General features: G+C 37.2%; 2 protein-coding genes and 1 long non-coding RNA gene across 3 annotated transcripts; all 3 read left to right on the forward strand.

The window, feature by feature from the left end:
• The first annotated feature begins 13,849 nt into the window (after positions 1-13,849).
• On the forward strand, positions 13,850-60,537 carry si:dkey-27p18.3. Its single transcript, XM_042754917.1, has 8 exons — positions 13,850-14,159; positions 14,276-14,469; positions 14,546-14,582; positions 50,750-50,811; positions 50,917-50,950; positions 51,203-51,406; positions 59,954-60,178; positions 60,419-60,537. Exons 1-8 carry the CDS (start codon positions 14,021-14,023, stop codon positions 60,535-60,537), a joined length of 1,014 nt encoding a protein of 337 aa, XP_042610851.1. The 5' UTR covers positions 13,850-14,020.
• LOC122144177 lies at positions 27,611-29,303 on the forward strand. The gene is made up of 3 exons (XR_006159595.1): positions 27,611-27,827; positions 28,686-28,952; positions 29,122-29,303. It is a non-coding gene; the product is annotated as an uncharacterized LOC122144177 (long non-coding RNA).
• LOC109052933 lies at positions 45,624-49,758 on the forward strand. Its single transcript, XM_019070371.2, has 2 exons — positions 45,624-45,782; positions 45,938-49,758. Exons 1-2 carry the CDS (start codon positions 45,683-45,685, stop codon positions 49,618-49,620), a joined length of 3,783 nt encoding a protein of 1,260 aa, XP_018925916.2. The 5' UTR covers positions 45,624-45,682; the 3' UTR covers positions 49,621-49,758.
• Positions 60,538-60,948: the final 411 nt, after the last annotated feature.

A 60,948-nucleotide genomic window follows, 5' to 3' on the forward strand; every position in this document is an offset into this window, starting at 1 on the left:
TACATTTTATTTTCTTTTTTGTTCAATTCAGCTATTTATTATTACGTTTTTTTTTTACAAACTACTCTGCTCACTGCCACATACTGTTTTGGATGCAGCTAAATCTAAAAAAAAAAAAACTGTTTTCTCATTTATATATTTTACTGTTTTCTGTTGTCAGACAATGAATATGAAATAGTGACCAGCTCTCCCGTTCCAAAACATTAATCTGCACAAAAATCCTGATAATCGAGCCGTCGTCTGATGAAATCAAAGTCAAATACACCTACAGTAAGATACAAACAACAACTGTGCTGTGATTTCGGCTACACTTGCATGTGTAAAATTAGAGAGGCAACATCATATTTGTCTCTGTGCTCTGAACACAGCAGACGCCCACAGGAGATAGAAAGCAAAGTACCTCGCGCACGGCAATAAAACGCAAGTCTCAGAACTAAATAGGCCCTAAGGTTTGGGCAAACCCTAAAGATTTGTCGCTAGGTGCTTTTTTTGAAGAAGAAAAAGACTTGCTGAAGGGGTCTGCAAAGGTGCTAAGTTGGCCACACTGTACATCTCCAGGTAAAAAAAAAAAAACATGGTTTCAAACAGAAAATGAGAGTCGTTCGCTGCGTGAGGTGAGTGTGTATAATTGATGCACCGCCGGCCTATCAGTGGTAAACTCAGTGGCTACTGGGTCATGTTGTATAGTGAATTCCCGCTACAAGTCGGTAGCCTTATTTTTGGACCGGACCGTGGACCGCTATCCCAGCCATGGACGCTGGTCTCTTCTTGCAGCTCTAAACGGGACCCGCCTTGTGGCCAGAGATCTGTGCATCCTCTGTTTTGCGTATTCCTGTGCGCACTTGTCGTCATTGGCGGAGCAGCATCGTTCACATCCAACCTTCCAGTAAATAACGACTTGTGATTGGACTGTACGTCAGCAGACTAACAAAGCATGGCAAAAAAAGAGAGCAGAAGGCCCTCCCTCCCTGTTTTTTTTATTTAAGTTGCGAGTTTGCCGAAGCTTCATTTTCGCTCAGTCTGAGTTTCAGAGTTTCAGAGGCGGAGAGCTGCGTATACAACGCTGCCACTAATCACGTGAGTCGCACAAGCTCGCAACTGTGTGTGGGGCGTACTATATCCTCTTCCGCAAAGTCGTGTTGTAAACTCGGCTCTGAAAAAATAGTCTGCAAATTAGAGAGTGCAAAGTAATTTAATGTAATAAGGTTCGCCCTTTCGAACTCAGTTTTCACAGTTTTCAAAATTTTTTTCACCTCTTCAGCACACCAGGTTTTTCAGATCACTATTTACAAGGTTTCAAAATCTGGAAAACAAACTATCCACTGGGAGAACATTGGAACCAATTCGAAACTCTGAAAAATGATTGCACAACACCGTAAAAAGAGCGTTGCACTTCTGAGAAGGAAAACTCAAAAACAAAATTATGTTTGCAGAGATTTTATTTTTTTTTTAACCACTTTGCAAGCCTGCAAAAACTCTGTTTTTCAGAGTTTCAAAACTTTTTTTTCACACATTCGCACTCCCAGTTTTCAGATTTACCATTTACAAGGTTTCAAACCTGGAAAACAAACTAATACAGTGTGGAGAACACTGACCAAATTTTTGAAAATCTGAAAAATTCTTTGCAGCAACATCGTAAAAAAAATGTTTGCAGTGCCCTGAAGAAGGAAAATCTCAAAAACACATGATGTTTTTGCAGAGATATTTTTATTTTTTTACATTTTGCAAGCTTGCAAAATCTTATTTTTCGATCTTGCAAAACTTTTTTTGTGTAAGATTTTGAGCTTTTCGAACACTTTAGTTTCAAACCTTTCAGAACTTTATTTTCCAGTTTTGAAAACATGGCAGGATAATTAAATCCCATAAGTTTGAGCTCTGTAGAGCTAAAGCTCTAGGAGGAGTAGCAGGCAGAAATTATTCTCAGAAGAATAATATAATACTAGATACAAAAGTTCTTCAAGACAACTTTAAGCTAAGAGTCTGGCTTGAGAAAGACTGAACAGAAATTTTAAAAGTTTTAGAAAGTATTGAAAAGTTTAAACCAACGTTTGAAAAAGTTTAGAAAGAAAAAACCGTTTGAGAAGTTTGCAAAGTGTAACAAGTGAATTGGGAAAAGTGGTTAGCAGTGATATACAGTTATTAGGAGTTCTTAGTCCATAAGAAATTTATCTAACAAGTTATTAGCACAATGCTAGCATATTACTAGCATGTTATTAGCATGTGCATAGATTGATTAGCAAAGTTACTAGCATGTTTCTAGCACAATAAGCTAGTTACTAGCATGTTGCTAGCATGTTTTTAGCATGATTAGCAAGTTACTAGAAAAGCTAGCAGGTGTTTCTAGTGCATGTTAAGCATTTTTACTAGCATGTTATCTTCCTAGCATGATTAACAAGTGCTTAGCATGTCTCCTTATAGGCCATGTTTTCTAGTATGATAAAGCGAGTGACTTATCATGTTTCTTCTAGCATGATAGCAAGTGACTAGCATGTTTTCTGCTAAGCATGTTTTTTGCATGATTTATATGTTACTAGCAGGTCGCTAGCATGTTGTTCTAGCATGATTAGCATATTACTAGCATGTCACTAGCATGTTTTAGCAATAGCAAGTGACTAGCATGAATTAGCAAGTAGATGGATTAGCATGTCACTAGCATGTTTCTAGCATGATTAGCATTGACTAGCATGTCGCTAGCATGATTAGCAGTAGACTAGCATGTTTTCTAACATTATAGCTATGTTGCTAGATAGATGATAGAATAGATAGTAGATAGACTTACGATAGATCGTAGATAGATAGATAGATAGAATAGATATTATATAGATGATAAATGTCAATCGATAGATAGATAGATAATCGACTAGATAATAAATAGATAGATAGATAGATGATTAAAGATAGATTAGTACAGATCAGATGAGCATAGATTAGTAGATAGATAGATAGATTAGATAGATAGATAGATTAGATAGAATGATAGATGATATAGCATGATGATACTATAGATATATAGATATATAGATAGATATAGATAGTATAGCTAGATAGATAGATAGATAGATTAGATAGAAATAGTCAGATGATAGATAGATAAATAGAAATTGTGCAGATGATAGATAGATAGATAGATAGATAGATAGATAGATAGATAGATAGATAGAATAGTCAGATAGATAGATAGATAGATAGATAGATAAGATAGATAGATAGATAGATAGATAGATAGATAGAAATAGTCAGACCGATAGATAGATAGATAGATAGATACAACTAGATAGATAGATAGATAGATAGATAGATAGATAACAGATATGATAGATAGATAGAATACGATAGATAGATCAGATAGAGGATGATAGATAGAATAGATAGATAGATAGATAGATAGATAGATAGATAGATATGATAGATAGATAGATAGAAACAGATAGATTGATAGATAGATCAGATAGATAGATAGATCGAGTAGATAGTATAGATAGATAGATAGATAGATAGATAGATATAAGGCAGTTAAGATAGATAGATAGATAGCTATATAGATAGATAGATAGATAGAAAGATAGATAGATAGATAGATAGAAAGAGTCAGATGATAGAGATAGATAGATATAGATAGATAGATAGATAGATAGATAGATAGATAGATCATAGAGATGATAGATAGATGTCAGAGATAGATAGATAGATAGATAGATAGATAGATAGATAGATAGATAGAAGCAGTCCTCCTGATAGATAGTAGATAGATAGATAGATAGATAGATAGATAGATAGATAGATCGATAGATAGATAGATAGATAGATAGAAAGATAGATCAGATGATAGATAGATAGATAGATAGATAGATAGATAGATAGAAACAGTCATATGATAGATAGATAGATAGATAGATAGATAATAGATAGATAGATAGATAGATAGATAGATGCGTCTGAATAAGTTTGAAAGGGTTAGTAATAGTACATAGAAGGCATGTCTGATTGGAGTGTAATGGGCTTCAGTGTGTTTAGATTTGAATTTTTGACAGTTGGAGTGTTACGGAATGGATGTTCAGATGAGCAGAGGCTTTTTCAATGTAAAGTCTATGGGATTTTTATGATTTTTAATGTTCATTTTTTATGAAAACCGTAAGTCCAATCAGTCTAAAAAGATATAGCAACTCGAGTCAGATCAGTTCTGAAGATCTGGGGCTGAGTTTTGGAGTCTGTAAGAGTTAAAGCTCTAGGAGGAGTAGCAGTCAGAAATTTAGTCTCAGAAGAATAATACAATAATAATAATCTAACTAGTAGATCAAAAAGTTCGTCAAGACAAACTTTAAGTTGCTTGAAAAAGCCTGAACAGCTTGAGAAAGTTGAAAAGTTTAGAAAGTTTGAAAAGTTTGAAAGAAGTTTAATACAAGTTCAGAAGTTTGAAGTAGCATGTCATTAGCATGATTAGCAAAGTTACTAGCATGTTTCTAGCATGATAAGCTAGTTACTAGCATGACATAGCGAGTGATTAGCATGTCCCACTAGCAGTTTTTTAGCATGATTAGTCAAGTGCACTAGCATGTCCTAGCATTTTTTTTAGCATGATTAGCAAGTTACTAGCAGTCGCTAGCATGTGTTTTTAGCATGATTAGCGAGTGACTAGCATGTCGCTAGCATGTTTCTTGCATGATTAGCCAGTGACAGCATGTCATAGCATGATTAGCAAGTTACTAGCATGTTGCTAGCATGTTTCTAGCATGATTAGCAAATGACTAGCATGTCACTAGCATGATTAGCGAGTGACTAGCATGTCGCTAGCATGTTTCTAGCATGATAGCAAGTGACTAGCATGTTGTTTTTAGCATGATTAGCGAGTGATAGCAACGGACTGTCGCTAGCATGTTTTTAACATGATTTAGCGAGTGACTAGCATGTCGCTAGCATGTTTCTAGCATGATTAGCAAGTGACTAGCATGTCACTAGCATGATTAGCGAGTGACTAGCATGTCACTAGCATGTTTTTAAAACAGTATTAGCGACAGTGACTAGCATGTCGCTAGCATGTTTCGTAGCATGATTAGCAAGTGACTAGCATGTCAGTAGCATGATTAGCAGTTAATAGCATGTCGCTAGCATGTTTTTAGCATGATTAGCAAGTGACTAGCATGTCGCTAGCATGTTTCTAGCATGATTATCCGCAAGTGACTAGCATGTCCCTAGCATGGTCATATTGTTCTAGCATGATTAGCGAGTGACTAGCATGTCATTGCTACATAGCATGTTCTAGCATGATTAGCAAGTGACTAGCATGTCGCTAGCATGTTTTTTAGCATGATTAGCAAGTGACTAGCATGTTTTTAGCATGTATTAGTGATTGACTAGCATGTCGCTAGCATGTTTCTCTCTAGCATGATTAGCATGTTACTAGCATGTCACTAGCATGTTTCTAGCATGATTAACAAGTGACTAGCATGTCTCTAGCATGTTTCTTTTATGGTATGCGAGTGACTAGCATGTTTCTAGCATGATTAGCAAATGACTAGCATGTCTCTAACATGTTTTTTTGCATGATTAGCATGTTACTAGCAGGTCGCTAGCATGTTTCTAGCATGATTAGCAAATTACTAGGATGTCACTAGCATAATTAGCAAGTGACTAGCATGATTAGCAAGTTACTAGCATGTCACTAGCTGTTTCTAGCATGATTAGCATGTGACTAGCATGTCGCTAGCATGATTAACAAGTTACTAGCATGTTTCTAGCATTATGTAGCATGTTGCTAGGATAGATAGATAGATAGATAGATAGATAGATAGATAGATAGATAGAAATAGCCAGACGATCGATAGATAGATAGATAGATAGAAATAGTCAGACGATAGATAGATAGATAGATAGATAGATAGGATAGATAGATAGATAGATAGATAGATAGATAGATAGATAGATAGATAGATGATAGAAAGATAGATAGATAGATAGATAGATAGATAGATAGATAGATAGATAGATGATAGAAAGATAGATAGATAGATAGATAGATAGAAGCAGTCAGATGATAGATATAGATAGATAGATAGATAGATAGAAGCAGTCAGATGATAGATAGATAGATAGATAGATAGATAGATAGATGGCTAGATTCATAGATAGATAGATAGATAGATAGAAACAGTCAGATGATAGATATAGACAGATAGATAGATAGATAGATAGATAGATAGATAGATAGATAGAAATAGCCAGACGATAGATAGATAGATAGATAGATAGATAGATAGATAGATAGATAGATAGATAGATAGATAGATAGATAGATAGATAGATAGAAGCAGTCAGATGATAGATATAGATAGATAGATAGATAGATAGATAGATAGATAGATAGATAGATAGATAGATAGATAGATAGATAGATAGAAACAGTCAGATGATAGATAGATAGATAGATAGATAGATACGTCTGAATAAGTTTGAAAGGGTTAGTAATAGTACAAAGAAGGCATGTCTGATTGAGTGTAATGGGCTTCAGTGTGTTTAGATTTGAATTTTTGACAGTTGGAGTTTACGGAATGTTCTGGGGCCCGCTCCATTTATAAAGCGTGCCGTAACGCACAAAACGGGGCTGGAAACGTACGTACGCCAGTTCCCACGCAAAGGGTGTGATCTATAAAAAACAAACTTGACGGGAGAATGTGCGCACCTTTAAGCAAACTTTGAGCCGTGCGTACGCACATTCTGGAGACAAAGGGAATTGGCGACACCGATGGTGAGGTCGTGAACTGAAGTTAGATTGTAGAAAATAAATGTGAGAAGAACGATTATAAGAATGAATGACATTTAATTTTCACTCCATTTCATACGTTATATCCACATTATCATGAAGATTAAATCCAACAGTGTTATTTGTGCCGATTGTTTTAGGCTATATACATCTAGTAAAATCCAAACGTAATTCAAAATGTATTAAGAAGTAAAATAAAATAATAATCAGCGCTGCCTTACAGTCACATTGTCCACAACGGGAGCACAGGAGGACATGGCGCGATACATGTGATAGCCTACAGAATAGCATGAAATACCCTTTTATTAGAGAACTGCAGAACACAGTGTAAAAAAGGAAATATTTTCCTTAATGTACATAGCCTATATCATAAAATGTCAAAGTCTGCAAATACAGTCATGAAGCACAATCGCTACTCATCATCGGTCCTAACTATTACGGTGTGTCATTACAAAACCGTCAAGAAGCATGTGTTCACTATAACATTTTCGTCTTAAATTTTCGCCCACAAATTAATTAAGTGATTTTGTCAAGGTGTTAACGATCAGTCTATTTGCTAGAAACATATAAATCCTCCGGTGACCCGGGTATGTAATGCTTCATGATGGCACTCCTGGCACTGTTGGAGGATTACGCTAATGGCAGAATAAGGGAGAGAACGAGTTTTCAGGGACCATGATGATTTCCTGGCCCATGATGATGACTGGCTAATAAGCCGATTTAGATTCCCTAGAGCTGTGCTCTTGGATCTATGTGCTGAATTGGGTCCAGTATTAGAGAGGGCAACACGCCGGAACCATGCCATCCCAGTCCAAATACAAAGTCCTCACCACTCTGGGGTTCTTGGCAACCGGCTGTTTCCAGCGGGAATTGGCAGACAGGTAAATTAATAATATAAAAAAACTATAAGTAATCCTCAAATTTGTCTCTAAGACCTTTTTGTATATGAAAATAATTCTATTGGAATCTATCATCTCACCCTATAGGTCTGGTATATCACAGCGTCCCTGAGTGCCATAATATCTGTCGTTTTAAATGGTATACTTAATATGGTTAGTCGATACATCAGGTTCCCCTACACCGTGCGAGAACAGGCCGAAATTAAAACGCAATTTGCAGCAATGTCTGGTTTCCCAAAATGTAATCGGCGCAATTGACTGCACTCATGTTGCTATAAGGGCACCATCTGAAATGAATTTGCTTATGTTAATAGAAAGCATGTGCATTCTATTAATGTGCAAATCATTATGTGACTCCAACATGACCCTCACAAACATTGTGGCACGCTGGCCTGGTTCAACACATGATTCCTTTATCTTGACACATAGCAGTGTAGGTAACAGACTAAATGCAGGCGCAGTACGTGATGGCTGGCTTCTTGGTGAGTTTAACAATATTAAAAAGTAGAAACCGTAACAATTGTTTTTAATATAATTATAACCTGCAGGCGACAGTGGCTACCCCCTGAGACGCTGGCTCCTCACCCCATTTTTAAACCCGCAGAGCGCAGAGGAAACTCATTATAACGAGGTCCACTCTCGTGCCCGCGCAGTTGTGGAGCGTGCCATCGGCATCCTGAAATGCAGATGGCGTGCTCTGGATGCCTCGGGTGGCAGACTTTTATACCATCCAGCAAAAGGTGTGCAAGATTGTCAGGGCGTGTGGTGTTTTGCACAATATAGCACTGAGAAAACGGTATTCCTCTCCCTCCTGATCTCCCTCTACCCCAGCATTACGACCCGAGCCACAGCCCCCTGGCCGACAAGAGGGATATCAACGAGGTGCAAGAATCCGTGAGGATGTCATGCGGCGTTTGTAAAGAAAGACAAAACTCAGAGGTTCATGTTTTAACTGCATCTTTTAATGATTGTGCAATTTCTTGCATCACTTCTCTCATCTGCCGTAGCTCATCTGCAACCCCGTTGACAGCGTTTATTGTCTCTCGCTGTAACTGCAGGACTGCGTCAGTGAGTACCCGACCACTTTTGGACGTGCCAGACGCAGAAGGGGCGCTGCTTTGAGCCCGGACGCTGTGCATCTTCATCTGAGAACACCCCTCACCCTGAACCTCCTGTTCATTTACAGCTTCAGACTCCGGAAGGACTGGAGGACAAACAATTGGCAACATTTATCCATTTATCACCCCACACACTCAATGTACAGCGTTAATGATTAAAAATCGGTTTAACCTTGCTCCTCTGTGGTTTCAGTCACGTCAGTGTCTCCCTCCTTTTCCGACAACAATACCACACACGCTGACCTCCCCAATTATAGCCGCGATTTTGCTGTCCACTGATGTGAGATCAGCTGTACATGGGCCCCCACCAATTGCAGCCACGCTCTGGCGGTGGGAGGACAGTTTTCTCTTTGCCTCCACCTTGAATGAATGAGAATCTTTATTTCACATATTTTGCATACTGTAAGCACATGTAAATAAAACTTTTTGAAAATCAATATTGCTATATTTATATAGGTATATAGCCTAATAAAAACACAAATGTAATATGTTGGTAAAAAAAAATTTGTATACCTTCAGGTCGGACCATTTTTTCCTTTAATTCTGCAACTGTCCGTTCTGTCCCACTGACACAATTGACGGCAGAAGCAATACTTTGCCACTCGCACTGCTTCTTTTTATTAGTGACCCCACTGCTGTGGCCACCAAATAACACAGTTTTCCGAGCCTCCACCTCCCCTACAAGTGTTTCAATCTCAGTATCTGAGAAATTACGTTTTTTTCCTCTTTTCTCACGTGTCGCCCATTATTAAAATTAGGCTAACAGAAATGCACGTTTTCACTTTCTTGGATTAATTAATTGGCGGGGTCGCATGCCAGTTTTCCAGGTATATATGGGATTCCACTCTCATTTACATGCTGATCAGCAATCATGAGGGTGATTTGCATTGACTATTTATGGTTAAAAATGGGCGTGTACAGGGCGGGATATGAGGCTGGTTCACGTACGCACATCTGCGGGTGATCTGTGATTTATAAAGGGAACATTGCTTACAGGTGTGCGTACGCACGGAGTTTTTATAAATCGGAATATTTTTGGCCGTACGCCATTTTTGGCTTTGGGCGCACGTAAACTTTTAGTAAAGATCCTACGCATATTTTTATAAATGAGACCCCAGATGAGCAGAGGCTTTTCAATGTAAGTCTATTTTTTTTTTTTGGGATTTTTATGATTTTTAATCTTCATTTTTATGAAAACCGTAAGTCCAATCAGTCTAAAAAGATATAGGCAACTCGAGTCAGCATCAGTCTGAAGAGCTGGGCTGAGTTTGGAGTCTGTAGAGTTAAAGCTATAGGAGGGAGTAGCAGTCAGAAATTTAGTCTCAGAAGAATAATAATAATAATAAATTTTACATAGTAGATCAGTAAGTTGGCTTTCTCAAGCCAACTTAATAAGTTTAAATAGTAGATCAGTAAGTTGGCTTTCTCAAGCCAACTTAATAACCTTATTAATAGCATTACTATAGTAAAGCAGATAGCCCATAATGCAAAAGTTTCTCCCCCCATTTAAAACGTTGGAAAACTTGCACTCTCATGCCTTGGTCAAATACCCACACTTGCGGTCTTTTGCACTTGATCACTGACTACTTATATGACGCATTTCCTGTATTTGGCCCCAAGCGTTCAAGTGAGGGATGAAGACCACAAGTGTGTGTACAACTTTTCATTACCTGATGGGACACACTTTAATTTCTGGTGCTTCTAATTAAGTGATAAAAAGCAGTTGCAAATGATGTACAAAATAAATATAGGCTACTCACCTTTGCACCAATAAAACATGTTGCACTTTGTTTTACTACCAAATTATATGTAACATCTAATTATTATTAATATTTAACTTACATTGGAAAGTTTTCAGTGACCTCTCGCGATCTTGGCAAAAAATTTATTTCCACAGCATGAGGGGATACACTAAGGCCTTGAATACTGCTTGTGGAGCGGTATTCGAGATATTGTGGATTTAGTGTGTGTTAAGGGGGCACTGCGCTTTGGCGTTTTTAAGATCTGGACAGTCTTGCGCACTTACTTCCTGTCACGCACCTGCACACTTGCATTCTCAGACTTGGACACTCAGACACTTGCGCTTCCCGCTAATCACTTGAAGTCTTTTTTATTTTGTATTATGTTCTATTTATTTGTTTACTTTTTGTTTGAATCTCTCAACATTTTACAACAGTAGTCAGGTAGTGTCACAAGTCACTTGTAATAATCCACTTGCACTCTCCACCTACCTGCGACATCACTTGCAATCGACACAAATCCACTCATGCGTGTTGCCAATGGAGACAAGACGCTTGTGGCAGTGATGATTAAAACTATAATTTAGCACTATAACATACAGGGTCCTGCAAGAAAAAGACAAGACCCGCAAAATCCACGGCCACAGAACAGTAACAAAACACTTAATATGGCTTAATGTGTTAAAATAGGCCTACATTAAGTGTAATTAAAAGATCAAATTATATAGTTAGTAGCCTATATTTTTTATAAAATATAACATTTTCTTATATTATGCCACATTAAGCGCGTTTTTTCTATGGGGAAGAAAAACGATTATCATGCAATTCAGCTCATATTGGCTCATCTGCTTGCATGTACACAGATTATATTTTTAATAAGTTCTATAGAATATTTGGTCTTTTTTTATCACCGTCTTCATTAAGCCGCGTTTTCTTTATGGGAGGAAAACGCTTCTGTTTTTCTGGGCTTACCTGCTTTCATGTATAATTTATTAATAAACTGTATCCTGAACTCAGCCTTTTTTATACCACTGTCTTAGTCCCATTAATTAAGCGTTTTCTTTCTATGAGGTATACACTTAAAGTGCAATTTACTGTGTTACGTTCATACTCTGGACTATTCTGCTTGTCTGTATGCTTTTATTAATAAGGTGTGTGCTGAATTTAGTCATCCAGTGTTTTACATTAAGCGTTTCAGAATGTAGTGGTTTTTATGTCCCAAAACCGTGCCTTAAAGGGTTAATTCACCCAAATATGACCCAAATTCTGTCATTAATTACTCACCCTCATGTCGTTTCAAACCCGTTAACAAGACCTTCGTTCATCTTCGGAATCGATGGAATCTGGAGCTGTCTGACCCTGCACGGACAGCAATGCAACTGAAATGTTCCCAAGTCCAGAAACGTAAGCAAGGAGATCTGTAAAAACAATCCACGTGACATCAGTGGCTCATCCGCAATTATACGAAGCTACGAGAATACTTTTTGTGAGCAAAAAAAAAAAAAAAAAAAGACTTTCGTCACGCCTATACACTGTTTCCATTCAGATCAAATCACAACAACGTAGGAAACAGTTGCGGCATGACGTGGCTGAGATATTCTACAAAATGGCACAAGGGTGATGCAGTGGAGATAAATTGTTGAATAATGTTGTATTTTTTTTCTTTTTGCGCACAAAATGTATTCTCATAGCTTCGTATAATTGCGGATGAACCACTGATGTCACAGGTTTCGACAGGTTTGAACCAACATAAGGGGTGAGTAATTAATGTCAGAATTTTCATACTTGGGTGAACTAACCCTTTAATAAGCATGCACTGACAATATCGTCCAAGCTTCAAAACCAAAAACTCTATGAACCTCTCTATTGTCAACTTAAGGAGCAGTATTAACCACTACAAGCTGTAACTGTAAACAGGAAGAGTTTGTCTGAACTCAACTGGTTTTGTGAGAAAACGCTAATATCTTTGCAAGAGAACTTAAAAGTTTTGCGAGGGAACGCAAAAGTTTCTCCGAAGGAACGCAAAAGTTTTGCGAGAGAACGCAAAAAAAAAAATCTGAAAAAAATATTTTCCTCCCACCCCAAATTTTTTAGGGGCTCCGTAGTATTGAGCAGATTAGCCATGATCAAGAATTTCATATGCTTGATTTCATATAGTTTTCAATAAGAGCTAGAAAATACAGATGCACCAAAGGAAGATCTTCAGGGTGTCAATGCTACAGTTCCGCAGACAGACATAAACGTTGAGGAGAACCAGGAAGAGGCTGAGGAGAAAAACACACAACAGGTTCATAAAGGAAGACATATGAATGACAGCATGGGTTTCCCAGAAAATGTGATGGAAACCAGTACCTGTAAACTGGAGGAACAGAAAACACATCTGGGCGATCAACAACCAGGATTTTCAAGTGGTAGGTGTTTGTCACATTTATAGTTTGTCAGGATACATTTGGATGAATAATTTTTGTATATTCCAAAGTTAATCTGCACTTGAACATACATATCATTAAGATAGTGGATGGAGCATATCAGCCATGATCAAGAATTTCATATGCTTGATTTCATATAGCCTTCAATAGGCTAGAAAATACAGATGCACCAAAGGAAGATCTTCAGGGTGTCAATGCTACAGTTCCGCAGACAGACATAAACGTTGAGGAGAACCGGGAAGAGGCTGAGGAGAAAAACACACAACAGGTTCATAAAGGAAGACATATGAATGACAGCATGGTTTTCCCAGAAAATGTGATGGAAACCAGTACCTGTAAACTGGAGGAACAGAAAACACATCTGGGTGATCAACAACCAGGATTTTCAAGTGGTAGTTGTTTGTCACATTTATAGTTTGTCAGGATACATTTAGATGAATCATTTTTTGTATACTCCAAAATTAATCTGCACTTGAACATACATATTCATGACTGTAGAAAAAATAGAATGATACAAACCTATTAGTGATATCTTTTGACATAGGTTATCTTTTAGACAGGGATTCAGGTAAGATTTATCTAGAGCATCCATTTGTCAAAGACCGTTCACCACTCTTCTGAGTGAAAGAAAGGGGCGGTGAATATTAAGACGGTTTAGAGATGAGGTCTGCACTGTGCATTTAGAGTAGATGACATACAGCGTTGCAATGTATCAAACTTTCTAGAATTTATCAGTGTCTGCTAGAAACCTACTGCTGTTTCAAGATTAGTTGTTAAAGTGAATGATAGAAAGACACGTTAACAGACAATAAATAATGCAATTTTCATGTGAAAGAGAAAGAACAGAGACTGCTTTCATGTACGTCAGAATATCAGGTCAGAGGCAGATACAGTAAATATTTGGGTGAAATATGTGGATTTGTGTATATGAAGTCAAAATGGACATGAACAGCATATCCAAAACAAAAGATTTTCTTGTCTCTTTTTTATTTTACTATGCTGTTGAATTTTTCTAGATGTTAAAGTGTACATCTTTCGGACTGGAAAAACATATGGCTATGATAAGAACTTTACTGACATGCTACAAAGGCGAATTGGGAATCTGACAGAAGTTTCAAGAGTGGACGAGAGTGATATTATTCTGGTTTTCTGTCCTGTTGTTTCCCGAGCTGGAACTGACATTGACACAGCACTTGAAAGATTCAGTGGCAAGACAGGTTGTTTGAGTTTACGGTTCCTTTTTAATTAATAAATATTTTTATTATTCAGAATATTATGGAGTACATGATATTTTAATAGTGAGGACATTAGACAAATTTGTTTTTCTGAACAGATTCTAAGCTGGCTGTTCTGGTGGTGCTTCATCACACGTTTGACCCAGAGAAAACCATCCCAGACAGCAGCAGATCTGTCAAGAGGACAGACATACTCACAGTGGACTGTCTGTTCTATGAGGATAGAGGATTACTGAAGTGTCAGAAGAATTCAAATGCAGTTGACAAAACTGTGAACTGGTTAATACAGCAGGTACATGCTCTAAAATATTTAATTTGAAAAACACATCACTGTACTCATAAGCTCATGTTGTAATCATTCTCTACAGGGGAGGCAAACAGGTGTCAAAATACGTCCACGTCAAAGTAGGTTAAAGTCACTTTTTGTCGTTAAATATAACGTCAGTAAATATAGCATTTAAGTAACATTAATTATGTTGCTCATTGTTTTATCTTAATTTCTACTGATTTACCAAACAAAAGACTTTACAAACCCAGGACAAAACCGAGATCAAGAACATGAAGCATTGGCCAAAGGAAATAAGGTAAATGTTATATTGTTGTGCTTAGGTCAATGTTTAAAATGCCAAACAGTGTTTATCCAGATACTGTGACTAATTTATAAGTTGTATGTCTGTAAAATATACAGAGGCAGAAAATGGGAAACAATGAACCTATACAAGTAAGTTTGTATCTTATGAGGGATCTCTCACGATAATTGCTTGTCTAGTCACACACATTAAATTTTTTTTTCAAGAGTTAATAGAACAGTATACCTCCTCCTAGATTAAGAAATTCATTTTTAAAACTGTATTATTATTTTACATTCATTTTGGTCTGATCATATTTGTATGTTGCGCTGTTTTTCTTATTCAATCCCAATTCATTTTCCAGAAAAGGTCAAAGTGTTCTCCATTTTGGATGAAAAGATGAAAAGCTGTCAGAAGAAGTTTTTTGACATTTTGAGAAACCGAACTGAGAATCTGGAGGAAGCTCACACAGGGGGCGAAAGTGACATTATTCTAGTTTTCTGTCCTATTGTTTCTCGAGCTGGAACTGATATTGAAGCAGCACTGAAGAATTGTGTTTACTCTACAGGTTGTTTTATTATCATCGTCACACTATTTTAAATAAAGATTTTAATTCCCAGAATATTCTGCCTCAAATTTATACATGTATAAGCATTTCAGATGAAATTATCTTAAATTTGTCTATGTCCTTAAACAGATTCTAAGCTAACTGTTCTGGTGGTGCTTCATCACACGTTTGACCCAGAGAAAATAGTCCCAGACAGCAGCAGATGTGTCAACAGGACAGACATACTCACAGTGGACTGTCTGTTCTATGAGGATACAGGATTACTGGAGTGTCAGAAGAATTTAGATTCCACTGAAAAAACTGTGAACTGGTTAATACAGCAGGTATGTAACAAGATGCTCCATTAAATATGAACACTGCTCTAAAATGTATTGAACACACATTACTAATTAAGCTCACATTGCTTGTTTTTTCTGCAGGGGGCAAAAATAGGCAAAACAATATCACCAAGTCAACGTAGGTTAAAGACATTAAATTAGTCATTTTAATTAACTGGAAAATCAATAAATAAAAGCCTACATAATTCTAAGAAAATCAAGCATCTTTTTTTACTTCAAGTGATAATAGGATGCTTGTTTATGTTTTTGTTTTCATTTGCATTGTTTTAATGATCAGTAACACACAATTTATTTTTTAAAACTGTCCCTTATTTCAAACAGATGAATCATCTGCCTCTTCAGGTGTAATTTCATATTTGAGAAAGGTAAGAAGAAATACTTTTCTGGAATTGACTGTCTGTAAAAACACTACAGTGCAACAGAACAAATATTAAACATACAGCAGCTTTCTCATGTCCTAGTTTGGCATGAAGAACTGATGTCATAAATTTATTAAGATATTGAGATTTTTGTAAAATACACTTTTATTCAACTTAATTGTTTTCTACAACTTTCATACATTATTTCATGGTAGAGTAACACCTGTTTCTCTGAACAGCATTATCATTAATAGATAAGTAAGTAGAAATTAGTGTGATATTTTATGTGATTAAGTTTAATTTATTCATAGTTAATTTCCCTCATGTCGTTCCAAACCCGTACGACCTTTTTCCATCTTCGGAACACGAATTAAGATATTTTTGATGGATTCCGAGAGTTCTCTGACCCTCCCATAGAAAAAGAAAGTGCAAAGAAAACAAAAATAAAGTTTTTATTCAACAATTTGTCTCCACCCTGGCATCATTTTGGAAAGTATTCACATATGTAAACAAAGTATGCAACGTATCTATGTGGATACGTTGTTTACATTCAGATCAAAGCATAAACAACATATCTACGTACATATGTTGTTTACGTATGTGATACTCTCCAAAATGGCGGCAGGGTGATGCAGAGGAGACAAATTGTTGGATGAAGTCTTTTTGTTTTCTTTATGCACAAAAAAGTATCCTAGTAGCTTCATAAAATTATGGTTGAACCACTGATGTCATCTGGATTATTTTACTATGTTTTTTACTGCATTATTTTTACTACATTTCTGAGCCTTGATCGTATAAGAATCCTTGCTGACTATGGGAGGGTCAGAGAGCTCTCGGAATTCATCAAAAATATATTAATTTGTGTTCCGAAGATAAACAAAGGTCGTACGGGTTTGGAACGACATAAGGGTGAGTAATTAATGACAGAATTTTCATTTTGGGTGAACTATCCCTTTATGTGTATAAGAGCTGTCAGGTCCAATAGTTCTGAACAAAGCTAATAAAATGGTCCAGTATATCCAGGAATTTTTCTATATATAGTTACTAGTTAACATAGAAGAAGTGCAAAAATACTGGCTAATGCAGAAATGACCTGTTATTATGTTGGGGTGCAATTAACATGTAGTACAGACTTTGATAGACAGTGCTTCAGAAATAATAATGCTAACTAGATTAATAAAAGTGACAGCAGAAAAACACAACACATATGACTACACATGAAGTGGATTATTATAGATTATTCCACTGTAGTTGTGCTTCTTTGAAAATTGTATATACACACACACACACACACACAAACTCTCTGTATATATACACAGTATATATATATACACACACAGTGCACAGCATAAAGGAGTACAGCCCCTCTAAAACTTAACAAATTAAGCAATTACTCTTTACTTAGAATACATGTGAGGGTTCTTTGGAGATATAAGAGGAATACCAAATTATTGTTTTAAGTGTAAAAATTTAGCAGAAGTAACACCAACATTCAAAAACAATGGACTTGTGATAAGGCTCCTGAAATAATCAGGTCTTAACTTTAAGTTTTGATTTAGTGATGAGTGGATTTTTGCTAGAAAAAAAGCAGGAGAAATAACATGCAAGTGTCTCAGAGCCGGCAAAAGCTATGAAAAGAGTGCCACTTTATCTCACAGAGTATGACGCAGTCTGCAAAAGTGACATGCATGGTTGTTTATACACACCAGAACTACCAACTGAAGCCAAAGCAAAATAAACTTATTTAACCTCTTCCAAGGCCCATATTTACAAATTAGAGACTTCTGGGAATCCATACTCTGGTCTCAAGAGACCAATTCAATCATTTCGGATCCATAAGCATCCAAAATGTTCTGGTGTTGCTAGAGGAGGAGTACAGTGAGAAGTGCTTGGTACCCACAGTGGTAGTAAAGCTTTTATATAGGGATGAATGAGTGCTGAAGGTGTGAGGGAGTTGTGCTTTATCAATGCTGGCATGAATTCACATACTACCGTGTGATGTAATACAAAAACTTGAAACAGAAGATGCTACCCTCCCCTCATTCCCTGCATGGGCATTTTTCAGCATTACAATGAATATATTCATTCTCTGAGCTAAGCAACACTCCCCATTAAAGATCAGAGCATAACAGAGCAAAGTTAAACAGGACAGATGTGAAAATTTGTCATGAACTTGTACACTCCGTACCAAGAAGGGTCAGAGCAGTATACTTTAAGTTCTGTAAGACATACGAAGTACTATAATATACATTTTCTGAATTAAATCTCAGGTGTACTCAATTCTTCAATCCTTCATTTAAACAAAATTGGCTAATTTACTTATCTTTAAGAAAATATTGGCATATATTTTCTTGTTTTTATTAAGTATATGTTTAATATGTTTAAATTTTGCTATCTTACCATGAATTATATTATTATATACCATGAATTTACTTTATTCAGAGGGGGTGTACTCATTAATGCTGTAAACTGTATATATTATTACTATTATTTCTATTTATATATATATATATATATATATATATATATATATATATATATATATATATATATATATATATATATTTATATATATATATATTAGTGCCATCAAACGATTAATCGCATCCAAAATCCAAAATAAAAGTTTCTGTTTGCATTATATGTTTGTGTACTGTGTATATTTATTATGTATAGGCTATATAAATACACACACATGCATGTATATATTTCAGAAAAATATGTTATTTTTATATATTAAATATATTTATAATGTAAATTATATGAATATAAATATAGACATGTAAATACATATAAAAAAATTCAAAATATTTATACTGTATGTGTGCATTTATATATACATAATAAATGTACACAGAACACACACATATTATGCAAAAAAAAAAAAACATTTATTTTGGATGTGATTAATCACGATTAATTGTTTGAAGTTATTGCAGACTTTAAGCAGGGGTGATTTAAAGGTACTAACTGAATGTATATCACAGTAACAATAAATTCTGTGTTTTGTATAGTTTAGAGCATAGCAGAATGACACTGAGGATCGCTTCATCGACCATTCAGAAAGATCCTGTGACAACTACATACCTCGACTCTTCACAGTTTGAGATCTACTTGAGCTTGTGTCTATCAAATACAAATGTTTTCAGCAAGTGCTTAAAAAAATGCAATAATTTAATCAGTTAGTTATTATCCAGTTTTATTCCAGCCACAGTGAACTAAAAACAGAAGTCTTTGTTTTATTAGGGTAAGGGTTAGGGTATTTACAAAAGCCTAGCATGTTGACAGGCATTTACAAACCATTATACTGAATAGTTCTATTGGCTACTAATGTACGCAAATAAATGACCTGATAATGAGTGTACAAAGCAGTAAAAAACTCTCCTTGCTGCATGACAAAGCCCATATATGATAATAAACTAATGTTCAGTTCTTCTGTCTAATTCCTTACATTTATGCAGAGGCAAATATAACTATGTAACAAATGAACAAAATTTCTGTGTATTTAATTAAGAGATTTTCAATTAATTGTTTCTTTGCTGGTGTAAATGAATCATACTGCATTTAATCTGCATGATGTATTGATAGATTATGTCTGCTACTGTGCCTTTACTCTAAATCTTAGCCTGTAATAAAAAAAATAAAAAAACTTATAACAAATCACAGTAAATTTGGTGTAAAACTGTAAAGTGTGTTGGTGTCTTTTGTTTAACTGTGGAAAATCATTTTTATTAAATAAGGTTTATGTTAAATAATCAATATAGACCTTAAAAAAAGTACATATTATATACATAATATATCATTACATGATATATGAAAACTAAAACCGCCAGTAGGTGGCGGCAAGTCACTGTCTTAATGAATGAGGCATTGAATCAGTTTTTTTTTTTTTCCAAAAGGAAGCAAATGACTGATGACGTTTTGAATGGGTTATTTAAAGCCCCATTTCCCAACTTTTTTTCAGACATGGCACCCTTTCAAATTCTTAAAAAAATTGTGGCACCCTACACAAACACAACTGCTCTACAGGCCCTGCTGCAGTCTACCCTCTCTGCACTGAAGCTGATGGTTCACTTCAGAAGCATCTTAAAGAACACTTCAAGTGTTTCTTTGATGCCACAGTAAAAACTATAGCCTAACTAATAAAGTTCAAACATTATAACTGATAAGAGAACAGTAAGTCATAAAATATGGAAAAAAAAAAAAAAAAAACACAAATTACAACTAGTTTTACTCAGGGCTTAATTTGTACCGGCGTTGAGCCCAATTCTGACCCCCTGCTAGATTATTACCCCCCTAGTATTGGTAGGTTTAGGAGTAGGTTTGGGGGAGGGGTTAGGATTAGGGTTGGGGTTAGGATTAGGCAATCAGGTAGCGATTTGAACGAGGGGGTTAATAATTTGGCAGGGGGTCAAAATTGGACACAACACCTGATCCGGATCCGGCACCTCATTTTGGCACATCGCCCTCCTCAGGCGCCAATGAAAGACGTTCGTTCTGACCTATAGCGTGCATGTGATATATTTAATGAAAAATCTTCTATTAAGAGCGCTCTTGCCGTACAATAACGAACTTCAGCGTGCAAAAGACGCAACATGTGAACAGCCCCTTAGGCTATTGAGAGAATGAAAGAGAGAAGACGCGGTACAGCAGAATCTGTTTTTAAATGACAGATTTAATCTGATAGTTTGTGTGTATTTACTCATCTGGCCTAATATACTGAGTAAATGTCTCCAGGAATTTCCTTTATTATTAACTTGAAAGCTGCGGGAATGAATACAACTATGTGGCGTCTGCAGGTGCGGCTGTACGCACTGTGCGTGAGCGCTCAGGCTGACCTGAGAATTCCCCCGGAAACATTTCAGCAGTTATTATACGTAACGTGTCCCGTATTTCTGTCGACTGAACCAGTCATGCCATTAATTATAAATTTACGTTTCTCTCTTGTTTCTCCTATAGTAGCCAGCTCGATTTTCTGCACACCAAACCAAAGTCAATTTCTGCTCACGTCAATTTCTGCTATAAATATTACGCCAAACAGAAAATAGTGCTATACTACCACTGATCTATATATGACAGTGTATACTACGCACTTTCATGAGATCCGGTCAGCCTACAACAGTCTAATTTGTATTATTTTTTTTAAATAAAAACAAAACATTGTGCTTTTTAAAAATAAAGAAAACAAATAGGGTGCGCTATTCTTCTCGGTTTTCTTGAACTTGTGGCGCGGAACTCGGTGCAGTTTTTTATTTGGTTTTGTTAATATGTTCGTTATTTAAGTGAAATAAATGTTTAGGAATGTTTATTCTATTCCTTTTATATATGCTGTTTTATTCTGTTTTTCTCCATACACAGATGCAATGCGGGTGCGTGATGTGACGATGTGTGAATAGTTCTATGTTTGCTGCTATATGTTAAGTTTAAGTTCTATGTTTTAATTTATTTAAATCTAATTTAACCTTCAAATTTTGTTGGTTAACGGTTAATGATCGGCTAACGAGCGTCGGTTGTTGTCATTTAGGAAAATTAATCGAAATCAAAACCGCTCGGACACCATGATGGAGAGCCAACTTTAAGAAAATTAAGATGTGTCGTCTATAAGTGGCCATTTGCACCAGCAGATTTAATGTTTTCTTTTCTTTTCTTTTCTTATTTTTTTTAATTGTGATTATCCACTTTAGAGCCCTGCATTTCAGCCCGGACCCGACCTGGAGAGCTAACTTTAAGAAAATTAAGATGTGTCGTCTATAAGTGGCCATTTGCACCAGCAGATTTAATGTTTTCTTTTCTTTTCTTATTTTTTTTAATTGTGATTATCCACTTTAGAGCCCTGCATTTCAGCCCGGACCCGACCGGCTCCGGCTTATTATTTAAGCAGGGCCGGACTTCGTGCTACAGCGACTGTCAAGACCGGCTCGACGGTGTTTAGCGTCAGTAGCAGCAAGCGCAAGTGCCTTCAGCGCATCTGGAAGAGATCCGCGTTTAAACGCACATGATCAGCTAAAGCTTGCCGCAAAGCCCCAGCAAAAGTAATTACCATGAACGTGTCAGGGGGAAATAGTAAAGAGATATTTTAATTATTTATTTATAAACTAGTCAGCTGCAAAGATGATGTTGCCGATCCTGACTCGCCATCTCCTCATTGGACGCGCCTTTAGAAAGAAATGCATATTTACAGATTACATAATGAAAGAGTTTTTGTTTTCGATTATAAAAAGTTCATATTAAAGTAGTAATTTAAAGCTTTCTATAGATATATTTGTCATGAATGTGGGGCATATATTCGCTGGGTGTCGTTAATTTTTGTGAAGCGCTCCTGGTCAAGATGAGACGGCAGAAAGCGCATACTGTTTGTTTTCTTTATTTTATAAAAGCACACCGTTTTGTTGATATTGTGAGTGCACACAAATAAAAGCAGACCTTTTAAAGTTCCGAATGATGATGTATTACTCTTACCTTTATGAGCAAAAATGACTTGCATATAAATTATATGCATTAAAATAAAGTATTTTAAGTTGTTTCTGCTGTTAGAAAAAAAACATGCAAGTGACGGCGCTGGCGCCTCCATGTCCTGCAGAGTGCTTTAGCTTCCACTCTCCGCACAAATGATTGGATATGCGCCTAACAGCGCACATTTATCTAGGTTGTGATATTGAACTGTTTTATATCTATAGATTTTATTTTAGGCAAGTCTAAAATAATGTGATTGCACAAATGCTCCGTTACCTCTTCTTCCTCTAATCACATGCCAGATCCATTACCCCACTTTGTTCCGGGACCTCGCAATTTACAAATTAAGCACTGGTTTTACTCATTAATGAATGTCTGTTAGTAATGAGTAGCCTAACTGGACCACATCTGCCACACTGAACTAATGCCTGAATCACTTATACATACGTAGGATTGGGAACCAAGAACCGGTTCTTATTCAGAACCAGTTCTGTTCTTTTTCCTGAGTTTTAATTCTCTTCTATTTATTAGTTTTGGTAAGTTTGAGTTGGATTCTCGCGACTAGGGTTGGGGAGCTGTGAGAGGATTTCGCCGGTGTTCTGACGAATCGGCGTTTCCCGTAAAGGATGTCACAAACCAAATAACAGACACACCGTCCTGACTCTTTAATTACTGAGCACATTGATTCCAATGACGCGCATTCCACAGACGCGTCGTGTCTTTAACTACCCAGCACATCGTTTCCCACAAGTGTACGCGCACTCGCGCCTCTGATAACTGTGCACGTCGTTTTGTCTGACTGTACATGTACCGGCAGCGCGCAGCACCTTCCGCCACTAAATTACATTATATTTGTCCCATATTGTCATTAATATACATACTGACTTCAACTTGGACCACTAAATAAATAGACTGCTATTGTTATGTAAGTATGAGGGATAGATTATTTAGTGTACAGGTCATTTCAAGAGTGATAAACAAAGTGATAGAAAATATTTGTTTTAATGCATTTTAAATGTTTAAAAATGTGGAAACCACTCATTGCATCACACCATCTCCTCACTGCATTATTATTTGTAGGGGCTTTATGGAGTGTGGGTGTATACATGGTTATAAGTCTAACAGTTTATATTTCATTAATTTAGGGAAATGAACAAGTGTCTTAGCCCTCAAGGGACTATTTGGCCAACCAGCTTATTCCTGCTTGAAAAGCAAAATGTTATTGATAGTGTAAAAAACATCAACTTTGAAAAACATGCTGATTGATGGACTACCATTACTCAACATTACTTACCTTCCAGCAACATTACATTCAATGAAGGTAAAATAGTATAAAACATAATAATAGTTCATTTAAATGGAACTGGAATCGGAAAATTTCTAACAATACCCAACCCTACTTATGAAGATCCGTATACTGTAATATATGTTGATTTTTGACATTGCCAACATTTAAATTAAGTTGACAGTAAGTAATAAAACAGTATTGAGCATTGAAAAGTTGAGTACTGTGCACTTTTCCTTACCACTATTTTTTAATAGTTATTTAATGATTTTAATAAAACCGGAATCGGAACCGGAACCAGATTCCCAACCCTACTTATACCTCACTCGGCTTTTTTAGTAATCATATGATTAATTCATGCTTTTTTGATGCGATAATAGGATTACACATTGATTTTCTTCATGGTCTATTCCTGCATCCCTGAACTATATCACCCATGTACTGACCAGCCCATGTCTAAAAATCTAGTTCCTCCACAGTCATTTACTGTTGCTAAAGTGAAAAATGAAAATATGCAGCAGGTTCCTGCAAGGCAAATCGCAGCAAATTTGTTTACTTTTTTTTTTTTTTTTTTTTTTTAAAGATGCTCCAAAATATGAAAACTGCTTTAAAATCATTTGGAAAACATCCCTGTTTACTCAGTATCATCATGTGCTCATTGTACTCATGTTATGATGATTCACTAGGGGAGGAAAAGAGGTGTCAAAATATGTCCAATATCAAAATAGGTTAAAGCCACGTTTTGTCATTAAATATAGTCTATATTATTATATTATATTATATTATATTATATTATATTATATTATATTATATTATATTATATTATATTTCTGTCAAGAAAAAAAAAAAACTTTTTTCTGCTTTAATGTGAAAATTGCATGCTTGTTTATGATTTCTGTATTCTCTGCTGTATTTCAAGCTGGATTCCATCTTGGGGACTGGGAAGACCATGACAAGACAAGGGTCAATACACACATGTCTGTCTGTTATTGCTTGCTGCAGTGCGTCATATTGTATTACACAGAGACAAATTTAATTCATTTGTTTAACAAATGATTAGCTATTACATGCATATAAATCACCTCAATATTTTCTTCAATGTAACTTTTCTTTAATGTCATGTGTGGAAGAACTAACTTTAAATACAGTGCAACCCACACTCTCCATCTATAGGGCTTGTTTTTCCCCATTCTTTCATAAATGAAATGAAATATAAAAACTTGCTGGTGAAGTCAAGCTTTTTGTTTTTTGATCATTGTGACTCCAGACTTACCTGTAAATAATTTATTCACAATTGATTTTCACTGACCTTTTAATTTATGCTATGTCACTTGTAATTTCCCTATTTTCCCTCTAGAAGGGATAGTTGTACAGTAACTACAGGCTACAGGGTTTTGTAGATGCTTGCTAACTTAGATGAACTTGCATATGGTAAATTTATAATAAAGGAGAAAATTAAAAGAATACAGACTGTCTTCTGAAAATAATACAAAAATTGTGAAAAATAACGAACAATGCAGTGCACTTTTTTTTTAAGTCTGAGCAATTGTACTGTTAAAATCTCTTTAGGGCGCCATCTAGTGTCTCAAAGCCTATTAACGCTAAAAATGCCACAAAGTACTTCAGATTGCCTTTAAAGTGAATACAAAACATTTAGACGTCTATAGAATACCAAAAATCCTCAGTTAATTATTATTTAAATATAAAGGTACTTTAAAAGTGTACTGTAAAATATTCATTAGTGAATAATCAAATATGTTCAAAGTGCAATATTTATAGATGAAAAAAAAATTTAAGTAAACTTGTAAAATGGAAACAGAAACCAAAATCAAAACTCCACAGCATACTGATATATATACAACCTGTATTTATGAATTAGTAGATATCAGTACATAAATGATTTAATGTCTCATTTCAGCTATACAAGTGATCTGCTCATTCCACTCATTTCTCCATCTCCATCATCATCATCATCATCATCTTCATCCAAACTCAGTGCTTTGTTGAAGATTGAAACCCTTTTGATAAACATGCACAGCTGTTGCATAGAAATCACCTCTATATTCATGCAGCTTAATAGTGTTTTTCTTTAATTTCATGTGTGAAACAACTGACTTCAAATAAAGGAGGGCAACCCACACACTCTATACATTTTAGAGCTTTTTTTCTCCATTCTTTCAGCAATGAATTGAAATGTAAATATTTACTGGTGAGGTCAAGCTGGAGAGAAACAAAGCAAGGCTTAGCAAAGCAAAAATGAGCACATGGTCTTGTTCAGGGAGAAATTGTGCTTTTAGCAGGCAGACCATAGTCAAGGTCACTTTGAAACAAATGTTGGATATGTAGAAATGTCAAAAAGTTAAGTAAAATAAGTCCAAATTGTTATTTAATGATTTGAAAAGGGTAGAGTTGGTAGACTTTCCAGCTTAGGAAAATTAAAAATTCAGTATCTCAAAAAAATTTAATATTTTCTCAAAGATCAATCAAAAAAAGATTTACAAAACAGAAATGTTCAAGATCTCCATAGTACGTTTAATTATGCACTCAATACTTGGTTGGGGCTCCTTTTGCACAAATTAGTGCTTCAGTGCAGCATGGCATGAAGGTGATCAGCCTGTGGCACTGCTGAGGTGTTATTGAAGCCCAGGTTGCTTTGATAGCGGCCTTCAGCTCATCTGTTTTGTTTTTCAGATTTTACTTATCTTCCTCTTCACAATACCCCATAGATTCTCTGTGAGGTTCAGGTCAGGTGAGTTGGCTGGCCAATCAAGCACAGCAATATCATAGTCAGCAAACCACTTGTAAGTGGTTTTGGCACTGTGAGTAGGTGCTAAAGTCCTGCTGCAAAATGAAATCAGCATCTCCATAAAGCTTGTCAGCAGATGGAAGCATAAAGTGCTCCAAAATCTCCTGGTAGATGGCTGCATTGACTTTGGACTTGATAAAACACAATGGACAAACACCAGCAGACGTCACGGCAACCCGAATCATCACTGACTTTGGAAACTTCAAACTGGACTTGGATTCTGTGCCTCTCCAGTCTTTCTCCAGACTCCAGACCTTGATTTCCAAATGAAATGCAAAATTTACTTTCATCTGAAAGGAGGACTGTGGACCACTGAGCAACAGTCCAGTTCTTTTTCTCCTTACCCCAGTAGAAATGCTTTTTACATTTTTTTTCTGATTCAGGGGTGGCTTGATTCTAGGAATGTGACAACTGTAGCCCATTTCCTGAAGACGTCTGAGCGTGGTGACTGTTGATGCACTGACTCTGGCTTCAGTCCACTCCTTGTGAAGCTCTCCCAAGTTCTTGAATCAGCTTTTCCTGACAATCTTCCCAAGGCTGTGGTCATCCCTCTTGCTTGTGCACCTTTTCCTACCACACTTTTTCCTTCCAGTCAACTTTCTATGAATATATTTTGATACAGCACTCTGTGAACAGCCAGCCCTTTCAGCAATGACCTTCTGTGACTTACTGTCCTTGTGGAGGGTGTCGATGATCGTCTTCTAGAAGATTGTCAAGTCAGTAGTCTTTCCCATAATTGTGGTTGCATGTTCTTAACTAGCCCAGAAGGTACCCAGTATTTATACTCAAAATTAATAAAAAAATTATATATATAAACAAACATATTAATCATATGGAAAATTGGAGGTGATTGCATAACTCTTGGAAATGGCTGAAGTCTGCCAGGGAAACACGGGCTCTGAGGCTATACCGTGGACTTTACACATATGGGATCCACTTAGGTCTCACATATGGAACCCAGCCTTCTACCGGTTCTCAAGGATTCAGCGAGTGAAGGCCTGGCACCGGACGCTTTGCCACGTCTAATAATATTATAATACAGGCCTATGGTTCCTGCAAATGAAACTAGGTAATACAAAACGATTATGCGGTCATCAAGGTGAATTGGTTTAGTCTTGACTTCTGGTCGTGAGTGACAGTTGGGGGGATGGGAAATCTGTTGATTGTTGAGTGCCAAATAAACAGAGATGGAGAAGAAAAGTTCAAAGCCATCAGGTGCCCAATTTCGAAAAAAATGAAAAGAAGAAAAGGAGAAACGAGCAAAAGATAAAGGTATCCAACTATGTTCTCTCTCTCTGTATGATTACAGTATCCATTTCATGAATGAAGGGCTAATGTTAATTGGTGGTGGGTATAACTCTTTGTTAGCCTTTTTGCTATGATGCTTGCTATGCTTATACAACATTGGTTTGTTTTAAACTCAATCACGAGATCTAATTTATAATATTGTGCTTTGCAATAAAACTGTTACAAGTTCAGTTATCATTTCCATCAGTTGGTTTAACGTTAGGCCCTGTAAATAACCAACGGCATTTTCAAATCTGTAGGTTAAAGACGAACATTTGCTGTTTATTTGCTATGCAGTATGCTAAGTATAGTTTCCTAAGTATAGTTTTACAAGTCATAACTAAAAGTGTGTCATGCATAGAATTTGAGGCAGTAACCAAAGAGCTAATGGTTCCTCCATGAAAGTTAGATTAATATACAAATTTTGGTTGAAAAATATCCTGAAACCCAAAAAGTTTTTGGTGATTAAAAAATAAAATCCCATTGTTTTTGCCTATACATATAATTTAAAGTCATTTTATTTTTTAAACAACTGAGTCCCAGTGACCATAGCATAACATGAATAAAATATAATTTTTCAATAATTTTTTTTTTTACCATTTGTTTCTATGCTCTAAACAATGTGATGACATGGGGGGAAAAAACGAAAAAAAATAAAATAAATAAATGTTTTTTCCCGGGTCTAGGAGGATATAGCGTAATGACAGACATTTAGTGTGTAAGAGCATGTTTATGTAACCCTTCTATTATGTTTTGAGTCAATTTGACCCCAGGCTGTTTTAGCTTTATAAAACATTATCCTATGGTCTTTTGATTTCAAATGCAATTCAATTGCAATTTCAGGGGCACTTCTAAAATATTTTGGAGCATCCTCTGCCACTGGTCAGGATGAGCCAACCACCTCCCCCGCTACACAGGCCTCTTCTGGAATGGTCTCAACCCTTCAGGATGAGCCAACCACCTCCCCCGCTACACAGGCCTCTTCTGGAATGGTCTCAACCCTTCAGGATGAGCCAACCACCTCCTCCGCTACACATATGTCTCCACAAATATCTGATATTGAGGATGAAGACCTCTTTGCCTCTACTTCTCCCCAGCATGAGCTTTCAGGTGTGCATATCTATGTGTGTGTGTGTGTGTGTGTGTGTGTGTGTAGGCTACAAGACAACTGGACAACTGCAATTTAATGTAATTTTAATATTTCTGATAATTTATGAGTAGGTCTATGTTTTTTCACTGCTATGTGTTTTGAGTAATATGCCAATATGCTGTTTGATAGAAATGCCTGGAGCTGAACCCCCACTGAGCCCCACTGGTGAGGATGAGCCTCTGTCAACCGACCCTGCTAACTGGCCCTCACATCTGACTGACAGGATTCGGACTGAGCTGGTTCGCAGAGGACCAAGTAAGGTGCCACCTGGCTTTGTTTTCCGTAGGAATGAGAGTGATGGGAGAAGTTGCCACCACCATATATTTTAAGAAGACATTAGTAAGTGGTGAAAAGATGGCAAGAAGTTGGCTGATTTATTCAATTAAGAACAACAGCTTCTTTTGCTTCTGCTGCAAATTGTTTTGTTGGAGGAACATATATTTTAAGAGTGCATTAGTAAGTGGTGAAAAGATTGCAAGCAATTATCTCACATCACATGAAAACAGTACAGAAACACCTCAATTGCATGAAAGCATGGAAGGAACTGGCAGTGAGGTTAAAAAGTGGGACAACTATTGATAAGCAGGAGATGGCACTTCTGGAGGCTGAAAGGGTGAGATGGAGAGCAGTGCTGACACGTCTCACTGCTATCGTGCAGTCACTGGCCATTCGAAATTTGGCTTTAAGGGGACACACAGAAACACTGTTCACACCATCAAAAGGGAACTTCCTCAAAGAGGTCGAACTTATGGCCAGGTTTGATCCCATCATGAAAGATCACCTTAACCGTGTCGAAAGAGGAACAGCAAGTCATAACAGCTACCTAGGCCATCATGTGCAGAATGAGCTGATTGATTTGTTGAGAGCAGCAAAATCATATCTGCTATAGTGGGATGACATCAAGCAGGCAAAGTAGTTTTCAATAATTTTGGATTGCACCCCAGATATAAGCCACACAGAACAGTTGTCAGTGGTCATTACAGTGGTGTCACTGATGGAGAAGCCCCATATCAGGGAACATTTTATGGGATTTTTGGAGGCAGAGGAGTCCACAGGCCAGCACTTGGAATCCATGATCCTGACGAGACTTGAGGAGTTGGGAATTCCTTTTGAAGACTGCAGAGGACTGTCATATGACAACGGGGGCAAACATGAAAGGCAAAAATAAGGGAGTTCAAGCCAGACTCTTAGAAAAGAATCCCCGAGCTCTGTTTGTGCCATGTGGGGCACATACATTGAATTTAGTGTGTGTGATGGTGCTAAGGGATCTGTTGATGCTTTAAGTTGCTTTGGTGTCCTGCAAAATCTGTACACATTTATTTTCAGCCTCCACCCAAAGATGGGCCATACTAAAGAACCATGTGAGCATCACCTTAAAGATGTGGGCAGAAACAAGGTGGGAGAGCAAGGTCAAGAGCGTCGAGCCCATGAGGTACCAGGGAGCTGCCGTGAGAGAGGCTTTAATTGAGGTGAGAGACCACACCAAAGACCCTGCTATAAAGGCTGAGGCCCAGTCTTTGTCTGAGGAGATGGGGTCGTACCGCTTCAGCATCTGCACGGTTGTTTGGTATGACATGCTATCTGCAATACAGCATGCCAGCAAACTCATGCAGTCTCCTAACATGCATGTGGACCTAGCCGTGAGTCTTTTGAAGAAGACTGAGCGAGATCTCCAGAGCTACAGGGCAACTGGCTTTGTGACTGCACAGATGGCGGCCAAAGAGATTTGTGAAGATATGAATGTGGAGGCTGTATTAAAACAAAAAAGGCTGAGGTCCACAAAGCGCCACTTCTCATATGAATCACATGATGAGTCTTTCAGTGATGCACTTAGGAAGTTGGAGGTTGAATTCTTCAATGCTGTCGTTGATGCAGCCACGTCAGCCATCAAAGAGAGATTTTCCACATTGGAAAATGTGGGAAAGAAATTCTGAGTTTTGACCAATTTCCCAAGTCTTGCAGACGTGGAGCTGACAGATCAATGCGAGGCACTTGCCACCACACTGCACTTTAAGGGGCACTCTGATTTGGACAGTAAAGAGCTTGTGCAGGAAATTAAGAACTTCCCTGACCTGCCATCAAAGACCATGAGCCTCCTTGAGCTTATCACTTTTATGGATGATAAGGATCTATCGGAGATCTACCCCAACTTTTGGACTGCTCTCAGGATTGCACTTACTCTGCCAGTCACTGTGGCTCAAGCAGAGAGGAGCTTTTCAAAACTGAAGTTGATCAAGTCATACCTGAGGTCCACCATGTCCCAGGATCGGCTCACTGGACTTGCCATCATCAGTATCCATCACTTAATAGGGGAGCAGATTGCATACGATGACATCATTGATGATTTTGCATCAAGGAAGGCAAGAAAGGTCAGGTTTTAGTTTGTTTTCTGTTCTTTAGTTTGTTTTCTGTTCTGGGCCTATGCCCTCTTTAGTGTTTTTTCACATTTGTGTGATGAAGAATTTGTGTTATTTAGAATATTTATTCTATATTTTATTTGTATAATATTCTTAATATTTTTTGTTGATAATAATATTGTTGCTCTCTGCTTTTGTTACTTTTTATATATCTGATTGTATATATTTTTGGCATATTAATATAGTGTATATTTATTTAAGTTCTGATAACTTATACTCATATTTTGTGCAGAATGGTGTTCATTGTCCTTTGGCAATGTTGGAGTTGGAAATTGTGCACCTTAAAAAGTGTGTTTGCTGTTTAAATTGCAATAGTTAATAACTTAATTCTCTTAAGTCTGGCTTTCTAATGAAGGATTTGTGCAATTGAGAAATTACCACTTATGTTGTTATAATAAAATATAACTGTTTGTGCAGAACTTTGTTTGTTATTTTTGTGTGTGTGTGGGGGGGGGGGGGGGGGGGATGGGGGTGTTATTTTTGTGTGTGTGCGTGGGGGTTTTTATTTTTATGTAGAACCGCCACTGACGCAGGGACCCAACTCAGGTGGCTTGTGATTGGACTGGAGAGGGGTCTGAGTGTGCGGTGCAATGCTTACCTGGTTCCACAGGTTGGCAGAGGGTGCATCAGTAGAGCCTTTGTTGATGCTCTCAAACCGCCCGCTGCTGACAGATTTTGGGTGAGGAGGATGAGTGAGGTCTGGTGTTGGGCCGTCCGCAACTCTCCGTCTCCTCCTGGGACCCAGAGATAGTAAAAACTGATCTTTTGTCGAGTAATTGGGTACGGTAAAACTAAACAAAAGATTCTCCGCCTGGTCCTCATCCAGGGGAAGGAGTGGTGCCTTCACCATCTCCTGAAGAGCAGATGCCCCCATCTCTGGGTCGCCTGCCGCCAGGATTGATAGGGGACTGGACAGGTGGAAGGATCAACACATGAAAGTACGCATGCTTCAGGCCGATTGCTGCAAACCAATCTCGGGGACGGACACACCTGAAGATGCGTTTCTGCGTCAACATCTTGAACAGTAACCGATGAAGGGCCGATTCAAAACTCGCAGGTCCAAGATTGGCCGTAACCCACCACCTCTCTTGGGTACAGTGAAGTAAGGGCTGTAAAACCCAGTCCTCATATCGGCTGGAGGGACCGGCTCTATCACGTCCTTTGCCATGTGGACTGCGATCTCCGCCCACAAGACAGGAGCATCGCCCTTCTTCACAGTTGTGAAGCGGATGCCGCTGAACTAGGGGGGACGCTGGTTGACCTGAATCGCATAGCCGAGGCTGATGGTCCGCAGAAGCCAGCAAGATGGGCTGGGTAGCGCTAGCCAGGCAACCAGATATCATGCAAGCGGAACCAGTGGAACCACCGGCGTACCCGCAGTGGGGCAGCAAGGTGGAACGCAGGGACCCAACTCGGGCAACTTGTGAGCGGACCGGAGAGGGGTGTAAGTGTGCGGTGCAATGCTTACCTGGTTCCACAGGTTGGCAGAGGGTGCGTGAGTTGGGCCTTTGTTGATGCTATCGAACCGCCTGCTGCTGCCGGCTGGTGAAGGAGGAGGATGAATGAGGTCCGGTGTTGGGCCGTCCGCAACTCTCCGTCTCCTCCTGTGACCCAGAGATAGTAAAAACTGCTCTTTTATCGAGTAATTGGGTACCGTCGACCGTGAGGCCAATGGCAGAGTAAAACTAAACAAAAGATTCTCCACCAGGCCCTCCTCCGGGGGACGAAGTGGTGCCTTCACCATCTCCTGAAGAACAGATCCCTCCATCTCTGGGTCGCCTGTCTCAGGGTTGGGTTTGCTCTTTTGATTTTCGGCTTGTTTGAAGGTTTGATGGGGGGGTGGGGAGGTGTGGTGGCCTGCCTCTGCCTGGTTCCACGACTGGGCTGCTTGCTCTTCCGCTTGGGGGGCAGACGCAGGGAGCCGCCCTCGCCGAAGAGCAGACTGGGGCGCTGGGGCCGATGGACGGGTGGATGTGTCTGCTCCTGTTTGGCCTAGAACTGCTGGGCAAAGCTCACATTTAACAAAAACCCACCAATTCACTATCTCAACAAATAAGAATACTTAATAAGACCAATTAAAAAAAAAAACATTTTTAGTGAATTGTTGGCCTTCTGGAAAGTATGTTAATTTACTGTACATGTACGCAATACTTGGTAGGGGCTCCTTTTGCTTTAATTACTGCCTCAATTCGGCGTGGCATGGAGGGGATCAGTTTGTGGCACTGCTAAGATGGTATGGAAGCCCAGGTTTCTTTAACAGTGGCCTTCAGCTCATCTGCATTTTTTGGTATCTTGTTTCTCATTTCTCTCTTGACAATACCCCATAGATTCTCTATGGGGTTCAGGTCTGGTGAGTTTGCTGGCCAGTCAAGCACACCAACACCACGGTCATTTAACCAACTTTTGGTGCTTTTGGCAGTGTGGGCAGGTGCCAAATCCTGCTGGAAAATGAAATCAGCATCTTCAAAAAGCTGGTCAGCAGAAGGAAGCATGAAGTGCTCCAAAATTTCTTGGTAAACGGGTGCAGTGACTTTGGTTTTCAAAAAACACAATGGACCAACACCAGCAGATGACATTGCACCCCAAATCATCGCAGACTGTGGAAACTTAACACTGGACTTGGGCTATGAGCTTTTCCACCCTTCCTCCAAACTCTAGGACCTTGGTTTCCAAATGAAATACAAAACTTGCTCTCATCTGAAAAGAGGACTTTGGACCACTGGGCAACAGTCCAGTACTTCTTCTCCTTAGCCCAGGTAAGACGCCTCTGACGTTGTCTGTGGTTCAGGAGTGGCTTAACAAGAGGAATACGACAACTGTAGCCAAATTCCTTGACACGTCGTCTGTGTGTGGTGGCTCTTGATGCCTTGACCCCCCAGCCTCAGTCCATTCCTTGTGAAGTTCACTCAAATTCTTGAATCGATTTTGCTTTGACAATCCTCATAAGGCTGTGGTTCTCTCGGTTGGTTGTGCATATTTTTCTTCCACACTTTTTCCTTCCACTCAACTTTCTGTTAACATGCTTGGATACAGCACTCTGTAAACAGCCAGCTTCTTTGGCAATGAATGTTTGTGGCTTACCCTCCTTGTGAAGGGTGTCAATGATTGTCTTCTGGACAACTGTCAGATGAGCAGTTTATTTAATACACAAGTTTCAAAATTGGAGTTGAATTGCTGAAATAAATGAACTTTTCCACAACATTCTAATTTACTGAGATGCACCTGTTTAATCAAAAGAAAATCAAGCTTTTTTGCTCTTGTGAAAAGAGGATGCTTATTTATTTATGTATTTATTTATTTTTCCCATTTGCATGTACTAATGCTTAGGAACACACTTTAATTTTTAAAACTGCCCCTTATTTGAAACCAAACGTATTTCCATCTTGGAGAAAGGTAAGAAGAAACACTTTTCTGAAATTGACTGTCTGTAAAAAACACTACAGTGCAACAGAACAAGTTTTTTCAGAACATACAGCAGCTTTCTGATGTCCTAGTTTGGCATGAAGAACTGATGTAATAAGATTTAATTTATTAAGATATAAAGATTTTTGTAAAATACACTCTTTTTCAACTGCATATTTTTTTTCTACAACTTTAAGATTTTATTTTATGGTGGAAAACACTACAGTGCAACAGAACAAGTTTTTTCAGAACATACAGCAGGTTTCTGATGTCCTAGTTTGGCATGAAGAACTGATGTAATAAGATTTAATTTATTAAGATATAAAGATTTTTGTAAAATACACTCTTTTTCAACTGCATATTTTTTTCTACAACTTTCAGATTTTATTTTATGGTGGATTAACACCTGTTTCTCTAAACAGCTTTATCACAGAGTAGAACTTAAGTGCATAAGAGCTGTCAGGTTCAAATTTTCTGAACAATTTTCCAGAAGATCCAGGATTTTTTCACAGTAACAGTAAATGATGTAAAACTAGACTTGGCAAATGTCACAACTTTCACTTTCACTTAACACCAACAAAGAAACAATTCACTGAAAATCTCTTAATTAAATACACATATTTTTAGTTAATTTAAGTTTTTATATTTGGATCTATTAACATAAGGCAGAAGAACTGAACATTAGTTTATTATCATACATGGGCTTTGTCATGCAGCAAGAAGAGTTTTACTGCTTTGTACACTCATTGTCTAGTTTAGAGACCACTAAGGACGGTCCTGGATGGGTAGCAAAATGACACTGAGGATTGACAAATCACCTCTCAACCATTCAGAAAGATCCTGTGACTCTAACAACAACATACCTCGACTCTTCACAGTTGAGATCCACTTTAGCTTGTGTCTATCAAATACAGGTGCTGGTCATATAATTAGAATATCATCAAAAAGTTGATTTATTTCTCTAATTCCATTCAAAAAGTGAAACTTGTATATTATATTCATTCATTACACACAGACTGATATATTTCAAATGTTTATTTCTTTTAATTTTGATGATTATAACTGACAACTAAGGAAAATCCCAAATTCAGTATCTCAGAAAATTAGAATATTACTTAAGACCAATAGAAAGAAAGGATTTTTAGAAATCTTGGTCAACTGAAAAATATTAACATGAAAAGTATGAGCATGTACAGCACTCAATACTTAGTTGGGGCTCCTTTTGCCTGAATTACTGCAGCAATGCGGCGTGGAATGGAGTCGATCAGTCTGTGGCACTGCTCAGGTGTTATGAGAGCCCAGGTTGCTCTGATAGTGGCCTTCAGCTCTTCTGCATTCTTGGGTCTGGTATATCGCATCTTCCTCTTCACAATACCCCATAGATTTTCTATGGGGTTAAGCTCAGGCGAGTTTGCTGGCCAATTAAGAACAGGTGTGGTTTGTTTTTAATGAATTGTTGTGGTAGCTTTGGCACTCTGTGCAGGTGCCAAGTCCTGTTGGAAAATGAAATCTGCATCTCCATAAAGTTGGTCAGCAGGAAGCATGAAGTGCTCTAAAACTTCCTGGTATACAGATGCATTGACCTTGGACCTCAGAAAACACAGTGGACCAACACCAGCAGATGACATGGCACCCCAAACCATCACTGACTGTGGAAACTTTACACTGGACCTCAAACAACGTGGATTGTGTGCCTCTCCTCTCTTCCTCCAGACTGTGGGACCCTGATTTCCAACGGAAGTGCAAAATTTACTTTCATCAGAAAACATAACTTTGGACCACTCAGCAGCAGTCCAGTCATTTTTGTCTTTAGCCCAGGCGAGACGTTTCTGATGCTGTCTGTTGTTCAAGAGTGGCTTGACACAAGGAATGCGACAGCTGAAACCCATGTCTTGCATACGTCTGTGCGTAGTGGTTCTTGAAGCACTGACTCCAGCTGCAGTCCACTCTTTGTGAATCTCCCCCACATTTTAGAACGGGTTTTGTTTCACAATCCTCTCCAGGGTGTGGTTATCCCTATTGCTTGTACACTTTTTTTCTACCACATCTTTTCTTTCCCTTCGCCTCTCTATTAATGTGCTTGGACACAGAGCTCTGTGAACAGCCAGTCTCTTTTACAATGACCTTTTGTGTCTTGCCCTCCTTGTGCAAGGTGTCAATGGTCGTCTTTTGGACAACTGTCAAGTCAGCAGTCTTCCCCATGATTGTGTAGCCTACAGAACTAGACTGAGAGACCATTTAAAGGCCTTTGCAGGTGTTTTGAGTAAATTAGCTGATTAGAGTGTGGCACCAGGTGTCCTTCAATATGAATTGTTTTCACAATATTCTAATTTTCTCAGATACTGAATTTGGGATTTTCCTTAGTTGTCAGTTATAATCATCAAAATTAAAAGAAATAAAGATTTGAAATATATCAGTCTGTGTGTAATGAATGAATACAATATACAAGTTTAAAAACAGACGTTTCACTTTTTGAATGGAATTAGTGAAATAAATCAACTTTTTGATGATATTCTTATTATATGACCTGTACAGATGTTTTTAGCGAGTGCTTCAAGTGCGGATATATTAATTATTTTTCAGTTTATTCCAGCCACAGTGAACTAAAAACAGACGTCATTTGTCTCAGATGTCTTTGTTTTTTGGACTCATGGCATCTGCTTGAATTGTATTTACAGAAGCCAAGCATGCTGACAGGCATTTACAAATCATTCTACCGAATAGTTCAAAAGTCCTATTGGCTACTAATGTATGCAAATAAATGACCTGACAATGAGTGCACAAAGCAGTAAAACTCTTCTTGCTGCATGACAAAGCCCATGTATGATAATAAACTAATGTTCAGTTCTTCTGCCTTATGTTAATAGAGGCAAATATAAAAACTTAAATTAACTCGATTTATGTGAACACCCCGTGAACACACACCCGGAGCAGTGCAGCTATATCCAGCGCCCAGGGAGCACTGGGGGTTCGGTGCCTTGCTCAAGGGCACTTCAGACATTGGTATTGAGGGTGGAAGAGAGCCCTGTTCATTAATTCCCTCCCACCTACAACTCCTGCCAGCACCGAGACTGTATTTCTATTTTTTTAGATTAATTATTGTTTTTTTACTGGTTTGGGATTAGTATTTGGCGTGCTGTCCGGGGAAGGGCTCCGAGCTCGGGAATGGCCCGAACCTAGAGTACCCCCCCCTTCCCCGTCTAGTTGTAAAGTGAACTTGAAGTGAGGAGTTGGGGTGGAGGAGGGATGCTGGTAAACCGTCGATGGATGGAGGTAAGACGGCGGTATTTATACTGTGGTATTGATTACTTGATTGTGGTCCACCGGTGTTGATTAGGCTAATTATTTGACGCGCTCCTCCCGAACCTTGTTAATAAAACATCATTTAATCTGCATGATGTATTGATATATTTTGTCTGCTACTGTGCATTTACTCTAAATCTTTGCCTGTAATAAGAAATATACTTATAATTACAAATTTGGTGTAAAACTGTAAAGTGTGTTTGTGTCTTTTGTGTCTTATATATACATATACATATACACTCTTCCTGCAGTTCCTCTGAACCCTGAACTTTAAGTGTTTTATCTTAACTTATGAACTTACATTTTTTTTTATATCCACTCAGAGACTATATATTTTATAAGATACCTAATGAAAAACAGTGGATGGTATTCATACTTTGAGATTTTTGTTGGATACTATCTTGGCCTACTTGGTCGGCTGAAGCCTGAGGATTTCCTGGTAAAGAATCTCAGCACACCATGCCACCCAAGAAGGACCAAAGCAGCAACCAAAGTAATGGAGAGGAGTTGGTGTCGCTTTCACAGTTAAGGGATCTAATGAGTCAACAAAGGGATCTGTTCATGCAACTTCTACAGCAGCAAGAAAGCAACTTTAAGACTGTTGTGGAATTAATTGTGAACAATGTGAACACTCGGATTGACAGATTGATCAAGGAGACACAGGAGCTGAGAAGCAGCTTGCAATTCTCCCAGAAGGACATTGATGATCTAATAAAGAAAATTGATAAAACTGAGTCGGAAAGAACAATTGCTTGTGCTGAAACCAAAATAATGCAGGGGAAATTGGCAGAAATGACTGAGAAAGCAAACTACTTGGAGGGTCAAACAAGAAGGAATAACCTTGTTGTGGATGGCATTCCTGAGACCCAGAATGAAAGCTGGAAAGAGGTTGAGGACAAAGTCAAGTATGTGATAAATGAGAAACTTCACCTGGACAGTAGTCAGATGGTGATTGAACGTGCACATAGGTCTGGCAATCCATCCGGATATTCTGGAAAGAGACCTAGGCCTATTATGGTCAAATTCCTCAGATACAAAGATAAAATGCCTGTTCTGGGAAAGACTAAGGATCTGAAAGGCACCAACATCTATGTGAACGAGGACTACACTGAAGCTGTCAGGCAAAAGCGTAAGGAACTCATTCCAGCCATGAAAGCTGCCAGAGAACGAGGTGACATAGCCTACATCCGACATGACAAACTTATTGTCCATCACCCTGCCCAAAAGCATAAGGATAGGAAAGGAACTAACAGCCAGGAGTTGGAGCTAAGAGCTGAAGTGAGAGACTAGTTTTCTGGTTTCCTTAACTTGAGCTCATATAGACTGAACTGATTTTAAAGAAAAATAATAATTATGGATAGTAGGCCTATTGATGATAAGCATCTCCTTTCTGTTTCAAAGGGTCTTGTTATGGCTCATTTGAATGTCTGCAGCATCAGAAATAAGGTATTTGAACTTATTTGTCTAACTACAGAAAACACCATTCATATCTTGGCAGTATCGGAGACTCATCTGGATGCTACTGTTCTTGACACAGAGATTTCCATTGATGGCTATAATATTTTTAGAAGGGACAGGAATAAACATGGGGGTGGCATAGCATTATATATCAGAGATAACTTTCTGGCAACACTGTGCTCTGAGTTTATCTCAGATGGTTTAGAATCGTTATGGGTTAAAGTGCATCTTCCTCACCTAAAGCCGGTGCTAATAGGTTGCTGTTATAGACCTCCTGGGACTGATGTGCAATACCTGAATGATTTATGTGTGTTAATTGACAGAGTTACAGATGTGAGTGATATTTTTTTACTTGGTGATATGAACATTGACTGGTTTGCGGATCAATGTCCAATGAAACAAAAGATAGTTTCATTGATCGCTGCTTGTAATCTGTCTCAGATGATCTCTCAACCAACCAGAGTCTTTACGAACAGTGCTGGACATACTTCTGCCACTTGCATAGACCATATTTATAGAAATATTCCTGAATGCTGCACTAAACCAGCTACTTGATCTGTGGGTTTTAGTGACCATAATATCATAGCAATTACCAGAAAAACTAAAATTTCAAAATGTAAGGTTAATATAGTACATAAAAGAATGTTTAAGAAATTTATTCCGGAGAGTTTTTTGGCAGATGTTGGTGGTACTGATTGGACTGAGGTGTATGCTGCTGAGGAGCCTGAGGCCGCCTTAAATATCTTTATGGAAAGATTTATGAAGATTGTTGATAGGCATGCCCCTATGAGAAAGTGTATTGTAAAAGGGAGACCAGCCCCATGGCTGAATGAGAGTATAAAGAGCCTCATGAAGGAAAGAGACAAAGCCAAATGTATATTAGTAAAGACTGGATTGGTGGAGGACAGATTCAAGTACTGTCAACTGAGAAATCAGGTTACTAAACTGAATAGATTGATGAAAAAAGATGATTACATGCAGATAATAAATGCTGTAAAGCAAGATGGTAAAGAGCTCTGGAAAACCCTTAATGAAATAATGGGGAGGCGGACATCTGGAAGGGCTTCCTTTGTGGAGTCACAAGGCAAGTTTTTGACCAAACCATCTGATATAGCGAATTATTTTAATGATTTCTACATAAATAGGGTCCATGCACTAAGGCAGAATATGGACAATACTGATTCTAATTACCTAAAGTTTATAAAAAAAAGATGTGATGTTAGATAAGAGTAGCACTTTCCAGTTTAATAATATTGAGGAGTCGGAAGTAAAAAAGTTGTTGAAGTCTCTGCCCGGACACAGCTCAGTAGGTACTGATATGCTGGACAGTAAAGTACTTAGCCTGGTGGTTGACTATGTTTGCGGTCCGTTATGTCAAATATTAAATGCATGCTTAATGAAAGGTGTTTTTTCCCACTATTTGGAAAGAAGGTAAAATTATTCCCTTACCTAAAGATGGCAGACTAGCACTTACTGGGAAGAACAGCAGACCTATTACTATTCTCCCAGTTCTTGGTAAGCTGATGGAGAGAATAGTTCACTCACAAGTAAAGGAATATTTTGAATCTAATGGTTTGAACACAGATTTCCAACATGCTTATCGACAAAACTTGTTCTGCCCTTACAGTAATGACAGATGACTGGTTCAAGGAAAGGGATAATTTAAAGATGACTGGTGCTGTATTACTTGATTTTAGCGCAGCATTTGATGTCATAGATCACAATCTACTCATTGGTAAACTAGAATGCTATGGATTTAGTCCAACTGCCATCGATTTTATGAAGAGTTATCTCACATGTAGGACGCAACAGGTTTATTACACTGGCAGCTGGTCTCACTCTAAGGTCTTGGACTGTGGGGTTCCGCAAGGGAGCTGTCTGTGACCACTCTTATACGCCATCTTCACAAATGATTTACCATCTGTTTTGTGTAAAGCAACTGTACAAATGTATGCTGATGATTCCACATTGTATTATGCTGCAAAACCGTCAGTGAACTGGATTATGTTTTATCAGCTGAGTTAAATATGGTTTCTGATTGGATAAAACAGAATAAGTTGGTGCTGAATATTTCAAAAACCAAATCAATTATTTTGGGATCGAGTCATAAATTGTCATTAATACCAAAGATGAGTTTGAACTTGTCTGGGGAACCTATAGAACAGGTAGATAAAGTAAAATTACTGGAAACAATAGTGGATAGTAAGCTGTCATGGGTAGAACATATTGATATCATAGTGAAGAAGATGGGTAGTGGTATCTCTATGGTGAGGAAATGTCTTTCTTATGTCCCTATACATATTGTGGAGCAGGTGGCTAAATCTTTAATTTTATGTCATTTGGATTATTGTGCCCCTGTATGGTCATCTATATCTAAAGGTCAACTAAAGAAATTACAAACGACCCAAAACAGAGCTGCCAGGTTAGTATTACATTGTCCCATTAGAACAAATACTATTAGTATGCACTGTCAGCTCTCATGGTTAACGGTGGAGAAAAGGCAGGTTTTTAATACAATTAAGATTTTTAGAAACATTGTCTGTTCTTCTCAACCAGTTTTTCTTTTATATAACCAAATTGTTGGGTGTGATCAGGTACATTCTCATGTGACTAGGTCTGTGGATGATGGCCGGATGATGTTACCATGCCCAAAATCAAATGCTTTAAAGAGAACTGTTATTTATCGTGCCATCAGTCATTGGAATAATTGCCCATTGAATATACGTAAAATGAATGGCAAAGACTCTTTTAGGTACCATCTGAGAATGGACTATTTAGATTTGTGAGTAAGGAAAGGATACATTTATTTTATGAATGTAATACTGTAATCATTTATTCAGACTAATTTATGATGATGTGTATTGATGTATATAATGTTATAGTGCTATACTGTTTTTATATTAACATTGTTATGTGATTTCTTTTTGTTGTGGACCCCAGGAAGACTAGCTCGTTCACTTTGGTGACAGCTAATGGGGATCCTTTTTACAATAAACAATATATTAATTCATTCAACTTTATTCATGTCCCCCAAGGGGCAATTAGTTTATATATTTTATTATAATAATAATTACATACTGGCGGCAAGTCACTGTCTTAATGAATGAGTCATTGAATCATTGGTTTAGTTCAAAAGGAAGCAAGTACTGTAACTGATGACTTTTTGAATTGGCAATTTAAAAGAGCATTTCCCAACCTTTTTTCAGACATGGCACCCTTTCAAAATCTTTAAAAAAAAACTGTGGCACCCTACACAAAACAACTGCTCTACAGGCCCTGCTGCAGTCTACCCGCTCTGCAACGAAGCTGATGGTTTACTTCAGAAGCATCTTAAAGAACACTTCAAGTATACAGTAGGCTACTTCTTTGATGCCCCAGTAAAACTACTAGCCTAACTTATAATGTACAAATATTATAACTGACAAGAACAGTCAGTCTTAAAATATGAACAAACAAACAAATTACAACTATTTTACTCATTAGTAACACACTCATAAGTAATGAGTCATTACTAATGAGTGTCTGTTACTAATGAGTAAATCTGGACCACATCTGCCATACTAAATCACTATACCTCGCTCGGTTTCATCAGTAATCACGGTATTTTATTTATTTTTTTTTATTGTGTTGATTTGGTTTATATTTTTGTTTGTTATTGGTCTACACCTGGGTCCCTTAAGTAGCACCCCTGGCCAGCCCATGTATAAAAATCTAGTCCGGCCACAGAGTCATTTACTGTTGCTAAAGTGAAAATGAAAGTAGGCTATGCAGCAGGCTCCTGGTGTGCAAATCGAAGCAATTTCTTTTCTTTTCTTTTCTTTTTTCTTTTTTTATTTTTACAGGGAAAAGACACAGTATCAGAATTTAGACTATTCATGAGTCATCTAAGCAGACTACTTCAAATTCTCTCCAAGTGAATTCTGAAGCTGAGGCAGCAAAAAGAGTAAGTAGCTTCATGCTAAAGTACTTGTTTGGCAACACAACGTTTTATTTCGCATTAAAAATAATGAAAAGTCATGACCTCAGTATGAAGTTTAATTCTCAATGGATTTCAATAGATTATTGTGCTTACGTCTTTGATGTGGCTGTTCTATCAGTCGCAGATAAAATTGTTTTAATACAAGGCTAACACCAGACGACACGGAGGATAGGATCCTAAACTCTAAAACCATCGACACACATACTGCAGAGGATAAAAGTGGTTTGAATGTAGGCTATATATATATATATATATATATATATATATATATATATATATATATATATATATATATATATATATATAAACAGGCCCGGATTGGCTAATCGGGCACGGTCGTGTTTTTTTTCTTTTTCTTTTAATTATTATTTTACCGCAGCCCCACTATTTTTATTTATTTTCTCGCAGGCCCACTCGCAGAGTGCAGATTAATGAGTAGCCTATCTTTTGACTCCCCCGACAGCGGCACCTTGCTCAACATAAATAAATAAACAAATAAATCAGTTGTTGAGAAATGCGAGCAAAAAATAAGAGATACAAAATGGATAATAGAGAGCGCAAAGGCGGCGCTGAAAAGCCCAGAATAAAAAATAAGAAAGCTCTAGAAACTGACGCGGCCAAATATAGCCTATTTTTTCCTTAAATCCAGCGAGAGTAGGAAGACGATGAGACGGCAGGTGTTGTGCCCAGTCCTGACCAGTAAACTAACAGTATTAGGAGCAGTTAGGGTGACCATACGTCCTCTTTTTCCTGGTGTCCTGACATTTTATCCTACCTGTCAGATTTTCCTACCAGTGTTTACTGCGCATGCGCACAGCAATATTGCGTCCTTTTTCTCATGCTAAACAACAATATTTAATGTATCTGCATCACTGCAAGGGTAGGTTTAGGGTTGGGGTGGGTATAGCCTTTAATAAAACACAATCTAATAGGTAGCAAAAAATTATTTATTGTTGGTTTCCTGTAGCTGAATCCCTTCTAGCTTCAACCGCGAATATAACACATAATTACTGTGTTTGCATTACTGTAAGGGTAGGTTTAGGGTTGTGGTAGGTGTAGATGTTAATAAACCATAATTTTATCGGCAGCATTTTTCGTTGTCGAATTGTACTACCCACTGTTCACAACGCACTGGATAGCTGGCCAATCAGAGCACACCTCGCTTTTCAGACCGATGAGCCTTGTAAGAATCGACTTGTTTCAGAAAGGTGGGGCATAGAAGAGAAATAATAATGTACAGTATGTGAAAAATAATGTGTTTTTGAACCTTAAACCGCATAAACACATTTCATTACACCAAATACACAAAATAATGTTCTTTTTAGCAGCATCATATGACCCTTTTAAAGCCATGCACAGGACTGTTTTCTTAATCCTGATCCAGCTGAATTTCTGACCATCACCGCCTGCTCTCACAACGTGTGTGTTCCGCTCCCGCAAACATTCTAATATTGCATAAAATTTTCTTGCTTCGGTTCTGGCCCAGTTCTGGCTGGGTCCCTGGCCCAAAACTGGCCAACACACTGAAAAAATACAGAAACAATTTCCTTCTGGCCCAGATGCGGCCCACACCCTGTAAAATGCATACATAAATATATACAGCAAATATGTGGACTCTTTTGATGGTGTTGTACCAGAGTACCAATAAAAGTCTAGAATTGCCCCTAGCAACTGTCTATTCTGATCAGATTGTAATTTTAGATATGAATAAATGTATAGATGTTTAAACATCTACAAAGTTTTGCTGAGCACAGCTCTGATAACAGCATATTAAAAGCCCTTTTTTCAGATATGAAAACAAATGTTCACTGAGCATGAATATTGAACTGATGCTATTTTGTTCTATACCATTCCTCCCTCAGGTTGGTGTCTATGCAAGACAGGTAGACAACATTGCTTTAGTGACAAATTGTGACAACAATGTTCCATGCATCACATAAATACAGTTGCTTAGATTTGTATGGCATAATTACATTATCAAAAAACATACAGTAAGACGAGTGACAACACAGCCCAGACCAGGCATGAGATAGTTTTGCCCTGTAAGTGTTACCATTATCAAACCCTAATTGACTTGTTTGTTTTTCAGGATAAATAGCAGTAATACTGGTCTATTGTTCCTCCCATTAATATGGATTCAGTGGGAGTGAATGTTATTGAAACTGCAGCTCTGGGGAGACCCTTTCATCTGGGGATGCTGTATGACTGCAGAAAAGATGCGCTAGTACCAGGTACCAGATCAGGAGTTAAAAAAGAGATAAACAAGAAAACAAACAACTCAAAAAAATAGCAAACATTATCATTAAGGAAGATGAAGGGGGGAAATGTCCATGGATGCATTTTTATTGGTTAACCTTATATTTTTTCAATTTTAATATATCTTTAGGAATCACCCTATGGGATAAAGAGCAGCTGCAGCAGAGTATAAAGGATCATCCTCAATGTAATACAGTCTTCAATGTTACAGCTTCAGACTCCATTGAGGATAAATCTAACTTACTGAACTCTTTAAGTGGACTCATCAATGTAAGTGGAGCAGCCAAGTATCTCAGTGACACCAAGAAGTCATTCAAACAGCAGAGACTGACCCTGCATTATCATTCAACCACCAAGTTTGAAGAACTGACCATGAACCACCTGGCTTCTGGAAATATAGCTCACTATGAAGTGTTTGATAAAGATACAGCCACACATGTGGTGACAGCTGTGCTGTATGGGGCAGATGCTTGCTTTGTTTTTGATAGAGAAGTTGCATCAGATGAAGACAAAATCACAGTAGAAGGAGAATTAAAAGCTGCCTTTGATAAACTAAAGGGCATTTCAGTGGGTGCACAGATTGATCTGAGCTTGAATGACAAGCAGAAGACTGCGGTTCAAAAGTTCAGTTGCAAATTTTATGGTGACTTCCAGTTACAATCTAATCCAGCCTCTTTTGAAGATGCTCTGAACGTTTTTGCTGAGCTTCCAAAACTGCTGGGAGAGAAAAAGGAACTTGCAGTTCCATTGAGAGTGTGGCTTTATCCCTTGGACAAACTACATTCACGTGCTGCAAAACTTCAAAAAGACATCAGCCTAGGTCTAATCAAAAATGTTGAATCAGTATTTGAGACCTTAAGTATAACTGAAATGAAATGCAGTGATCTTCTGAAGGACAAACCATCTTTGGCTTTTGCAGGATTTTGTGATAAAATAATGCACATGAAGCAAAACTGCTCTAACTATAAATTAAGTTTCATGAAGAAAGTTGGCTCTCTGTTGCCAAAAATCCGTGGGGATATAGAAAAGGAAACAGCGCTGACTGAGCTTCTGTGTGATCATGAAGAATGTCCGTTCAGAGGAAGTGATCTTGAGAAGTGGGTGAAAGAGAAAGAGAAGGATTCTGTCATAATAAAAACACTTCTCAACCAGCTGATCGATTTTGGTGCCATGGTGGAAGAGAATCTAGATAAAATTTTAATGGATCTGAAAGTTAAAAATATGGTTAGCTATACTTTCACATCATTTGAGTGGCCAGATGTGCTCCTTTCTAAACAAAAGGCCTTCCTGGGTCCCTCAAGAAAAGAAAACAAGGATGAGTCTGATTCCAAACAAAACACTGGATTCACTTCTGACATCAAAATGACTATGAGGAGCAACTTGACTATCTTTAAAAACTTGATTAAATCAAAAACATGTGAACCAGCAAAATTTATTGTTTCATCAAAAGAAATTAAAAACAACCCAGGGTCTTGCATTCTTCTCTATGAGAATGGATCTGATGAAGCCACTTGCTTCACTCCTCCATCAGAATCAGCTTGTCCAGTCATTGAACGGATCAGTGGTCACAGTGTGGTTTTGAAGGTGTCTCCAGCATGTTCTGTGACCAAAGAGCTCAGGCTACTGTACAAAATGAGGGAAGAGAAAGACTGGAAATCTCAGTCTGTACAGAAGCATGACACAGTTACTCTGACAGATCTCAGTCCAGACACGGAGTATGAGATGAAATACGCAGCCGTGGGGAAGCTGAACTACACCGTTCACAGTGATGTCATCCACCTCAGAGTCATAGACAAGAAGCTCATCGATGCCACAGAGACTGTCTTAGAAACACTAAGCTTGATTGAAAACAAGTGCAGTGAACTCATGGAGAACAACAGTGCAGTCACATTCAGTGCAATTCACAGGAAGATTCAAGACATGATGAAATACTGCCAAACCTATAAACAAGATTTACATAACAGAATTAAATCAATGATTCAGTCCATTCAAGCCTGTGAAAAAGATATTAGTGCTCTGACAGACCTTCTGCAAGCTCATGAGGAGTCTCCATTTAACAAAAGTGATCTTAAAGAGTGGCTCACAGTGAAAGAAAAGGAATTAAAAGCAGTTGATGTGTTTCTTCAACAACTGCGTGACTCTGGAGCTGAAGTGAATAATAACTTAGACTCATTTTTGTTAGATACTAGTATAAAGAATTTGGTGTGCTACACATTTAGTTCTCTTGATCTGCCAGATGACTTGCTTCCTGATCGAGAAAATTTCCTGAATCCTCAAATGATGAAGAGAAATTCAAAGAAGAAACCCAATGCAGGGTCTCAAACATGGCTCACAGGAAGCATTTGGGAGACAATGAAAAAGCACTTGAAAATATTTAAAGATCTGATACTTTCAAATGGAGATCAGACAACAGTATTTTTGATTGCTTCAAAAGAGCACACAATCCATCCTGGTTCCTGTATTCTCCTCTATGAGAATGGATTTGATGAAGCCTCCTGCTTCACTCCTCCATTAAAACCAGCTTGTCCGGTCATTGAACAGATCAGTGGTCACAGTGTGGTTTTGAAGGTGTCTCCAGCATGTCCTGCAACAGAAGAGCTCAGGTTACTGTACAAAATGAAGGAAGAGAAAGACTGGAAATCTCAGTCTGTGCTACAGAGCCATGACACAGTTACTCTGACAGATCTCAGTCCAGACACAGAGTATGAGATGAAATACGCAGCCGTGGGGAAGCTGAAATACACCGTTCAAAGTGATGTCATCCACCTCAGAGTCATAGACAAGAAGCTCATCGATGCCACAGAGTCTGTCTTAGAAACACTAAGCTTGATTGAAAACAAGTGCAGTGAACTCATGGAGAACAACAGTGCAGTCACATTCAGTGCAATTCACAGGAAGATTCAAGACATGATGAAATACTGCCAAACCTATAAACAAGATTTACATAACAGAATTAAATCAATGATTCAGTCCATTCAAGCCTGTGAAAAAGATATTAGTGCTCTGACAGACCTTCTGCAAGCTCATGAGGAGTCTCCATTTAACAAAAGTGATCTTACAGAGTGGCTCACAGTGAAAGAAAAGGAATTAAAAGAAGTTGATGTGTTTCTTCAACAACTGCGTGACTCTGGAGCTGAAGTGAATAATAACTTAGACACATTTTTGTTAGATACTAGTATAAAGAATTTGGTGTGCTACACATTTAGTTCTCTTGATCTTCCAGATGACTTGCTTTCTGATCAAGAAAATTTCCTGAATCCTCAAATGATGAAGAGAAATTCAGAGAAGAAACCCAATGCAGGGTCTCAAACATGGCTCACAGGAAGCATTTGGGAGACAATGAAAAAGCACTTGAAAATATTTAAAGATCTGATACTTTCAAATGGAGATCAGACAACAGTATTTTTGATTGCTTCAAAAGAGCACACAATCCATCCTGGTTCCTGTATTCTTCTCTATGAGAATGGATCTGATGAAGCCTCCTGTTTCACTCCTCCATCAGAACCAGCTTGTCCAGTCATTGAACAGATCAGTGGTCACGGTGTGGTTTTGAAGGTGTCTCCAGCATGTCCTGCAACAGAAGAGCTCAGGTTACTGTACAAAATGAAGGAAGAGAAAGACTGGAAATCTCAGTCTGTGCTACAGAGCCATGACACAGTTACTCTGACAGATCTCAGTCCAGACACGGAGTATGAGATGAAATACGCAGCCGTGGGGAAGCTGAACTACACCGTTCACAGTGATGTCATCAGAGTGACTACGCACACAACCAACATCAGAGAGGTACGCTGCTTATTCATGACAACTCACTAAAGACATTTTTGAGAGGTTTTTTTTTTTTTTTTTTTTTTTTTTTTGTACAGTAACTATGTAGGTGTATGGGACTGATAATAGATTTTCCTGTTAACTGGTAAAAGTTACTTCTTGCAGCATGTTGTTAGTAATATTAATGATTTTAATTGTTTCATTTAGGAGAAGGCAAGGAGCACAATATTTAATAGTGAGTATAACACCCAAAAGAACATTTGTCCAGAGTAATGTACAGTATGTTTTAAATTGTTTTCTCTATCTCGCTCTCTCTCTCTCTCTCTCTCTCTCGTACTGGATTTAAAAGAAACGTTTAATATTTTGATTATCATAGTCATTTTTGTAAGATCATATTTGTACTTATTTTATCACATTTTATTTTCCAGAGGGGGTAAACATTTTCTCCATTTTGACTGGAAAAACAGCTAATTCTCACAAACACATTATTAGTACTTTGCAATACCGCATTGAGGATATGAGGGAAGTTGGCACAGTGGACGAGAGTGACATTATTCTGGTTTTCTGTCCTGTTGTGTCCCGAGCTGGAACTGACATTGACCAAGCACTTGATATATTCAATCACAATACAGGTTATTTGAGTTTACAGTCACTTAAGAAATAAATATTTTTATTATTCAGAATATTCAGGAGTACCTGATATTTGGTGAGGACATTAGACAAATTTGTCTGTTTTCTGAACAGGCTCGAAGCTAACTGTTCTAGTGGTGCTTCATCACACGTTTGACAAAGAGAAAATGGTCCCAGACAGCAGCAGATGTGTCAACAGGACAGACATACTCAAAGTGGACTGTCTGTTCTATGAGGATACAGGATTACTGGAGTGTCAGAGGAATTCAGATGCATATGACAAAGTTGTGAACTGGTTAATACAAGAGGTATTTAACAAGATGCTCAAAATATTTCATTTGAAAAACATTTCACTGTTTACTCAAACTCATGTTTTAATCATTCTCTGCAGGAGAGGCAAACAGGTGTCAAAATACGTCTACGTCAAAGTAGGTTAAATAATAGTAGGTTGTCGTTAAATATAACGTCAGTAAATATAGCATTTAAGTAACATTAACTATGTTGCTCATTGTTTTAACTTAATTTCTTCTGATTTACCAAACAAAAGACTTTACAAACCCAGGACAAAACCGAGATCAAGAACCTGAAAGATTGGCCAAAGTAAATAAGGTAAATGTTATGCTGTTGTGCTTAAGTTGCTGTTTAAAATTCCAGTGTTTGTCCAGATACTATGACTGAATTTCACTATAAGTTGTGTGTCTGTAAAATATACAGAGGCAGAAAATGGCAAACAACGAACCTAGTACAAGTAAGTTTGTATCTTATGAGGGATCTCTCACAATAATTGCTTGTCTAGTCACACACATTAATTTTTTATTTTTATTTATTTACTTATTTATTTATTTTGTCAAGAGTTATTGTAGAATTGAATAACTTCCTGGAAACCATCCTAGAAAATGAAATTAATTTTTAAAAGAGTATTATTATTTTGCATTCATTTTGGTCTGATCATATTGTACGTTCCCCTGTTTTTCTTATTCAATCCCAATTTATTTTCCAGAAAAGGTCAAAGTTTTCTTAATTTTGGCTGGAAAGATAAAAAGCTGTCACAAGGAAATTTTCGACATTCTGAGAAAACGAACTGAGAATCTGGAGGAAGCTCGTACAGTGGACGAGAGTGACATTATTCTAGTTTTCTGTCCTATTGTTTCTCGAGCTGGAACTGACATTGACGCAGCACTGAAGAATTATGTTTACCCTACAGGTTGTTTTATTATCATCGTCACACTATTTTAAATATAGTTATTAATTCTTAATTCTTAATAATTAATCCTCAAAGTGATATGTGTTTAAGCATTTCAGATGAAATTATCTTAAATTTGTCTATGTCCTTAAACAGATAAGCTGACTGTTCTAGTGGTGCTTCATCACACCTTTGACCCAGAGAAAACAGTTCCAGACAGCAGCAGATGTGTCAACAGGACAGACATACTCACAGTGGACTGTCTGTTCTATGAGGATATAGGATTACTGAAGTGTCAGAAGAATTCAGATGCATATGACAAAACTGTGTACTGGTTAATACAGCAGGTGTGTAACAAGATGCTCCATAAAATATGAACACTGCTCTAAAATGTATTGAACACATACATATTACTAATTAAGCTCATATTGCAATTTTTCTGCAGGGGGCAAAAATAGGCATCACAATATCCCCATGTCAAAGTAGGTTAAAGTCACTTTATTAACAAATTAAGGTTTATTAAAGTTTGCGGTATTATTAAATAAAGTATTATTAATTCTTATTATTTGGGCTTATTTATGTTTTGTTTTGTTTTTTTATTGGCATGTCCTAATTCTTAGTAACACACTTTCATTTTTTTAAACTGTCTCTTATTTGAAACAGACAAATCTAGCATTACAGATGTAATTCCATCTTGGATAAAGGTAAGAACGAACTCTTTTCTGATATTGACTGTCTGTAAAAACACTACAGTGCAACAGAACAAGTTTTTTCAGAACATACAGCAGCTTTCTGATGTCCTATAGTTTGGCATGAAGAACTGATGTAACAAGTTTTCATTTATTAAGATATTAATATTTTTGTAAAATACATTCTTCAACTTAAAAAAAAAAAATTCTACAACTTTAATATTTTATTTTATGGTGGAGTAACACCTGTTTCTTTGAACAGCTTTATCATTAAGTGGAACTTAAGTGCATAAGAGCTATCAGGTCCAATAGTTCTGAACAAAGCTAATATAATGTTTCAGTATATCCAGGAATTTTTCTATCCAACATAAAAGAAGAGCAGAAATACTGGCTAATGCACAAATTACCTGTTATTTTGTTGGGGTGCAATTAACATATAGACTTTGATAGACAGTGTTTCAGAAAACACAAAACATATGAACATATGAGTACACATGAAGTGGATTATTATAGATTATTGCACTGTAGTTGTGCTCCTTTGGTGGATATATATATATACAGTATATATATATACAGTGTAAAAAATTTCCCTGTAAAAAAACGGTAATCTACTGGCAGCTGAGGTTGCCAGCATCATACTGTAAAAATACAGCGCACTACTGTTTTAGAAATTAACAGAATGATACTGTTTTGTTAAATACAGCATTTAGCTGTTAAATAACATGCTAAACACAACCACAATATTTTAGATTAAAATACTATTCTGCACTACATTTTATGTTTGTCTATGTGAATGACAAACAAAAAAAAAGGAAAAAAATGCTAATTATTTTTTATCTTTTTTATTTTAATACAACACCATAAATTCTGCACAGTGCTTGTTTATACACTATTCAACAAAACAGGCAAAAAAGTAATCAAGAAGTATTCAGTGCATACTGTACGCTATGGTGCAACAAAAAGCACCAATCAAAAAAAATCAAAATGCAAAAATGGCTTAGGAAAAAAATAAAATAAAATAACCAATACACAATATAAAAATTACTTTCCTGTACATAAAATACAAATCTAGCCTCTAATCAAGATTCAGCAAACACCAGCCCAAAAACTGCAGTTTCACTAAAACAAACAAATTACTTAAAATTATTACATTTACTGAACTCTCAAATCAGCCTTTAACAAACAACAGCTCTTTTTTAAAAAAAATAAAACGGCCTCTAGTGTGCAAATCAATATTAGAAAGAGAAAAAAAAAGCAAACAGGGAAAAAGAACCAATAAAAGCACCAATCACACATTTTAAAATTCAAAAATGGCTAAGGAAAAATGAAACACAAAAATAGACAAAACAATATAGAAATCACTCTCCAGAACATAAAATACTAGCCTGGGTGCCAGCCCGAACCCCGCCCACAACATTTTTTGGACGGGAAGTTCGGTCTGGACTCGATCCATTGAGGAGTAATTATGCTCGGCTCCCAAAGGCCGAGCCAATCAAATTGCCAGGGCGGGCTTTAATCGATGATTGACAGGCTATCTGCGGTTACGTAACCACCCACGTCATCAAAGAGCGCTTGGGTTGAATTGGTTTTCACCATGGTTTTCACCAACGATGACTGCAGCTGGAGAAGTAAGATGTTTAGATTCCGCTATCACGTCTGCAATAAAAGAAATCGACAGCGCATTAATTTTAAAAGACGAACAAAGAACCGCAATCAAGGCATTTGTCGATGCGAAAGGATGTGTTTGCCGTCCTTCCAACGGGATTCGGCACAAAGTTTAATTTATCAGCTGGCTCCGATGTTTTTCAAGCCAACGTAATGGGTATCGTCGTGGATGAAGTTCATCTCACTTACAAATGGTAAAATTTAATCTGACTGTCTGACTTAGAAAATAACACATGACATAGTGACATGAAGCAAAATGTTTGTAAAAAATATATTGTACCTAACGTCACTTACTGCGTTGCTCTGATTGGTTGTAGGTCTATCCAATTGAGTGCAGTTTTTTTTTTACTGGTTCGGTTAAGACACGCCCCATAATTCAAGTGCAATGGAGCAGTATCAGACTCACATTCTGCCTAGAATATGAGTATGACGAAGTCAGGCTAATAAAATACCAAATCTAGCCTAAAATCAGCCCAAAATGGCATCTAGTATACAAATCAATAACACAGAAGGAAAAACCCAAACAAACATCAGCCCAAGCCCACTACATATTTCTGAAAAACAACAGCATGAGTTCCAGCTACATCTTAAATAAAGTGCCATTCAAAGTCCATAAGTCTTTTTAAAAGATTTGACACTTTGGAATTGATGGTCATGGTCTTCTTCTACACAGTTTTCCCAGTTTTTTTAGATGTCACTTTTCCCCTTGCAGCCTTGGTCCCCTTTTCTGGATTTATCCCAACAAAGCGTCTGAAAAGTAAGAGTAAAAGATTTTCAGTGAACAATACTTTAAAACGGTATGATTTACAAAAAATAAATACATATTAAATCCTTTGTATTATTTCTGGAGAAAAATGACTGATTTTGTGTTCTTTCACAGAAAATAAGTGAAACAGCACAGGCTGTTATAAAGTACTTTAATGTTTTTTTTTTCCTCCACCAAGATAATGTAACATGATAAAATATAAGGTCTGGCTGTCATGCAGGTGCATCGAAAATGAAATTTTGAGCTCCAAAAAGACAACAAAATTTTAAAGGTAGTCGCAAATGGTTTAATCTATGACTTCTGAAGCAATCCCATTTTTGGATGATAAGAGTATAAAATGGGAAGATCTTTTTTCATGTTCATGTGTGTCAATTACTAGAAAGTGTCCTCACGACTGAAGTCATGATACCGACAGACTGCAGTGGCATATGAACAGTGAAAGTGTTAGATTTTTGTCTGTTCTCAACCTAAAAACTAAAAACCAAGTTAAACCACTGTACTTGAATTAATTAATATGTATGATATTTTATGCCCTTTGTAGCTTGAAGTGATATATACACACACACAGGTGCATCTCAGGTAATTAGAATGTTGTGGAAAATTTCATTTCAGTAATTTCAGTAATTACTCAAATTGTGAAACTTGTGAATTAAATAATTCAGTGCACACAGACTGAAGTAGTTTAAGTCTTTTGGTTCTTTTAATTGTGATGATTTTAAAAAACATCTGCAAAGGTTTCATGAGCGTTGCAAAATGGTCTCTCAGTTTGGTTCACGAGGCTACACAATCATGGAGAAGACTGCTGATCTGACAGTTGTCCAGAAGACAATCATTGACAACCCTTCACACGCCCCACTCGTCACAACATTCATTGCCAAAGAAGCTGGCTGTTCACAGAGTGCTGTATCCAAGCATGTTAACAGAAAGTTGAGTGGAAGGAAAAAAGTGTGGAAGAAAAAGATGCACAACCAACTGATAGAACATCAGCCTTATGAAGACTGTCAAGCAAAATCAATTCAAGAATTTGAGTGAACTTCACAAGGAATGGACTGAGGCTGGGGTCAAGGCATCAAGAGCCACAACACACAGACATGTCAAGGAATTTGCTGAACCACAGATAACGTCAGAGGTGTCTTACCTGAGCTAAGGAGAAGAAGAACTGGACTGTTGCCCAGTGGTCCAAAGTCCTCTTTTCAGATGAGAGCAAGTTTTATATTTCATTTGGAAACAAAGGTCCTAGAGTTTGGAGGAAGGGTGGAGAAGCTCATTGCCCAAGTTGCTTGAAGTCCAGTGTTAAGTTTCCACAGTCTGTGATGATTTGGGGTGCAATGTCATCTGCTGGTGTTGGTGTCCATTGTGTTTTTTGAAAACCAAAGTCACTGCAAACGTTTGCCAAGAAATGTTCTGCTGACCAGCTTTTTGAAGATGCTGATTTCATTTTCCAGCAGGATTTGGCACCTGCCCACACTGCCAGAAGCACCAAGAGTTGGTTAAATGACCATGGTGTTGGTGTGCTTGACTGGCCAGCAAACTCACCAGACCTGAACCCCAGAGAGAAATCTATGGGACTATTGTCAAGAGGAAAATGAGAAACAAGAGACCAAAAAATGCAGATGAGCTGAAGTCCACTGTCAAAGAAAACCTGGGCTTCTATCCCACCTCAGCCAGTGCCACAGTAATTAAAGCAAAAGGAGCCCCTACCACGTATTGAGTACATGTAGAGTAAATGAACATAGTCTCCAGAAGGCCAACAATTCACTAAAAATGTATTTTATTCGTCTTATGAAGTATTCTTATTTGTTTGAGATAGCGGAATTTGGTGGGTTGTATTAAATGTGAGCCAAAATCATCACAATTAAAAGAACCAAAGACTTAAACTACTTTAGTCTGTGTGCATTGAATGTTTTATATATATTAACTTACACTGTATGGAAAAACCAATATCAGAATAGCTTTTGTTTGTGTCCCCCAAAAGTCACAAAATTTTTAATTCAGGTATGCCAAAATTAGTACAAATTGCAAAATATGCTGCACAGCTGAAGAGGTTAAAGGATTACTCCACCCCAAAATTAAAATTTTGTCATTAATCACATACAGAAAAGTATGCAAAAAACATTGTCTAAATACTCCATCTGCTGTCAGTGGTTCAATCTTTTCTGGACCTTGACAGTGTATTTACTTGGCAGTCAATGAGACAGTCAAAAGCCTCCTCGGTTTCATCTGAAATATCTTAAATTTGTGTTCTTGAGGACGAACAAAGTTTTACGGGTTTGGAACGATATGGGGGTAAGTGATTAATGACAAAATATGTTTTTTTAATTTTTTTGGGTGGAGTAACACTTTAAATGAGAACATTATTTTAGGGGGAACTATTCCTGTAATCACATGCTAATATAAAACAAAAAAACATAAGTAAGTGCAAACTTTTTACCTTTGAAGGAATTCCAGTGTGCATGCTGCTTCCTCCTGGTACTGCAAATTAAAGATGTAATACAAAGAAAACAATGCAGCAAGTCCAGAGAGAAAATCTGGCTGTACACCCTCGCAGATTATTCTGCCTTCCATGCTGATCAGCCATCATTACATCCACTGCCCAGGAGTATCATCTGGACCTAAAAGAAATGGATTGATTAAAGTATAATTTATTATTTATTCTGGATATTTATTCTATGATTTGTCATTTATTCTTGATAACTTGGTGTAGAAAAGACAGTTTTTATTATGCAGTCCCTGACTAAGCCACACAATGTCATGTCTTTCATGATTTAAATAAATTATTTACAAAAACCAATTAATTAATTAATTAATGAAGGAACACAACCTAAATGAAAACAAGCCATGTGATTTGAGACTCACGGATAATTCATTGACATTTGAAAATGAACCTTTATTGCTTGTAATTTGTATGAATGTCTTCAATACAGCAAAAAAAAAAAAAAAAAAACAGAAAAGAAAATAAATTTAGGCAGAAATATTAGGAAATGGAAGCCTCAGCTGCCATTCACTTTGAAGGCACTCTTTTTCTGTAGAAAAAAACTGAAAAGATAACCAATAATGTAGGTTTCTAGAAATGTAGTTTTTATAGGTTTGTAACAATCTTACTGTGAGTACATGATTACAACTGAACAACTAACTCGGTTTCAGTTTTTAGCTTAAAGGGATAGATCACTTTAAAATGAAAATGTGGTGTTTATCAGCTTACTCACAGGGCATCCGGGATGTAGGTGACATTTTTTCTTCATTAGATCCAATTTGGAGATTTTTAAGTCAAACCGTTGTAGTCTGTCAGTCATAGTAGGTACGTATATGGGAACTGTCTCTATGAGAGGGAAAAAAAAAACATGCACAGAGAAATCCCAAATTAAAATGTTGCCCCCTTGTAGCTTCACACTGTTGCCCTAAGACACCAAAAGAGCAAATGCTTTACCACACTGCCTGAAAAGGGCATGTCACTTTTCATCCCTCTTTAATGTGCATTTTGATATGAGAAATAAATTCAGGGAAAGAAGAACTTTTGGCATGGCAAAAATCAACATGGCATTCCAGAGGAAGTGTAGTGCACCTTGTGGTTTCTGCCTTATATCCTTTCTGGTGCCTGTACACATGAGATTTTAATGCTGCATGCTTTTTAAACTTACTTTTACAGTTAGGTATGCAGCAACGAAACACAACATTTGAAACATTGCTGTGTATTTTCATATGAGTCACATAGGTCGCAGTGGTACCACGTTTTCCCGCAATTCTGACAAGGAAACATTATGTAAAGAACAGATGTCTGTAGTTAAATAACCAACGATGCCATCGAATGTCACTACAAAGCTTTTTTCATAAAATGGTCGACACAGATGTGGTGCAAGACATCTTGTCATGCCCGCTAATAGTTCTGCGATAAAGACAGCAGCAGCTTGAATAAGCACGTTCACAATAATCAGAAAATATGAATTTTTGTTCAGGCCTCACTTACCTATTACTGACATAAAGATAGCTGTGCACGTTTTATAAACAAGCCGGCAACTTTAGCTCACGGGCATGGATTATGACCGTAATACTTTTCGATTATTAAACACGCTAACCGGATTATAAAATTACAAAGGTCTCACTGAATCTTCAAAATGATTTTTAAATGTTATTGGTAACGGAGACGCAAATAACAGCGACACGTAACGTTAACCATAATGTCTCTCGTTACATAAACGGAATGCGCATTTTAGAAAGTATAACCAGGCTGGATGAAACTTTAAAATTCTTACCTGTAGCCTATGTGGTGTGTGATGTGAGTACAATCCGAATCTTACGATCACTTGCTCGCTCAATGAACGTTACGCTTGGCCTGAATAAAACACACAGACGAATCATGTGATTTAAATAAAAAGGCGCATTAGATGTTCAAGATGTAATATTTAAAGTTAATAGGTAATTTCAATCATAGATACACCTGCAAACTTGCCTCGTGCAGATAATCCAAAAATGTCGTCTTGTGCGCGTTGAAAAAAATATGTTATAATACTGTTAAATTACAGCGCTGTACTGATGTTGTTCGACCACACAACCTGAAGAGAACAATTTTCTCCCCATAATGCATTGTTTTAAAACGGCAATTTACTGGTAATACATGAAAACAGCATTTTGCTGTTAAATTTCCATGTAAATTTACGGAAATTTTTTACAGTGTATTATATATATATATATATATATATATATATATAATATATTATATATATATATATATATATATATATATATTATTATTATTATTATTATTATTATCATTATTATTATTATTATTTATTATATAGTTAAAAACTATGATGCTGAAAATGACCATTCATATTTATTAATGCAATTTTTCTGGACAGGCATGGGCAGCGGGATCTGCAAAACAGAAATCTAGTAGGTTAAAATTACTGTCTTTGGTTACATTTGATATAATTATGACTTTAATCAAAACTAAATTTTAAATTAATATAGCACATCTCAAATAAATAAATATGTTTATCCAAAAATACTACAAATTAATATCTTAGAAATTGAATTTTCTTTTTTGAATCTGGACCCTTAAAAATTACTAATGTAACCTAATATAGTGAAGAAAAAAAGTAATACACTCTCAGAAAGAAAAGAAAAAAAGTTACAAAAGCTGTCACTGTGGTGGTACATTTTACAAAGGGAATGCCCCAGTGACAGCATTTGTACCCTTTTTTCAGAGAGTGTGTAAAATTTTTTTAATTAAATAAAAATAGTTAAGATGCTCCATGAGGCACGTTGTGAGCTTTTTTTTTTTTTTTTTTTTTTTTTAGCTTTTTTTAGAATGTGTTTATTCCATAAACCATATATTCAGTCAATGTGTGTTTCTTTAACGAGTTAAAAATGTACTTCATGTGACTTTATATCACGGTCTGGTTTTATAAATGTAAATGTGTTTTTTTTTATTTGTTTTGTTTTTTTCAGATGTGCATGAGATGACATGCAATTCCTCCCGTCCAGTTGATTATTTTATCTATGTGACTAAAGACACACACAAGTGTGATGTGGACTTTATAGATGGTTTACACAAACAGGTTCAGCTGAGGAAAGTTTCTAGAGTGCAGGACAGTGAAATCATTCTGCTCTTCTGTCCTGTTTGTTCACCATCTGACATCAGTGCAACATTACAAGAGTACCACAAGAGACCAGGTGAAATTTTAGAAAATTGAAAAAAACAAAGACACCATAAATATTTTTATTATTCACTCTCATCTTGAATAAATGTGTTCATTAGCTTTAGTACTGATCAGGTTGATATTAGTTTGGTAAATTATCTGATTTCATTTAAAATTAGCTTCGCTTCTTCAGCTTTTCTTCATTGCAAATGATTTTTCTCAACATTATAATATAGGTCTATTGACAATATCTTTCTCACCTTTTTGTCTTCAGATAAGCCTGCTGTTGTCATTTTTCTCCATAAGACACTGGATTCAGACTCTGTCCCAAACAGCAGTGGACATGTGAAAAGTCGTGGATGTTTTAGTGGTGGACTGTATTTTCTGCTGTGATGGTAAAGGACTGCCTGACTGCTGGAAAAAAAAATAGGGAAGAAATTTCTGCAGTCGCAGACTGGATAAAAAATAATAAGGTAATACTTATTTTTTCTAAATATAAAATTAGTTATTGCAGACTTCAAGCAGGAGGTGATTCCAAGGTAATAACTGAATGTATATCACTGTAACAATAAATACTGTTTTGTATAGTTAAGAGGACAGTGAGCATGATGACACTGAGGATCGACAAATCACTTCATCAACTATTCAGAAAGATCCTGTGACTCTGACAACTACATACCTCGACTCTTCACAGTTGAGATCCTCTTTAGCTTGTGTCTATCAAATACAGATGTTTTTAGCAACTGCTTCAAGTGCAGATATTTGCAATAATGTAATCACCTGTCTAATTATTATCCAGTTTAT

Source organism: Cyprinus carpio, unplaced genomic scaffold (assembly GCF_018340385.1).
Source record: "Cyprinus carpio isolate SPL01 unplaced genomic scaffold, ASM1834038v1 S000006615, whole genome shotgun sequence".
Taxonomy (NCBI): Eukaryota; Metazoa; Chordata; class Actinopteri; order Cypriniformes; family Cyprinidae; genus Cyprinus; species Cyprinus carpio.

Coding starts and splice junctions, on each gene's coding strand:
- LOC109052933 (XM_019070371.2), top strand. CDS start 45,683: ATGGATTCAGTGGGAGTGAATGTTATTGAAACTGCAGCTCTGGGGAGA. Junction 45,783..45,937: donor AAAAGATGCGCTAGTACCAG/GTACCAGATCAG, acceptor ATATATCTTTAG/GAATCACCCTATGGGATAAA.
- si:dkey-27p18.3 (XM_042754917.1), top strand. CDS start 14,021: ATGCTACAAAGGCGAATTGGGAATCTGACAGAAGTTTCAAGAGTGGAC. Junction 14,160..14,275: donor AAGATTCAGTGGCAAGACAG/GTTGTTTGAGTT, acceptor TTTTCTGAACAG/ATTCTAAGCTGGCTGTTCTG. Junction 50,951..51,202: donor AAACAACGAACCTAGTACAA/GTAAGTTTGTAT, acceptor TTTATTTTCCAG/AAAAGGTCAAAGTTTTCTTA.